This window comes from Pongo pygmaeus, chromosome 7 (genome assembly GCF_028885625.2).
Source record: "Pongo pygmaeus isolate AG05252 chromosome 7, NHGRI_mPonPyg2-v2.0_pri, whole genome shotgun sequence".
Lineage (NCBI taxonomy): Eukaryota > Metazoa > Chordata > Mammalia > Primates > Hominidae > Pongo > Pongo pygmaeus.
Genome location: NC_072380.2, coordinates 38,765,566 through 38,837,503, shown reverse-complemented (window position 1 = coordinate 38,837,503; position 71,938 = coordinate 38,765,566). Strand labels below are relative to the sequence as shown.

Genomic DNA, 71,938 nt, shown 5'->3' with positions numbered 1-71,938 from the left:
TGACAACTGTTTCTCCAGGCATCTTCCCTGGAGCATCTTTAAAACTCTAACTCCAGAAAATCCTGACCACCCCTCTCCCCAAGAGGCAATGAAGACCGAGTCAGTCTATTCTAGAGTCCATAGGATGGCCAACTAGCTCAGCAACCAGAATAGAAGTGCCACACCAGTAGAGAGTGGAGGCCTCCAAGCATAGCTGAGGGCTACCACCAGCCACTCTGCCTTGATCTGCTGGACACTGACAGGGCCTCCCCATGAGGTCCCTGGGGGAAGAAGAGGTTCATACCAGTCCCAGACTTTTGGGCATTCAAATCCAGTCAGTGTTCATCAAGCCCATGATGGAGGAGGCACAGCACGTTAGACTATCACCTGAACCCTAATGGGAGATCGCGGGTTGACCCTGATTTCCTGGAGCTGGTGCTTTAACCCTTCAAGAAGGCAGCTCTTCTATGGAAGCCCCAGCCCAGCTAGCCCACAGCAGCCCATCAAGGGCAGGCACTTCTGTCAAGGGCAGGTCCAGTGGCCAATCCCGGGCAGGCACTTCCGTCCAGGGCAGGTCAGGCCCAGCGCTCAGCTGACACATGTTGTTTGGGTTACCGCCACCTAGGGGCCAGGGGAAACCCTTGGCCTTCTGAAGTTGTCTGAAAAATCAGCTCACAAAAGGGAGATCAGTTGGAAAAAAGACAGGTAAATTTATTTAACGTGTATACAAGGGAGCCTTCAGAATGAAGACCCAAAGATACAGGGGATATTGTCCACTTTTATGCTTAAGTTCAACAAAGTATGGACAGCCATTTGGAAATACGACTGGACAAAAAGTCCATCCTGATGGACTAGCTGGGGACACCCAGCAAAGCCTACCTGTCTAGAATCTTCTTGGCCTCTCTGAGCAGCACTTCTTCCTTCTGGGTGTGGGGCAGGACCCTCTCTGGAAAGGGGGTCTTCTGCCCTACTGTCAAACAAGGTCGATCAGATAATTTTTCATGGCGAGTTTTTACACAGAAAAGCAGAGGGAACATTAGAGTAACATTTTTAGGTTTTATGGCTGGTTTTGGGGAAAATGGGTTCTGGTTTCTATGACCCACCATGGAAAAGAGGGATTCTAGTTTCTCTGGCCAGCCTCGGGGGAGAATGAGAGGCACAGCCCGGAGGGCAGGAGAGGGCCAGAGGAAAACTTTTGCTTCTGAGGCCTTCATTTTGGAGGGTATTGTTTTCTGAGCCCCAACACCCACCCTGGATTACCCCAATCCTGCTAACGACACGGAAGTCTGGGACAATCATCTAACCTGAGGGTAAGGGAGAGATTCCCATTCTTGTCTTTGGGATTCCTCAGATCTCCAGTGGCTTCAGTGGGTGGCTGTGAAATTCTTGAAACAAAAGCAATTCAAATTCACTTAAAAAGAAATTAATGAAAAATCGTAGAGCACTTTGTGGGAGCTAAGAGGAAGGAAAAGATGTCACAAAATTGACAAATTTATGTAATGTATTCATTCATCAACACCCACCATCTGCCAAGTACTGTGCAACATCCTGGCACTACACACACGAATGAGGCACGGCCCCTGGCCCCAGTAAGATCTCAGTTTGGTTTAAGAAGTAGATGATTGGCCTGGCACGGTGGTTCACACATGTAATCCCAGCACTTTGGGAGGCTGAAACTGGCAGATCACGAGGTCAAGAGATCGAGACCATCCTGGCTAACACGGTGAAACCCCATCTCTACTAAAAATAGAAAAAATTAGCCGGGCATGGTGGCGGGTGCCTGTAGTCCCAGCTACTTGGGAGGCTTAGGCAGGAGAATGGTGTAAACCCAGGAGGCGGAGCTTGCAGTGAGCCGAGATCCCGCAACTGCACTCCAGTCTGGGCAACAGAGCAAGCCTCCCGTCTCAAAAAAAAAAAAAAAGCAGATGATTGCAATAGTCTATGTTAACAACTGTGACAGAGGTGATACGGCAGCCCACATGAGGTGTTGAATTCTGCCTCAAGGTGTCAGGAAAAGGTTTGGGAAGATTGGTAGGAAATCATCAGGACATAAGAACAAGCAGTGTAGGGAGAGACGGCACGTGTGAAGCCACAGAGCTATGTGAGAATGTGGCACCTTCAGAAACCAACTTCCAAAGGCTGGGATCTCAACCTCTGCGTCCGGCCAAGGCTTTGTCTGGCCCAGGAAGAGGGCTTTCCTGACATCATCCTACTGAAGTTTCTTCTTCACTGCACCCTGAATCTGTGCACATATGTCTGATAAGCACGGGTCCAGGTATGTGGCCTTGGGAGTCACATACGTCATCCTCTGCAGGTTGCTAAAAATAACTCGGCCATCTGCTGCCTGCCATCACACCTGCCCAGAAAGAAGTCAGCCAGGTAGGCCTTGCCAGAAAGCAGGAGTCGGCAGGGGAGGACGCTGGCAATGTTGCAGTTTGATTAACTATTCACTGGTTTTCAAGCATTTCAGGAGGCAAGATTTTTGCCACACAGATACACTGGCCTCAGAGAATCCCCTAAAGGGGAGGAAAGCCAGTAACTTTTTTTTTCTTTTCTTTTCTTTTGAGGCAGGGTCTCACTCTGTCACTCAGTCTGGAGTCTAGTGACACAATCATGACTCACTGCAGCCTCCACCACCCAGGCTTAAGTGATCTTCTCACCCCAGCCTCCCGAGTAACTGGGAATATAGTCACATGCCACCACACCTGGCTAATTAAAAAAAATTTTGTGTGTGTAGAGACAGGGTCTCACTATATTGCCCAGGCTGGTCTTGAACTCCAGGGCTTGAGCGATCTTCCTACCTTGGCCTCCCAAAGTGCTGGCATTACAATTGTGAGTCACAGCACCCAGCCGAGAGCCTGTTCTTGTTGAGTAGCTGGTCTCCACCCGACCATGGGTCAGTTGCTTTGTATAAGTTACCGTGATCTCTACTTAAAGAGGAAACTGAGGCTCTCATGCCAGCACATAGTGAGAAGGGGTGAAGTCAAACACTACTCTAAGCCTCTATAAACCCCATAGCCATGCCTGCTTTCCCAGCAAAACCCTCTTCCAGTCAAGCCAAGGGCTCTGAGCTGCACCCTTTCACCTCCATCCCCTGCCTACTGACTTTCGAGAGGCCTCTCTCCTGCACCATCATCCTTCCCTTCGGCACGACTCCTTCATCAGGGAACTGTCACCAACAGCACACACAGGCCAGTTTAAGAGCAGGTGTTTTTAAACTTTCTGAACAATCTTTATTTTAAAAAATAATGGCTATATATGTATGGATCCCTGGACAGGAAGCAAATTTGTATATTCCTTTCCTAGAGAGGTCCTTGCTTGCATGACATCAGAGAAAATGAATACATGAGAGAAGAAACAGATGAAAATGGAAGAATCAAGCTCCGAAATAAAATCCTGATAAGTCTGAGATGTAAAAATAATCCATTCATAACACCTTATTCCCCATGCAGATATCCCCGTGTGACCTTAGAATTTGGGATCTTCCAGTGCTGGGGATGTGATGTCACTAGACTCCAGCCTTGTCCCCTTTCTGTCAGTGCTTCTGCCTGTCCTTGGTCTGCTGAGCACTCCCCTTCTCAGGGCACATCTTACCTGCACGGTGCTCCAGGACACCTGGTTTTCCTTGTCCACTTCACACCTACCTGTTCTCTCCCAAGCCGAGGATATGGGAGGCTCCTCAGAATCCAGTCCTTGAGGCTCCCATTCCATTCAGAAAACACAGCCTTTTCCCCCATTTCTCCTGAATCTTCAGTGCCACACATGCTATTGTTCCTCTGTTTTTTAGAAGCCATCTCTCCCAAGCCATCATTTTATTCTCACTTTCCTTTTTGGACTCCCCGCAACGCTTCTCTCTAGTCTCCTAATTATGCCCTGTTCAAGGGCACCAGAGTTCAAGCTTGTCTTTCACACACAACGTAACAGCAGGGTGAATAAGATGATATAGTCGTATAGACGATAGCCTTATACAGTCATGCACGGAGTGTAGGGGGTGGGACAGGAGACATGTTTAGGAGTCTATATAGGAGAAGAAGTGGGTGTCAGAATGAAGTTGGGATAGAGGTTGAAGTAGAAGTACAGAAGTAGAAGCAAGAGCTTGCGCTTTGGAGTTAGATATCACCTTTTTTGTAAGCCTCAGTTTCCCTTTCTGTAAAATGGGCACAATGATGCTGACATGAAAAAGTTATTAAGCAGACTAAATTTGATGCAAAGTGCTTCACTTATATGACCTCATACTGTTGTTATTCCTTTTTTTTTTTTTCAACGAGTGAAGAAATTAGAGCTTAATGCTTATGTCACTTGCCCAAAACCACACAGTTCGTAAACAGCAGAGCCAGGAATCAAACCCCAGTTGGTCAGTCTCCATCACTCCTGCTTTTAGTCACCACGCTGCCTCACATGACCTCAGACATTCCAATTCCCAGTGGGACCACATCTTTGCCTCAGAAATCACAGCTACAGTGCCTCCACCAAAGAGTGAGATACTGCCCCATCTTAGTCATCTCTAGGATAGGTATCATCCTCACCAGTGCTGCCCCCACCTCACCACTCTTGAGTCAGTAATGGGCAGGTTGGCCAGCAGCCTGCTATGTGAACTGCTGCTCTAACATTGCCAGCTCTGCCCACACCCTAGAAGTAGGTAGTTACAGGCTCCTTGAGGCCAACCATGCTTCTTTCCCTTCAGATCTATGTCCTCAGCTCAGCGGGGCATGTACTAAGTGTCCAATTAAATACCTGCTTGTTGAGGTATGGGTTGAAGGTGTCTGCTGGTGCCAAGACAAGAACCTGGCAAAGGACTGGAGTGGCACATTTCTCATGAGCCACCAGCCAACTGAGTTCGCTGTGGGATCCGTCCTCTTGAAATGTGTCACCGGCAGACAGAGCCACTGAGCACCGTCTGAGTCCTAGATCCCGCTCAGCTCCGACTTCACAGGAGACCCCCGAGCCTAAAGCAGCCAGAGGGAGTCAGAGGGAGGAGCAACATGAATCATCCTCATAACATTTGTGTGAATATTACTCATTTAGCTTTACTCACAAGTTGTAGGTTTGATAGAAGCAATCTTCAAAAATTCTGTACAGTGAATATAATTATTTTCTTACAATCCATATTGATTTTAATTATGCCAACCATCCAGACACCTTCTCTTCTCTGGTATCTCTCTTGTCACATTATTTACTCTCAAATCAGCTACTTTGCAAGCCATTTACTAATTTTTTTTTTCAAGCCCACAAAATAGATGCAAGGACTTTTTTCAAATCTGAAATATCAGATCTATTTAAAAATTCATATAATATAGAAATAAATATTATAGTAAATACCCAATATCTACTCATAATCCCTTTCCCAAATATCACCACTATAATAGGCTGGTTTATAGCCTTCCTGAGTTTTAATGTGTATGTAAATATAAATGAAATGTACATGAATTTGGTCATTCAAATATACTGTCCTGAAACACTCATTTGTCTTTGACAGTCTCTCACAGGATAACTGCTGATGGTTACACATATAGATTCAAGCCATAATTTTTAATAACTGCTTACTTAATATTTCATTGAATAAAATTTCCTTTTATTTATTTATTTATTTTTTGAGACGTAGTTTCATTCTTCTTGCCCAGACTGGAATGCAATGGTGCAATCTTGGCTCACTGCAACCTCCACCTCCCGGGTTCAAGCAATTCTCCTGCATCAACCTTCCAAGTAGCTGTGATTACAGGCATACGCCACCACGCCCAACTAATTTTTTTAGTAGAGATGGGGTTTCTCCATGCTGGCCAGGCCAGACTCGAACTCCTGACCTCAGGTGATCTGCCTGCCTTGGCCTCCCAAAGTGCTGGGATTGCAGGCATGAGCCACCACGCCTGGCCCCATTTTTTTTTTTTTTTTTTTTTAGACGGAGTCTCGCTCTGTCGCCCCAGGCTAGAGTGCAATGGTGCAATCTTGGCTCACTGCAACCTCTGCCTCCCGGGTTCAAGTTATTCTCCTGCCTCAGCCTCCTGGGTGGCTAGGATTACTGGCGCCCCCCCAACCCCCACCACACCCGGCTAATTTTTGTATTTTTAGTAGAGACAGGGTTTCACCATGTTGGTCAGGCTGGTCTCAAACTTCTGACCTTTTGATCTGCCTGCCTTGGCCTCCCAAAGTTCTGGGATTATAGGCATGAGCCGCCGCACCCGGCCCAAAACTTCCATTTTAAAAAATCAATACCATGTAAATGGATATTTAAGCTGTTTTCATGTCTTGGCTATTTTAAACAAGTCAAAAACAGACATTCTTCTTGATTATTTTCTTAAGATAAATTCCCAGAAGTAGAGAGATGCCTGGGCAAAGGAGTTACATATTTTACATTTTAATGTCTATTTCTAGGCCACCTTCTAGAAAGGAAGCCTGTTGTGAAGGTCCTGCATAAAGAAATATCTTTCTTGAGTATTACAACTCTAAAGAGCTCAGAGGATGGCAAGGGGCTCCTCCTGGCTCCCCAGGCAGCCCCCACTGGGAAGCAGAAGTGGGAACAGCACACCTTTTCATACTTTCTTATCCCTTACTGCAAGCAAAATCCAGGCAAACTCTTGAATCAAGATAATTTTTTTAAATTTCTAGGGTCTTTTTTTTTTTTTTTTTTTTTTTTGAGACAGAGTCTTGCTCTGTCGCCCGGGCTGGAGTACAGTGGTGCAATCTCGGCTCACTGTGCAACCCCCACCTCCTGGATTCAAGTGATTCTTCTGCCTCAGTCTCCTGAGTAGCTGGGATTACAGGCAGCGCCACCACACCCAGCTAATTTTTGTATTTTTAGTAGAGACGGGGTTTCACCATGTTGGCCAAGCTGGTCTCAAACTCCTGACCTCAGGTGATCCGCCCACCTCAGCCGCCCAAAATGCTGGGATTGCAGGTGTGAGCCACTGCACCCAGCCTTTTTTCTTTTTTTTTTTTTTTCATTTCTAATAATCCCTTTGCTCTTGCAGCCCAAAGATTTCCTGGTTATTTACAAATTTAGATGACATTCATGACATCTGAAAATTCAAAAAACTGGAAGAAAGTGTACAGTGCACACACTGAACTAGTTACAAGAAAAGGAATAACCTTCCAAGATCCCCAAGGGTCACTTAAGTCCTGTTATCTCCTCTTCCACAAAACCTCATTTTCCAAACCTGGCATTCAAGACCAGTCTAGCCCCATCATAAAATGTAAAGCCTTCTTTTTCCTGAACTCCATTTTTCTCTAGTGAAGCAGAAACCATTGTCTTTCACTCAAACCTATTGAGCTTTCCTGCTTTATGTCTTTGTAGTTAATAATAAAAGATGTCACCCTTTATTGAGCATCTACTATATGCCAGGCACCATGCTAAGTGCTTTATGGAGGTGTTGGGACTCAGAATAACAATACCCCACAATAAAGACCTAAAAAGCAAACATTTTTCTCTGATCTTCTCCTGCTCTCCTGTCTCTTACTTAGTCCATTCTACCCCCAAACCTAGCCATAGAAACTAGAGCAGGTCGTAGAAACTAGAACCTCTTTTCCCCAAAACCAGCCATAAAACCTAAAAACATTAATCCAACTTTCCCTTCACCTTTCCATGTAAAAACTGGCCATAAAGAAATTATCTTACCTACCTTGTTTGACTGTAGGTCATAAGACCTTCATTTTAGAGAAAGTCCTGCTCCATATGCAGATGGAAAGGAAGCTGCTCAGAGAGGCCAAGAAGAATCTACACAGGCTTTGTTGGGCTTTCCCACTCATAATAACTAATCTATCAGCATTAGATCAGCCTCTTTTTGTCCATCATATTTCTGCACTGCTGTCCATACTTCATTGAACCTGAGCATAAAAATGGGCAATTAGCCCTGTATCCTTGGGTCTTCATTCTGAAAGCTCCCCTGTATACCCATCCAATAAATTTGTATGCCTTTTCTCCAGGTAATCTGCCTTTTATGAGTTGGATTTTCAGCAAAACTCTGTTTTCCCTGCAGGGGATATTTTAGGTAAGCCTTACAACAATCCTATGAAGTAGGTACTATTCGTCCCCATCTTACATATGGAAAAATGGAGTTTCGAAAGGTTAAGTGACTTACACCCAGCCACACAGCTATTCAAAGTTGAGCCAGCATGGGAAACCATGTCATCCTAACACCAACACGTCAGCATTCAATCTCTACTCTGCATTGCCTGACACCCCACTTTCTCCAGCTCCTCACAATCCAAATCCTCAAGATGCAACTTGAAACCTATCTCTTTAATAGTGTCCAACTTTCTTCTTTTTTTGTGGTTTGTTTTTTGAGACAAGGTCTCACTCTGTCACCCAGGCTGAGGTGCAGCAGCACGATCTCGGCTCACTGCAACCTCTGGCTCCTAGGTTCAAGCAATGCTCATGCCTCAGCCTCCTGAGTAGCTGGGATTACAGGCACATGCCACCACACCCAGGTTTTCTGTTTGTTTGTTTGTTTGTTTGTTGTATTTTTTGGTAGAGACAGAGTTTCACCATGTTGGCCAGGATGGTCTTGAACTCCTGACCTCAAGTGATCTGCCCACCTTGGCCTCCCAAAGTGCTAGGATTACAGGTGTGAGCCACCGTGCCTGGCCTCTTTTTTTTTTTTTTTTTTTTTGAAACAAGGTCTCACTCTGTCTCCCAGGCTGGAGTGCAATGGCATGATCTTGGCTCTCGGCTCACTGCAACCTCCACCTCTGGGGTTCAAGCAATTCTCGTGCCTCAGCCTCCCAAGTAGCTGGGATTATAGGCGCCCACCACCATGCCTGGCTTTTTCTTTTTTTTTTTTTTTGCACTGTCCCACCTTCAATCAGCTGAATGCTCTCTTTTGTCATTCTGAATCTTATTGTCTGAACTCTGAAGAGGTCGTCGTTTCTATTCCTTGCTACCACTGTTTCAGTTTAATTCATTCAGTTGATCAATTTTTCTTCAGTCTCATCCATGGGGCAGGCCCTGCCAGGTGAACAGCCCGCAGCCCCAATCCTCAAGGAGGTGAGGCCAGTCGGGTCTCCCAACTAGATGGTGAGCTCATTGGAGGCAGGGACCAGATGGGTACCTCTCTGCATTCTCTACAACACTAGGAGCCCAGGAGACCTGCAGCAAATATTTCTAGATTGATTGGTACCTTAGATGGTTGACAACTGTGCAGAGGGAGGGCTGCTTTTCTCCGCAAATCTTCACCCGCTCCTATGACCTTCCTGGTCTATGGATTCACCCCTTCCTGTTCCAGGCATTTCTCTTCTCACCAGGAGGCTGCTCGGGCCAGGTCATTTATCTCTGAGTCCTGTCTTCTTGGGAGAAGGACTGCTCAGCAGGTGCCTGATAACAAGCCCATTAAACCTCTCTCTCTGCTCTCAGCATGAGCGCTCCTGCACTCTGCAGTGTTTATCTTCCCTTCTAAGCAGCTGGGAGGATGAGCAGGGTCCACCGTGGAAAGGAGAAAGCAGGAAAGAGATTGTACCTGGAGGCGCGGGTCACTGGAACAACAAGAACTGCACACAACACCCCCCGAAGGAATAGCAGTGGGGCAGAGGTTAATAGAAAACCAAACTCCATCCCATCCTTCCTCCTCCACCTGCTCCTCTCTCTCCAACATACACACACACACACAGACCCTCCTTCCTTGCACCCCTGACATGAAATACAGGAATAATACCCACAGCAGAATACAGGAAAGAGGAAAAGCCAAGGAAGCTACCTTTTATGGTGGGAACTAGTGTAGGTGGTCCCTAGTTCCCAGGGTGCAATTTGAGAGTATCAGGTGAACCTAACTCCTCTGCCGCCTGTCACCAGGGCCTGAGAATTCCCATTTAGAGTTGTTCCCGTGATGTTTCCAAAGTCCCCCTTTGAGAAGTAAATATTGGGCAGCCAGAGCTGGCTCTGTGGCACTCAGAAGGGCCCCACACTTGGTTTAATGTTCCGCTGTTGCTATCTTGAGATTCTTAATTTTTTAAGGAGGAATCTTGCATTTTCATTTTGTACTGGGCTTAGCAAATTATGTAGCCAGTCCTGTGGGCCACAGAGAGAAAGGGTCTTCAGGGACAGGATGAGGACAGAGCAGGATCTCCTTGTGCGACTGTGTGCAGGGGCTGGTGAGCGCTGGCAGAGCTGTCCTGGGATTGAGGGCTCACTTCACCGGCTGCATTCAGGCCCACAGAGAACAGGAGGCCACAGCCTGCAGCTGCTCAGGGAACCTGCCTGGGGCCAGGCCAAACTCTCTGTTTTTTACCCCTCACCAGCCTTTTCCAAGTCACCAAAGCCAGGGGAGCACAGAGCTAAGAGGTTCTGGGTCTCACTGTGTCTTAGGGAGGACGTCAGAGGTCCCCCTGTCCCCAGCTCTGAGCGTGCACAGGAGCCTGACCACACTTAAACCAGGCCCTGGTTCGGTCAGTCCACCAGGCTCTGGGCTCAGCCTCTAGCCACAAATCCTTCCGCAGTCGCCAGAGCCCTGACAAAGCTGACTCTAAGGAAACTGGGACTGGGAACCGCCGGTTCACCAGGGCTGAACCGACTCCAGAGGGAACTCATTAGAGAGACCACGAGAGAGCAGAGAATTCACTCCCAACGCCATCTCCAGCAGGAGCCCTGCCCTCTCCTCTGGGAAAAGCAGCACTTTCTGCAGGGTTGGCAGGAGTGAGGCCTTCCTTCAGGCCAGGACTCAGTCCCTTTGCATCCCAGTGTCAAGCCCAGGGCCTAGCCCAGGGAAGCCCCTGGAAGAGAAACGAGGAAGGAGGGAAGGAGGGATGATCTAGGCGTGTCTATTCAGAATGGAGCCTAGGAGGCCCTCCTGTCTTCTAGTCCCCTCCAAAACAGCCTGTCAGATTCCACCAATATGATTTCATTCCCTTTGCCTTTGGGGCTTGAGAAGCACTCATAAAATTCAAATGTCCCTGGAAATAGTCATTCTATGAGCTTTCTTCCTCGGAGATGAAGGTAGGTGCTTAGAGATGGTGAAGGCAGGAAGGAGGCAGGGAGGAGGGAGACAGGGAGGGAGGAGGAGAAAGGGCAGGGATGACACACAGCTGCTGCACCCATGGGCCCTGGGCAGGAGCACAGCAGCCGTCGGAGTAGAGAGAGGCCCTAGGCGGTCACTGAGGCCACATCTGGGCTGCCGGGCAGACGGAGGCCGCTCCACATGGCTCCTGATCTGCTGCTTATTGACTTCTGCTTCTCCCAGGCTCCTTCCTGCCCCAGCTCTCTACTGTCCTTGGCTGATGCCTCCTCGCTTCCCTGGTAACCAGAAAGCAAGGCCTCCCCTGCACGATAGGTGGGAGCACAGGGAAGGGTGGTACTACTGCGGAGTGTCAGAGCTCTGCCTGCTGCCTCCCCTCCCCCAGGCCCTCGGAGTACCCTGCCGCTGAGGCTGAGGCTGAGGCCACGCTGAGAAGTCTCCTGCCACGTCCGACTGCAGGAATGGGAGGAGGAGCTGGAGGTGGGGGCTCTCAGACACTCATTGAAAATCCCGCCTGCCCCACAGAACGCAACCTCATTAAGATGGCCCGCTGGAGAGAGGATTAAGGCATCACAGTGAGTCCCCATCATGTGGTTGTTATTATCAGTCGTTTCCATCATCATTCAGAACTCACAATTCAAAACTGGTGCCCTCTTGCCAGCCGCGGCTGCCCTGGGATCAGCTGATCAGAGCCAGGCTCCCCCACGCCTACATTCCCGCTTTGAACCCATAGCCATGTGGAAGCCTCAAGCATGCAGGCCTCCAGACCTGCCTAAAAGAGAAAGGGAGTGGCCCACTGCCCCAAACCAAAGAGAGTGATGGGGGCGGGGTCAGGTGGTGGGGGGCCGGTGGTCAGGAAAGGCCTCATGAGGGAGGCGGCGCCAGGCCCTTGAATAGGGGAGGAGGAGCAGAGAGGACAAACAGAGCTTCTCTCCTTCTAAAGTGCCTGTCTCTGCTCCCCTTCCTGGCAACCCTAATAGCCTAGAAGTTTCCCTGTATCTGCCCCAAAGGCAGCAAAAAGCATTTTCCTGGGAATTCTAGGGATCAAAGTGGTCTTCACTGCCCCAGAATTCCCCCCAGTGAACCTGGTAGTGAGGACAATAACTCCTGTTCCTCTTCACACCTGCAGCTGCTACCGGGGTGACCTCCAGGGTCCTCACTGCCACTCCCTCCCGTCTCAACCTGGAGAGGACAGTCACTCCTTGGAATCATCACCTGCAGTGACCCTAGGCATGGGGGAGCACCCCAGGAAGGCCTTAGATACTTTACAGTGTTCTCCCTACAGGGGAGGCTCAGCTCAGGCTGCTGCCCTCACAAACAAGGTCGCCACTGCAGGGAGTGGGCTCCCGGGGCAGCACCCAGGCCCGAGCTCCAGTCCACTCATTCCTTAATTTGTCCTTTCATTCACTTCGCTGACTGTCTAGTGAGCACTTCCTATGGGCCAAGTGCTGAGCTGTGGACTGAGGTACAGAGGTAAGGGCCACATTATCCTCCCTGAGCTCACAGCTGCAGTGGCAGGAGGTAGAGTTGGCACTTTGAGGGTGGGACATCGTGGGGGAGGCTGGGGGTCTCTATCCTCATCCTCAAAAAGCTCACAGCCTCAAAACCTGACACAGGGTAAACCAGGAGAGGAGTCGGCATGGAAGTCTCCTTGGACACAGGAGGAGCACCCCGGCCTCAAGACAGGAAGAGCTCACCTGGAGAAAGGGGAATGGGGAGGAGGAGAGCAAGGCTAAACACAGGAGAGACAGCAAGGCAAAGGCCTGGAAGCGACACCTAGAACCTTCCAGAAGATTAGAAGACCTGGCACAGAGATGATTCTGGAAGCTGGAGCTCAGAAAGAAAAGGGGAACCCACCAAAGGGCTTCAGGCAGGGGCCGTGAGTGGTCAGATGTACGTGTTGGAAAATGCCTGGCCACGGTGAGGGGGGCGACTGGAGGACACCATGTTAGAGGACCTGCCATTGTCTAGTGAGAGGCGATGGGCACCTGAACCAAAGCAGTGAAGGTGGGGATGGGACAGAGGGGCCAATCTGATGGGTTCAGGAAGGGGCATCGACAGGATGGGGTGACTGAGTGTGGAAGGCATGCAAGAAGGAGGATGATGCCCAGCACCTGGCTCCAGCAGCAGGAAGGACAGCCGAGCTGTTCACAAAGGCAGAGAAGGGAAGACAAGGAGCAGGTTCACAGGGAATAATAAAACTGTTCAATTTTGAACTTACTGAGTTTCTTGGGGTTTTTTGTGGGACGAATAAGAGATGCTAGAAAGCTGTTAGAGGGCTGGGCACGGTGGTTCACCCCTGTAATCCCAGTGCTTTGGGAGGCAGAGGTGAGAGGATTGCTTGAGCCCAGGAGTTCGAGACCACCCTGGGCAACATGGTGAAACCCCACTTATACAAAAAATAAAAAATTAGCTAGACATAATGGCGCACGCCTGTGGTTCCAACTACTCAGAAGGCTGAAGTGGGACAGGAGATTGAGGCTGCAGTGAACCATGATCACAACACTGTACTCCAGCCTGAGTGACAAAGTGAGACTCTGTCTCAAAAAAAAAAAAAAAAAAAAAAAGAAAGAAAAGAAAAGAAAAGAAAGAAGAGAAGAGAAGAAAAAAAAAGCTGTTAGGTATTCCTGCCTAGACCTTGAACGTTACAGATTTGGAAGACAATGGCAAACTGCAGTCATAAATGAGGTCACTCAGTTTGTAAATGACAGCAAGGATAAGTCACAGAGGCACACCCTCATATAACAGAAAGGGAAGAGGAAAGGAATAATAACAGAGAGAAGAAAAAATCAGGGCAGAAAAAGAGGGAGTGCATTAGGACTTTTCTGCATGTAACAACAAAGCCAATTCAAACTGACCTAAATAGTAAAAGTGATTTACAGGGACATGTGACTGGAAACACATGGCCAGATCTGACTTCAGGTTCAATTTGATTCAACCGCTCTACCAATGGCATCAAGGATCCAGTTTCTCTCTGTCCTTCAGCTCTGCCTTCTGCAGGATTAGCTTTATTATAATGCCAGTGGCCAAAACACCCAGGTTTCTTACTTCCCCCTCCAAATCCAGGGGGAACAGGCCATCATACCCAGAGACCTCCCAGTACATCAAGGAAATATCTTACCTAGAAACTGCAAATAAATTTTTTTCCCAAACTGATTGTCTTGAATTTGGTAACATCTTCACCTCTGAACCAGTTTCTATGGCTCTTATTGCTTATGCCAAAGCCATTTTCCCCAGACTTGGAGCTCAGGATGGAATTGATTTTCCATAAAGCACACAGACAGAGGAGTAGATTCCTCAAGTAAAAGCAGGGTACAGGAGTTCTTATTACCAAAAGATAGAAAGACTGGGCATGAGGGAGGCAATCACAATACAAAATAACACAGGTGAGAGTTCTCAAGAAAGAGGAAGTAGAAAACAGCAGCAAAATCTATAGAGAGGCCAAGGAATACCTCAATTGAATGCATGTGTAAGGTGGGATGGGGGAGATCTATGAGGAAATCCTTCCTGAAAAACTGGCAATCCTTGAAGAGCATCAAACCATGCATGGACTTCAGATAAGATGTGTGTGTGCACATGTATGCACGCATAGGCTTTAGATAGGACACATGGGTGTACGTGTATGCATGCATGGGTTTTAGATAGAATGCGGGTGTGTGCGTGTATACATGCACAGGCTTTAGATAGGACACATGTATGCATGCATAGGCTTTAGACAGGACATATGTATCTATCCATGCACAGGCTTTAGATAGGACACATGTATGCACACATGGGCTTTAGACAGGATGTGTATGATACCATGCACGTGTACTAGTGCACGCACTCACACCACACACATTGGGAAGGAGGGGTGTCCTGGCAACAGGAGGGTCTTGTGCAGAGATCCGGAGGCAAGTTTGACAGCACATTCTGATGGGGAAAAGCAGGAATCCAGTGCAAGAATTGGAGGTGGCAGAATATGAAGAGCCGTGAGCTGGGGCCAAATTCCAGCAGCTCTCAGCAGAGTCCCCCTGAGCCTCTTGGATGTAGTCCTGAAGGCTGCGGAAACTTCTGGAGGGCTCCGAGCAGGGGATGGCACAGCCACAGTGAAGTTTAGAAAAATCACTGTGGCCTCGGTGCGGGGTGTAGTGAAGGAGCAAGAGAGCAGGCGAGAAGAGCAATGGGAAGGTGATGGCAGGTGTCTGGGTGGCCTTGGCAAAGGTGGTGGGGGCAGGCAACGGTCAGAAGAGGACAAAGCAAGATACTAAAGAGGATGAGAGAGCAGGGCTGGGGAGTGATTGATGTAGAGGGTGACAGGGGAGGCACTATGGATGTGAGAACAGGGCTGGACAGCCACAGCCACCATCCGTCAGTAGAAGGCCACCATCCACTGTGGCCACCATCCACCAGGTGAAGGCCACTATCCACCAGAAGAAGGCCGCCATCCACCAGGAGAAGGCCACCATCCACTGTGGCCACCATCCACCAGGAGAAGGGCCTGCGGAACTCTTCCCTCCTCCCCTCCCCCTGCCATTCATCCACCTCTGAGGTGCCAGTGATGTCACAATGCACTGCCACAGTCAGGGTGACCACCTATTAACCACCTATGAATTGTGAGAAGGAAACTGCAGGTACTCGTGTGGGAAATGCTGCCGTATCCAGCTGGCTCCACAGGTGGTAGGGAGTGGGAGCTTAAAAACGAAGACACTGAAGGGGACAGGTGATCCTGATGAAATGGAGATTGGATTTTTATTTTTTTTTAAATGCAAGTGAAAGAGAATGAAGCCCCAAAGAGTAGCTGGAGCAGAATGGGATCCTAAGTCTTCGCCTTGGAGGTAGCTCCCTTCGTGTCTGGTAATTTTTCTTCTTGAAGGTGAAGAGTTTGCAGTCCCTGTTCCAAGAACTGAAACCTCACGTCCTATTTCTTGTAGACTTTGGCTTTTGTTGAATGGGAGATGCTGGAATCTTTTCCGCAGGAGACCAAACCAAGTCATCCTCTTGGCTACACTTCCTTGGCCCTGGCTCTAGTTTTGGGGGGAAGAGGAGAGGGCTGAGGAATTGATAGAGTGGAGAATGCACAGGGGGATGTGGGAGGAGGAACGGGGCTCCTCCCAAGGGCCCCTGGAAGAAAAGCTCGGAAGGAAGTGCTGGCGATGCTGCTAATGCTCTGCCTCTGCCTTCCCGCTCAGCATCTGCAGGCCTGGGTCCTGGGCCCTTGCCTGACCCCAGGGGAAGAGGAGGAGGAGGTGCTGATGCTGGAGTGGGTTTTCAAGGCCTGCTCTGCACAAACAAAAGCCACCAATTTGGAAAATGCAAGCCGCTCGCTGGCCACAGCCACCCCTGCCTCCACCCACCCAGGGGGAATTGCCCCACTCGTCTCCCCAGTACACTGTCCCCGTCCAACCCCAACCTATGTCCAAGGGAAGGCACCAGGGAAGCTGCAGCTGATGGGATTAGGCATCAAGTGCTCAGGCTGGGGCTTTGGCCTTCTCTCTGTCCAAAAAGTAGAAGTCGAGTCCAGAAAGAGCCAAACTAGAGGCCCCAGTCTCTATTTTCAGAAGATGCTCAAGGAAATCTCTTCCTCAATCTTTAAAAACCTCTCCACCCAATCGCCAGGAAGGCCATGAGGTCAAAAGCAGCCGTTTTGCTCACATCCCGCCCCTCCTTCCCCCTCGCTGAGCACCAAGAATAACTTCCTGCTGGGGATGAGGGTGGGTAAAAAAAGATTTAATTACAGCTTCTGTTTCTGACCTTGCTCCCCCACCCCTGGGAGCTGCCATGTTGCCCTGCCTGACTGTGGTGTCACCAAGAGGACACTGGCCTGGGGACACCAACCACAGGCCGGAGAGAGCCTGGAGGCTGAGGGTGGGTTCCCTGAGCTGGCTCTGATAGTACCAGAAAATCCAGGGTTGGGCTACCTGCTAAGGCAGGTCTCCTACTGCAGCCGAACCAGTGGGAGCACCCAGAGCCAGGGTGCAGAGCGGGGCTCCCTGGATTGTTTTAAGAACATAGCAGGCCAAGCTCAGTAGCTCATGCCTGTATTCCCAATGCTTTGGGAAGCAGAGGCAGGAGGATCGCTTGAGGTCAGGAGTTCAAGACCAGCCTGGGCAACATAGTAAGACCCCGTCAATACCAAAAATTAAAACATTAACCAGGCATGGCGGTGCATGCTTATAATCCCAGCTACTTGGGAGGCTGAGGCAGGAGGATCACTTGAGCCCAGGCATTGGAGACTGCAGTGAGCTATGATCACACCTCTGCACTCCAGCATGGATGACAGAGCAAGATTTTGCCTCAAATAAACAAACAAACAAACAAACAAAATGACAAACTGGACATAGGGGAAATCGCTGGCTTCAGTAAGGTCAAGCTGAAGAAAAGAGAGACTCAGGAGAACACTCGGCCGACCAGAGACCACTGAGCAGAAGTAGAGTGAAATTTCCTAAGAGCCTGGAGGGTACCCCCGTCCTCCTCGAGCCTGCAGTGCTGATGTGGAGGAAGAGCCACCCGCAAGATGCGCCCGAGCCACAAGCTGCACCGTGAACCCAGGTACCCTGCACCCATGTACCAGCCTGTGGGTGTCTGAGGGGACCCCCCAATCAGACTGCCAAATTCTCCAGTGTGCCCTGGGATATTCTAAAAATTATTTCTATGATTATGAAAAATAAAACACACCTTGTGCACCCCCCCCAAAAAAAATTCTAAGGCAGGATGGAAGATGCTTCTAAAAGACAGGGTAATTTTCTCCCCAAATGTTTCCAGGCCAGCACCATCCCCGCTTCCAATTTCCAAATCTCACGCTCAACCCCCACCCCATCACATTCTGGCTGGCCAGATTGCTTCACAGTCGTTGCTTTTTCTTTTTTAGAGACAGGGTCTTGCTGTGTCACCCAGGCTGGAGTACAGTGGCACCATTTTGGCTCACTGCAGCCTCAACTCCGCTGGGCTCAAGCAATCCTCCTGCCTCAACTTCCCTAGTAGCTTGGGACTACAGGTGTGCACCACCATGCCTGGCTAATTTTTTTATGTTTTGAAGATATGGGGTCTCCCTATGTTTCCCAGGCTGGTCTTGAACTCCTGGGCTCTAGTGATCCTCCCACCTTGGCCTCCCAAAGTGCTGGAATTACAGGTGTGAGCCACAATGCCCAGTGGTCACTGCTTGTTCACATTTAGTGATCAACAGCATCAAATAAAACCTTGGCGTGCGGCCACCCATCATTGTGAACAACACTAGACGCGACTTCTCTGGGCCCTCCACCCCCATCCCTGACCCGCCCTGCCTCCGCCTTCCAACAGCCACCAAGCAAACATTTGCAAGTCCATCTCTGCAGACCACAAGTGCTTAGCGATCCTCTTAAACTCTGATAACCAGGTGAGGAGGGCCTTTCTCCCCATGAAACCCCTTAAACTCCTCAGAGACCCCTTTTAATCTGGTCATCAGATGTTTTTGAAAACCACTGCAGAGCCTGGGGGAGGCATCCATGGAGCTATGTGAAAATTGTCTCCCTGCTTTGGGACCTTACCCACCAGGATTCCGTTAACTGCCTTTGTTGTCCAAGAATGTGAGTTAGGAATCCCTCCAGGAGCAGGAGGGGTGATTCCAATGAAGAAGAGAATGGAAGCTTTTAGACATGGTCCCTCTGTGCCAAGAACAGCTTTGGAGGCTTACAAGCGCTCACAGGACCATCAAAGGGAGCCGGCGCTGATACCTCTGTTTGTTGACTCAGTGAAAATACTCTATCTCAGGGTTATTGCCATTGAAAACATCTCCTCTATCTGGAATCTTTTCTACACCAAGCATACAATTGCTGCATTCATCTCTTGGGAGGAATCTGTCACCAAATCCATAAGCTGCCTCCGCCAGCAGGCGGGGCAGGATACCAACTTGCCTGACCTCCGCCCACTGGGATGAGCCAGGATGGAGTTCCTGTGTTAGTAAAGCCCCAGATGTCTCTCCTACCCTGCGGCTGCACCCTCTTCCTCCCCAACCCCTACCGCTCCCCTCTCATCCTCATAATCAAGGCAAAAGGAGAGGGGTGGAAGCAGAAATTTTCACCTCAATCAATGTTTGGGGACATTTCCATAGACATGGGATGTGCTACTATACCCAAGCAAAGGAAAACCAGGCTGGGTGCAGTGGCTCACACCTGTAATCCCAGCACTTTGGGAGGCCAAGGCAGCGAGGCAGGAAAATCCCTTGAGTCCAGGAGTTCAAGACCAGCATAGGTAAGAGTGAGACCTCGTCTCTACAAAAAAATTGAAAACTAGCCAGGCATGGTGGTACACACCTGCAGTCCTAGCTACTCAGGAGGCTGAGGCAGGAGGATCAATTGAGCCCAGAAGTTGGAGGCTGTGGTGAGCTATGATTGTGCCATTGCATTCCAGCCTGGGCAACCGAGTGAGACCCTGTCTCTAAAATGAATGAATGATGCAATCCCAGCACTTTGGGAGGCCGAGGCGGGTGGATCACCTGAGGTCAGGAGTTCAGGACCAGCCTGGCCAACATGGTGAAACTCCGTCTCTACTAAAAATACAAAAATTAGCCAGGTATGGTGGCACTCGCCTGTAATCCCAGCAACTCGGGAGGCTGAGGCAGGAGAATTGCTTGAACCTGGGAGGCGGAGATTGCCATGAGCTGAGATTGCGCCACTGCACTACAGCCTGGGCGACACAGCAAGACTCAGTCTCAAAAAAAAAAAAATAATAATAATAATAATAATAGGAAGGAAGGAAAACTGGCCTTGTACCATGCCCTCTATGTGCCAGACATATGCTATGTCACACAGTTGATCTGATAGTAACACACCGAGGTTGGTCTTTCATGGAGGAGAAAATTGTCCAAGGTCACACTGGCAAAAGTAAGACTTGAACCTAAATCCCACCAGATGATGGCAAGAATGTGGGCAAACCACTAAGATGCTGAGCTTCGGGCCACCTGTCTCCATACTGGGAATCGCAATAGCACCTCACTGACCCACCTCCTTGCCCTGTGGGGAGGGAAGACAATTGCAAGTGCAAAGCTAATTCGCAAGTGTCAGTGGGCTGGGAGCACCTGAGGACAGGGAGATCCTCCACTGTATCACAGTGTGCCCAGCACCCAGATCCATGCTGGGGCGTCATCAACCCTCTACTGAGTATCAGCCCTCTACTGGAGTGGAGTGAAGCCATGCCCACACTGTGTCCCATGGAAAGCAGAGGAGAACTCTTCTGATGGTCCGGATGGAAGGAGTGGGGGCAAACAAGGCGTCCATCACATGGCAGACCACCCTGAGCAGAGAACGAGCACACAGTTCTAGGAGTAGGAAGCAGATAAGGGGTCCCCCAAACCTCATCTTTTGGATCAACCAAATTCATGGCAGCCTAATCCAAAGAGCCCTGTGGCCCTCTCACAAGAGCTAGGAGTTGAGCTGAGGCCCACGGCACACCTCGCTTTAATGGGACAGCTGAGCCCAAGCATTGGTGGTGGGGGCAGGGCAAAGGGGCTGATGGTGGCCTGATGCCAACCTCAAAGAAAGCACATGGCTTCTGACACAGGGGCAAACAAGCAAGGTGTGGTGGTTCTCGCCTGTCATCTCAGCTACTCAGGAGGCTGAGGTGGGAGGACTGCCTGAGCCCAGGAGTTTGAGACCAGCCTGGGCAACATAGCAAGACCCCATGTTAAAAAAAAAAAAAAAAAAAAAAAGCACGGTATGGGGAGGACAGACAAGACCCTCAGACCTGGGTATGGCTAATCTAAGAGTAAAAAGGGGCCAGGCACGGTGGCTCGCGCCTGTAATTCCAACACTTTAGGAGGCCGAGGCAGGCGGATCACAAGATCAAGAGTTTGAGACCAGCTTGGCCAACATGACAAAACCACATCTCTACTAAAAATATGAAAATTAGCCGAGCGTGGTGCCAGGCGCCTGTGGTCTCAGCTACTCAGGAGGCTGAGGCAGGAGAATCACTTGAACTCGGGAGGCAGAGGTTGCAGTGAGCTGAGATCGCGCCATTGCACTCCAGCCTGGACAACAGAGAGAGACTCCATCTCAAAAAAAAAAAAAAAAAAAAGTATTTTAAAAGGATAAAGTGTCCTGGAGATGGAGATAAAACAGAGAATCCCCACGAAACCAAGTCAGCCCTGTCACCAGGGCATCTCCTGTCTTCTGTTCTGATGAACATTAGCGTCACCTCCTCACGGAAGCCTCCCCTGACTCTGAGAGAGATCTTTACAGTCCCAGGACACCTTATCTATACCTGTGTCATGACACTAACTGCATTCAGCCTTTTGTTGCAAGCATTTACATTCCTAGTTCCTCTTTATCTGGAACTAAGTGCAGGGCCAGAGACTTACTATTCTTGTGTCCTTCTAGGGCAGCTACGACAGTGCCTGGTGCCTGGGGAGTGCTTGACAGATTCAGGTTGAAGAAACAAAGGCAAGTACAGGCAAGGAAGGGAATGAGCGGACCGAGGAAGGTCGGAATGGCCCTGCTGGTCATCAGGACTTGTGGACCCACTGCCGCCTGCCCTCACATCCCCCACATCGTCCATCCCCCAGGCTCCAACATGGCCCAATGGGGTCCCAGACACATTCGGGGGATGGGCAGTGGGCGGCGTTTCAGTCTGGGAGGAGGCCTTTTCCCAGGCCCTGTGGCCCTCCCCACCGGCGGAAAGCGATCTTGCCAGGTGATCCTACCGGATCGCATCTGCAGAACTACAACTGAGCCGCTCTCTCGGGTGATTTGTGTCTCAAAACCACGCCAAGGCTGTAAATCAGGTGGTAGGAAGCTCTGTCTCCTGTTTTCCTGCTCAGCCAGACGGAGACAGAATGTACTGCCACCGGCTCCCAAATCTGGAAAACCAAGTCTGAGTTAAGAGGAGATGTTTTAGCAGACATTAGCTCAGGTCAGGGCTGGGGAGCAGGGTCTCCGCCTCTCCCTTCCTGCTCCGAAGGAAAGAGAAACAGCCACCTCCTCCCCAGCTGGGGGCTAAGTGGGTGGAGAACCTGAAAGCCAGGTGCCTAACAAGCCCTGGGGTTCGGTAGCAGCTGCTTAGAGCTCCTCCCCGGGAGGCTCCGGAGGGGAATTTTCCACTGCCCAGTTCAATTTACCAGTTCAATTTAGCTCAGCTATACCGCGGCCTTGACTGTTTACAGTGGGGAGGGTAGGGCGGTGGGGGAGCCCTCTAAGAGTCGGTGCAAGAGGGCCGCGGCCCAGCTAGACGGGTCTGCAGGGGGCAAGGTGTGGCGGAGCGGGCTTCAGGCGCAGGTTTTGCTTGCTTTCACCACGCCCCAGGTCTAGCTCACGGCCTGCACCTGGGCTGTTGGGGCTGTGCAGAGGCGCCGTGGGTGGGGACCAGGCCCCCTTTTGGATAGGGAGGGGAGGAGCAGGGCCCCGGCTGCGGGGAGTTGGGAAAGAAGCCAAGGCGTCTACCCCCTCCCTCTGTTCCTGCTTTCTCAGGATGTCTGAGATGCCCAGCGTGGGTGAGTGCACCCTCCCTCCCTGGCTCTGCTCCTCCCCCTCCCCGGAACCACCACCCCCTCAGCCCTGAGCTGCCGATGCCCTCGGGGTTCTGTTTTCATTCCAGGCTGTGGATCCGGTCGTGGGAAGCAGGTAGGAAACCATGATTCTGGGGGTTAAATGAAGAAATATATTTAGTGCTCACAGAAATTTAGAAATTTAGAAAGCCAAATATTGGGTTAGCCGCCAGGAATGGAGAGGGAAAAAACCCAAAGCAAACAGCAGAGGAAAGAAATTCCTACCAGACAAGGTCCTTATTCATTCTCCCAACCCCAGGTGCAGGGGCCTGCAGGGGAGAGACCCGCTGAACTTAAGACTCTGATCAAACCCCAAACTCGGACCCTGCGCTGCCCATAGGGCCGACCGTCAATATCTGGATTGGCAATGGCACCCTAGAGCTCACTAAGTTGACCCTAAAGCCCTCTGGGAGCCAGGGGTGGGGGTGGGGAAGGAATAACAAAGTAGAATGTTCCTGGTTTGACCTCGAAAAATCAGTTTAACCTCCCTGGGCCTCATCTGCGGAATGTAAGGGTTGGATTATGATTTCACAGGTCATAGCATCCTACTATTGTTTCTGCCTAAAATAAGCAGCAATAAGAATGAGTGTGAGGAAGACCACAGCAGCAGGACCCACCTGTTTCTGAGGCCTAGGGAGATGCAGTGATAGATTTCAGCGTATTCCCCATTCTCAGGTTTCTGTACCTTGACCCTCCATAGAGTGAACTTCTAGGTTCTGAGCTGACTCCTCGGAAAACCTAGACTCCAGGGATGGGCTTCTAGAACCTGCTCAGATTGCTACTCAGTTAACAGCCTGGCCCAGGAGGATTGCAACACCCAGCCTGGCTCCCAGGCAAGCTAAAGAGGGCTTGATGATGGGAAGAGATTAAGGGGTACGTGGAGAGAAAGAAGGATCAGAAGGTGGAAACATCATAGACCTCCTGAGATGCCTTCTGCAGGATCACAGAGAAGGCAAAATTTGTCCTCCTGACTACAAGATGCCAAGATACATTTGTATCGAGCCACTGAATTCTCTACCCCTTCTGTAGAGGTGGTTGGGGAAGAGCTGCAGTAGGAGGCTGGGTCCCAAGTAATGAAGGACCTTTAGAAGCAGAAGGTGTTAGGGTGGGGGCAAAGGACTGAACTCTGACCAACCAGAAGAAAGGAAAAACTGGAGTTCCTTTCCCCTAGGTCTGCCTCTCTTTCTCAGGGTCTCTATTTACTTCTCATGCACTTGACTCTCTGCTTCCCTCTCCCTCGTTTCCACAAAGGGGCCCAAGCTTCAGGTGGATCTGGCACCCCCGCACCTTGTGGGCAGGAAATCTGAGCACAGGCATTTCCTGTACGCTGACAAATGCCCACTGCAAAGAGCCCCAGCCTGAAGGTGGCCCTGTCTCCTAGTTATGTCCCTCCCCATCCTTATCTCCCCAGGCTCCAGCCCTCACCAGCAGGGACTCAACAAATATGCATCTGTCAGATGAGTCATGGGACCAGAAACTTGGGAGAAGACATGCAGAGCCAACCACTAACAAAACTGGCAAATGAAATAAATGCCCAGAAACCTGCTCCATCCCCAGCATTCCTTAAGTCCTATAAATTGCACCACCTTTCACCAGTTTTCAGAAACTAAAAGTCATCCTTGACATCCGTCCAATCAATCACCTCCTATTTATCTCCCAAATTCATTCTTTTTTTTTTTTTTTTGAGACAGAGTTTTTGCTCTTGTTGCCCAGGCTGGAGTACAATAGCATGATCTCAGCTCCCTGCAACCTCCGCCTCCCAGGTTCAAGCCATTCTCCTGCCTCAGCTTTCCTGAGTAGCTGGGATTACAGGCATGCACCACCACGCCTGGCTAATGTTGTATTTTTAGTAGAGATGGGGTTTCTCCATGTTGGTCAGGCTGGTCTTGAACTCCCAACCTCAGGTGATCCACCCGCCTTGGCCTCCCAAAGTGCTGGGACTACAGGTGTGAGCCATCGCACCCGGCAAATTCATTTTTGTAATCTTGCCACCCCCACGACCACTGCCGTCATGGACCCTGGGCATGCCTCACCCGAATTACAGAAATTCCCTCCCAGCTGGTAAACCTGTTTGTGTGTGGCTCTCCTTCATTCCATCCTCCCTGGTTTAGCCAGAGAAATAATTCTAAAATGTACACATCCCAAAGCATCTCATTTTCCTGCATGCAGTCTTTCATCATCCATTCACTAACTGGAGGACAACGTCTGAATTTATTAGGGAGCATACAAAGGCTTTTCATCCGCTGAACCCAGCCCATCTGCTGCCATTTCCTGGTCTCCGGTCAGAACTAGTGACTGTCCCATAAACAGGTTCTGCTGGACTTCCAGTCAAGATGGAGCGGTGAGTTCTCTGTTGCAACCACAAAGCAGCAGTAAATACAACATTTTCCCATATAACCCAACACACACAGTTGGGCTCAAAAACAAGGCAAGCTTTCTGTGAACCAGAAGCAAGAACAGAGCCCAAAATCACTAAATGGGGCTGTGACTGACTTGCTGCTGGACTCTGAGTCCCAAGGGGTTTTAGAGAAGCCAGGAGCCCAGTTACCTTAGAAAGAGCAGTGACTAAGATGAACACCGGGGGTCTTCTGGAGGCCAAGAATGTTCTTTTTGTGCTCTGAGGGTTTATTACACAGGAGCATTCACTTTGTGAAAACTCACAGAGGTGCCCCTTTACGATTCATGTGCGTTTCTGTATATCTGTTATATTTCAATAGAAATGTTTACTTGAAAAATGTTGTCCTGGGAGAAAGCCCAGAGGAAGACCCTGCTTTTAGATGCTGGAGACCAGGGTAGGGTGAGGTAAGGTGGGGTGGAAATAGAGCACACCCTCAAAGTGAGGACCTGTGCCAAGCCACCCACAGCTCCTCATCTGGATTGGCATCATTCTGGCACAGAAGAAAGAACCATGAAATAACACGTAAGAGCTGGTGCTGGAACAGCGGCTTAGGAAAATGGGTGGAGGCAACCACAAAACTATAAACTCCGCATTCAGGAAGAGGAGAAAAAAGACAAAAACAAAACAAATCAAAGCGGGAAAACTGCCACTAGAAATGGATCTGCAAATCAAAATTCCAAAACACATTTTAACAATGAAAAAGTCTAATGCTAAGAAAGACAGTAAAATCAATAAACAACATGAATTCATTCCAGTTGACATCAGTTTTATAGAGCAGAAGTCATAAAAATCTATCAATTTTATAGACTGGTACTAAAATCTATCAGTTTTATAGAGGATAAGTTTTGAAGTATATATACATTTACATTTCTCAAAGAAATCATAAAAACATATTAAAAATAAGAAATAAATATTAGATGAAAATAGGAATGGAACAAGAAGAAATGGGAATAAAAAAGATTAGGAAGGCCGGGCGCGGTGGCTCACGCCTGTAATCCCAGCACTTTGGGAGGCCGAGGCAGGCAGATCACCTGAGGTCAGGAGTTCGAGACCAGCCTGACCAATACGGAGAAACCCTGTCTCTACTAAAAATACAAAATTAGCCGGGCATGGTGGCACATGCCTGTAATCCCAGCTACTCAGGAGGCTGAGGAAGGAGAAGCGCTTGAACCCGGGAGGTGGAGGTTGCAGTGAGCCGAGATCGTGCCATTGCACTCCAGCCTGGGCAACAAGAGTGAACTCCATCTCAAAAAAAAAAAAAAGATTAGAAAAAGCCCGGGCATGATGGCTCATGCCTGTAATCCCAGCACTTTGGGAGGCCAAGGCGGGTGGATCACCTGAGGTCAGGAGTTCGAGACCACCCTGGCTAACATGGTGAAACACTGTCTCTTCTAAAAATACAAAATTAGCCAGGCGTGGTGGTGCATGCCTGTAATCCTAGCTACTCAGGAGGCTGAGGCAGGAGAATTGCTTGAACCTGGGAGGTGGAGGTTGCAGTGAGCCGAGATCACACCACTGCATTCTAGCCTGGGTGACAGAGTGAGACTCTGTCAAAAAAAAAAAAAAAAAAAAAACTCAAGGAAAAAGAACAAACTGGAAATCTTAGACACAAAAAATAGCCATTGAATTTTTTAAGCCTCAATATTCAGGTTAAACTCTAGACTGAGTGTAGTCAAAGAAAAGATGATGAAATGGGAGACAGTATGGAAAAATTTATCCAAAATGAAGTACAAAGAGGAAAAGAAGGAAAAATATGAAAGACAAGACATAAGTAGATTAAGGGACTCTAGCCTAAGAGAGATCTAGAAGAGGACAGTAGAGAAGCTGGCTTTGTGTATTTATTTTTATTTTTTGTTTCTGTTTCTATTAGCATCTTGCTACCCTCTTCTAAACTTTGTACCAGAGATTTGGAAGGGAGATTGGAGATGAGTCATTTTCTTCCTCCAGCAGAGGCAGTGGGTGTCTAGACTCCATCAGACATAGTTTATGTAGAGTCTGGCTAGACTCCATTCCCCTGCCACCCATGGACCCCAGGGATGCAGGATAAGTGTGATACCAGCAGAGATTTCCTCCAGTTCGCTGACATCTATTAATAGATGATAACAGCAACTTCTAGACTCTCTGGACTACAGCTACAGTGGTCAATCTGAAAGTTACATGCATCCCCTGATTTTCTTTTTGTTAGCACCCAATTCCCTATATTCGATCCCTTTCTGCTTGAAATACCTAGAATAGTTTCTTTTTTTTTTTTTTGAGACGGAGTCTGGCTCTTGTCGCCCAGCCCAGGCTGGAGTGCAGTGGCGTGATCTTGGCTCACTGCAAGCTCCGCCTCCTGGGTTCACACCATTCTCCTGTCTCAGCCTCCCGAGTAGCTAGGACTACAGGTGCCTGCCACCAGGCCCGGCTAATTTTTTGTATTTTTAGTAGAAATGGGGTTTCACTGTGTTAGCCAGGATGGTCTCAATCTCCTGACCTCGTGATCCACCCACCTTGGCCTCCCAAAGTGCTGGGATTACAGGCGTGAGCCACCGCGCCCGGCCCTAGAGTAGTTTCTGTGTTTTTACTGATAAAAGAAAATGGCTGTATTTGAAGATATACTACCCTTCCACATAAAATAGACCCAAAAAATACAGAGTTGTAAAACAGGAAGAAAAGATCACAATATTAGAGAACAAGTTCAGGAAGCCCAATATTCAAATAGGAGTTCTAGAAACAGAACTTGGGGGAAAACTGAGGGAAGGAATTCACCAAAAACAAAAATTCAAGGCCGAGCATGGTGGCTCACACCTGTAATCCCAGCACTTTGGGAGGCCGAGGTGGGCATCACGAGGTCAGGAGATCGAGACCATCCTGGCTAACACGGTGAAACCCCGTCTCTACTAAAAATACAAAAAATTAGCCAGGTGTGATGGTGGGCACCTGTAGTCCCAGCTACTCGGGAGGCTGAGGCAGGAGAATGGCGTGAACCCGGGAGGTGGAGCTTGCAGTGAGCTGAGATTGTGCCACTGCACTCCAGCCTGGGTGACAGAGGGAGACTCCGTCTCAAAAAAAAAAAAAAAAAAATTCAAAAAGTGTTCCCAGAACAAAAGGACAGAAGTTTGTCAGTCAAAAGAGCCCACCGAGTGCACAGCACAAAGGATGAAAATGGATCCATGACAAAGCACATTATAATGAAATTTCAGAACATTAGGGACAAAAAGAAGATCCTATAAGCATCCAGAGATGGGGACAAACAGTTATATACTCAGTTATCAAGAATCAGAATTCATTCAGACCACTCAAAAGCAAAAACAGAATCTAGAAAGTAATGAAGCAATGCCTTCGAAATTCCAAAGGAAAAATTATTTCTAACATAAAATTTCACACTTAAAGTTGCAATCACATGTAAAGATAGAGAAAAAATATTTTTACATGTACAAATAATTTTTGTGAGTATTTCCTGAGTACCTTCTCTCAGGAAGTGACTGAAGGATGTGTTTTACCAAAAATAAGAAAACAAAAAGAGGAAGCTATGGAATACAAAACCAAACCTGGAAAGAGAGGAAGGGAATCCCTAGGACAATGATGAAAGGGGACACCAAGATAAGAGCTGTGAATAAGTGTGGAAGGCAACCAGTCCAGATTGCAGCAGATCAGAATGCTCCAGGAAAGATTTCCTCAAGAAGATAAAAGTGATAAACTGGCCGGGCATGGTGGCTCATGCCTGTAATCCCAGCACTTTGGGAGGTGGAGGCAGGCAGATCACCTGAGGTCAGGAGTTCCAGACCAGCCTGGCCAACGTGGTGAAACCCTGTCTCTACTAAAAATACAAAAATTAGCTGGGCATGGTGGCACATGCCTGTAGTCCCAGCTACTCGGGAAGCTGAGGCAGGAGAATCACTTGAACCCAGGAGGCGGAGGTTGCAGTGAGCCGAGATCGCGCCACTACACTCCAGCCTGGGCAACAAAGTGAGACTCTGTCTCAAAAAAAAAAAAAGAAAAAAGAAAAAAAAGTGATAAACTACTTAATGTTCGGATGCACTGAAAGAAGGTTTATACATGGACAGGCATGGTGGCTCACACCTGTAATCCCAGCACTTTGAGAGGCTGAGGTGGGCACATCACCTGAGATCAGGAGTTCAAGACCAGTCTGGGCAACATGGTGAAACCCCATCTCTAACAAAAATACAAAAATTAGCCAGGTGTGGTGGTGCACACCTGTAGTCCCAGCTACTCAGGAGACTGAGGTGGGAGAATCACTTGAACCTGGGAGGCGGAGGTTGCAGTGAGCCAAAATCGTGCCACTACACTCCAGCCTGGGTGATTAAAGAAAAAAAAAAAAGTTTGTATAACTTGGACTAAATTAGCAATAAGAATACAGGAAATGAAGCAAATGAAAAAGGAAGACAATCATGAACTCCAGGGAAAATAAAAGGTTGTGCAGAAAAGGAAAAATAATCACAATATACTACATGGCTCAGCTGTGACTAGTGTTACAATAGTCATAGTAATATAAATATTTGATATTGATCTCATCAAAATTATAGTATTGAAGGGATTAAGGGACAAAATAGTGTATGTGTAGTGGTGGAGAAGGGGGTGGAAGAGAGCCAAAGCTTTATTGTCCATAGAGGGAAGACCATAAGTAAAAGCTATAGTTGAAAAATGAATATAAGCATATTATTTAGAGAGAAAGAGGTAAACACCAATAAAACTAGCTGAAAGAGTTGAAAAAGGAGGTGGGAGGATCACTTGAGCCCAGGAGCTCTAGGCTGCCTAGCGCTATGATCACACCTGTGAGTAGCCACTGCACTCCAGCCTGGGCAACATAGCAAAACTCCATCTCAATCCATCAATCAATGAGCTGAAAAAGGTTGCCTCTGAAGATAGGGAAATGTGAGGCAAGGAGTAGGGGACTGCTGTTTTTCATAATAAGTTTTATAGACCAATTTAACTCTTTAATTTATGTGTATGTGTGATTTCATATAAAGATAAAGCTAAAAAAAATAAGATCAGAACTTAATGAAACAAAAAACAAACAATAGAAAGGATAATGGTCACGCCTGCAATCCCAGTACTTTGGGAGGCTAAGGCGGGCAGATCACCTGAGGTCGAGAGTTTGAGAACAGCCTGGCCAACATGGTGAAACCCCGCCTCTACTAAAAATACAAAAATTAGCTGGGCATGGTGGCATATGCCTGTAGTCTCAGCTACTCAGGAGGCTGAGGCAGGAGAATCGCTTGAACCCGGGGGGCAGAAGTTGCAATGAGCCGAGATAGCGCCATTGCACTCCAGCCTGGGCAACAGAGCAACAGAGCAAGACTCCATCTCAAAAAACAAAAAAGGAAAGGATGCATTAGCAACAATATCAGGAATAAAAAATTACTATTTCCACTTACACAGAATATTTGAAAATTTTGTGAAAAGTTTTATGTATTAAATACTTCAGATAAAATGGATAATTTTCTAGGCATAAATAGCTAAAATGATGCAAAAATAAATGGAAAGCCTAGCTAAACCAATTACCATCAAAATTTTTGAACTAGTAATCAAAAGTCTCTTGCCCTATGCTGGGCACAGTGGCTCAAACCTGTAATCCCAGCACTCTGGGAGGCCAAGGCAGGTGGATCACCTGAGGTCAGGAATTCCAGACCAGCCTGGCCAACATGGTGAAGCCCTGTCTCTACTAAAAATACAAAAATTAGCTGGGCATGGTGGCAGGCACCTGTAATCCTAGCTATGCAGGAGGCTGAGACAGGAGAATCACTTGAACCCAGGAGGCAGAGATTGCGGTGAGCCGAGATCATGCCACTGCACTCCAGTCAGAGCAAGACTCCCACTCAAAAAAAAAAAAAAAAAAGTCTCTTTCCCTAAATGATATCTGTCCCAGATGGTTTTAGAAACTCATTTTCTTAAACCACTAAGGCACAAATAAACTCTTTGTTTGTTTGTTTTGAGATGGAGTCTCCTTCTGTCGCCCAGGCTGGAGTGCAGTGGCGCAATCTTGGCTCACTGCAACCTCCACCTCCCGAATTCAAGCCATTCTCCTTTCTCAGCCTCCTGAGTAGCTGGGATTACAGGCGCACACCACCATGCCCGGCTAATTTTTGTATTCTTAGTACAGACGGGGTTTCACCATATTGGTCAGACTGGTCTCAAACTTCTGATCTCAGGTGATCCACCTTCCTTGGCTTCCCAAAGTACTGGGATTACAGGTGTGAGCCACTGCACCCGGCCACAAATAAACTCTTAAAAACATGTGGCAGGGCGCAATGGCTCACACCTGTAATCCCAGCACTTTGGGAGGCCGAGGCGGGGGAATCACGAGGTCAGGAGATCAAGACCAAGGTGAAACCCCATCTGTACTAAAAATACAAAAAAATTAGCTGGGCGCGGTGGCGGGCGCCTGTAGTCCCAGCTACTCGGGAGGCTGAGGCAAGAGAATGGCGTGAACCCAGGAGGCAGAGCTTACAATGAGCCGAGATCGTGCCACTGCACTCCAGCCTGGGCGACAGAGCGAGACTCCGTCTCAAAAAAAAAAAAAAGGTTTCTGTTCCTGTGCCATTTGTTCTCCTAAATTCTTCTGGTGAGATTTTCTGTGGAGCACAGAATAGCCCAGTTACGGCCTGCATCTTCCAACCTTCCTTGCAACTGCAGAGTGTCTGACTAAATGCTCACCTTTGATGATAAGCAAATAATGGTGCCATTTCTCCATTACTTGCTATGGAGAAATGGTGATTCCTAGGGTTGCTGTAAGAAAGTGTCACAAACTGGGGGATTAACAACTGAAATGTACTCCCTCACAGTTCTGGAGGCTGGAAGTCCAAGATCAAGTTGTCAGTAGGGTTGGTTCCTTCTGATGATTGTGAGGGGGAGTCTGTTCCACCCTGTGTCCTAGCTTCAGGTGGTGCACTGGCAATCTGTGGCATTCTTTGGTGTCTCTCTGCCTTCATGTTCACATGGAGTTCTCCCTCAGGTGTGTCCAAATCCCCCCACCCCTCTTTTTTTTTTTTTAATTTGAGATGGGGTCTCACTCTGTCACCCAGGCTGGAGTGCAGTATTACCATCATGGTTCACTGCAGCCTCAACCTCCCAGGCTAAAGGGATTCTCCCACCTCAGCCTCCCAAGTAGCTGGGATCTACAGGCATGTGCCACCACACCCAGCTAATTTTTTTTTTTAATTTTTATTGTTAGTAAAGATGGGATCTTGTTCTGTTGCCCAGGCTGGTCTCCAACTTCTGGCCGCAAGTGATCCTCCCTCCTTGGCCTGGCAAAGTGCTGGGATTACAGGTATGAACCACTGTGCCTGGCCCAAATTGCCTCTTTTTATAAGGACACCAGTCACATTGGATTAGAGGCCCACCCTACTCCAATATCACTTTAACTAATTATATCTGTAATGACCTATTTTCAAATAAGGTCACATTTTGAGTTACTGGGAGTTAAAACTTGAACATATGAATCAAGGGGACAACATTTGTTTCAAAGGAAATTGCTCACCCTCCTCTTTCCTATCCTCCCTTTCCTGAGGGCTGCACACATACCGAGCTGAACCTGCATCGCCGTGTAGATGAAGACAAACACCTTTAGGAGATGGCAGAGAAACAAAACGGGAAACCCTCAGGTCTCCAAATGACTACACCGAGCAGAATTGCCCCACCAGCCTGGACCATTCATTTCTAGACTATGAGCAAGAAGTACACTTCCATCTTATTTAAACAACCATATTTGGGGTTTTTGTTGTTGTTGTTGTTGTTGTTGTTATAGGAGCTTAGCTTTTACTCTAAGAAATACAGCTACTCAACTCGCTTCATTAGGATCTTAACTATAGTATCAAAACCTCATAAACAGAATAAAAAATACAGTAGAGCAATATAATTTATGATCATAGATGCAGAGCTTCCAAATGAAATACTAGCATATTCAAGGAAAGATACATATACCATGACCTAGTTGTGTTTAATTTCTGGAATTCAAAAATGGAATGTTTGACATAAGAAAATCTATTAGGCCGGCACGGTGGCTCACACCTGTAATCCCAGCACTTTGGGAGGCCGAGGCGGGCAGATCACGAGGTCAGGAGATCGAGATCATCCTGGCTAATATGGTGAAACCCCATCTCTACTAAAAAATACAAAAAAAAAAATTAGCCAGGAGTGGTGGCGGGCGCCTGTAGTCCCAGCTACTTGGGAGGCTGAGGCAGGAGAATGACATGAACCCGGGAGGCAGAGCTTGCAGTGAGCCGAGATTGCACCACTGCACTCTAGCCTGGGCAACAGAGCAAGACTCCATCTCAAAAAAAAAAAAAAAAATCTAGCAAAGTATACTACTTTAACAAATTAAAGGAGAAAAAATCCACTTAACACAATGGATGAAGAAAAAATATTTGCTAAAACAACACAGTTGAACGTGTAGACATGGAGTATATAGTTAATGCGAAGGAATTATTTTTAAATGTGTTTAGGTTTGATAATGGTACTATGGTTATTTTTCTTTTTTAAATCTTATCTAAAGATGCAGCTGGGCGCAGTGGCTCACGCCTGTAATCCCAGCAATTTGGGAGGCTGAGGTGGGTGGATCACCTGAGGTCAGGAGTTCAAGACCAGCTGGCCAACATGGCGAAACCTCAACTCTACTAAAAATACAAAAATTAGCCAGGCGTGGTGCCACATGCCTGTAATCCCAGCTACTAGGGAGGCTGAGGCAGGAGAATCGTTTGAGCCCAGAAGGTGGAGGTTGCAGTGACCCAAGATCGCGCCACTGCACTCCAGCCTGGGTGACAAAGCAAGACTTCATCTCAAAAAAAAAAAAAAAAAAAATTGCAAGTGAGCACAGTGGCTCATGCCTGGAATCTCAGCACTTTGGAAAGCCGAGGCAGGAAGATTGCTTGAGGCCAGGAGTTCATGACCAGACTGGGCAACATAGTGAGACCCTGTCTCTACAAAAAATGAAAAAGCTGGGCATAGTGACATGCGCCTGTAGTCCCAGCTACTCGGGAGGCTATACAAACACACACACACACACACACACACACACACACACACACACACACACGAGATAACTTATAAAAATTTAAAGACAAGATTGGCCGGGCACGGTGGCTCAAGCATGTAATTCCAGCACTTTGGGAGGCCGAGACGGGTGGTTCACAAGGTCAGGAGATCGTGACCATCCTGGCTAACATGGTAATACCCCGTCTCTATTAAAAATACAAAAAATTAGCCGGGTGTGGTGGCGGGCACCTGTAGCTACTCGGGAGGCTAAGGCAGAAGAATGGCATGAACCCGGGAGGCATAGCTTGCAGTGAGCCGAGATCGCGCCACTGCACTCCAGCCTGGGTGACAGAGCAAAACTCCGTCTCAAAAAAAAAAAAAGAAAGAAATTTAAAGACAAGGACTGGGAGAAGATGTGTGCAGTATACTCAGTGACAAAGAGGTTAGCATCCATATTTTATAAGGACCCCTTAAAGATCAATTTAAGAGAGTGTCCAGTTCCAGCAAGATGGAGTAAGCATGCACTACCTTGTCTGTCCCATGGAACACAACTATAAACCCTGGCCAGGCTGCATAGGCAGCAGCTAACTATCTGAGCACACTGAAAAGTAAATGGTAATAGGCCAACTGGGGAAGGATACCAGAGTTCAAAGTTCCACCCAACCAGTGGGATGTTTACCATTTGTTTTCCTTCAGTATCACCCAGGAGTACACATCAGATGAGTACAGAAAGGAAAACCAAGAGAAAACTTTTTCTAGTGTGAGAAAGGATAAAAGGGAACCACTAAGAGTTAGAAAGAGTCCTCTATTTTGCTTTTGTTTTTTCTTCTCTTTTTTTGTGCTCTCCCATTTCAGCCCCCAGTCACTATCACAATAGAGGCACAATACTGGCAGGTGTCTAAAACTCAGAAGAAAACAGAGGAGCTGTGGTCTTGAGAATGCAGGGTACATTTCCATTGCTTATCACTCTCTAATTTGAATGACTGCAGATTTCTCATCAGAAACCACGGAAGGCAGAAGGGAGAGGAATGACATTTTTAAAGTGCTAAAAGGAAAAATCTATGAACTGATAATATCCAATTTGATGCAATCACTATGACTATTTCATCTGTACTTTTTGTGCATAAATAGACAAGCTGATTCTAAAATGTATATGAAATCACAAGGGACCCCGAATAGCCAAATCAATTTTGAAATTAAACAAGCCAGAAGACACACGTCCTGATTTCAAAACTTGCTACAAAGCTACAGTAATCAAAATAGTGTAGTACTGGCATAAGGATAAACATACTGATCAATGGACTAAAACAGAGAGTCCAGAAATAAACCCACACAGCCATAGTCAATAGATTTTTAACAAGGGTGTCAAGATCATTCAATGGGAAAAAAAATCACCCTTAACAAATGTTGCTGGGACAACTAGATAATCAGATGCAGAAGAATGGAGTTGAGCCCTTACCTCGCACCATATACAAAAATTAACTCAAGTTGGACCAAAGACCTAAATACAAGCACTAGATCTATACATCTCTTAGGATAAAACACAGCTGTAAATCTCTGTGACCTTGGATTTCGCATGGAGACTTTGATATGACACTAAAAGCACAAGCAACAAAGTTAAAAATGGGTAAACTGAATTATATTAAAATAAAAAACTTTTTTGCACATCAAAAGACACTATATCAGGCCAGGTGCGGTGACTCATGCCTGTAATCACAGCACTTTGGGAGGTGGACGTGGGCAGATCACCTGAGGTCAGGAGTTCAAGACCAGCCTGGCCAACATGACGAAACCCCATCTCTAAAATACAAAAATTAGCTGGGCATGGTGGTGCATGCCTGTAGTCTCAGCTACTCGGAAGGCTGAGGCAGGAGAATCACTTGAACCTGGGAGATGGAGGTTGCAGTGAGCCAAAATCGCACCACTGCACTATAGCCTGGGCGATGGAGCAAGACTCTGTCTCAAAAAAAAAAAAAAAAAAAAGACTCTATCAAGAAAATAAAAATACAGCCTATAGACTGGGGAAACAGAGCTAGACATACGTTTATAAATCTATAAATCATATATCTAGTATTCAGGATATATAAAGAACTCTTAAAACTCAACGATAGTTTGGGTGCGGTGGCTCACACCTGTAATCACAACAGTTTGGGAAGCTGAGGCAGCAGGATTACTTGAGCCCGGGAATTTCAGACCAGCCTGGGCAACATAGGGAGATCCTGTCTCAACAAAAATTTAATATTAAAAAATAAAAATAAACCTCCACAACAAAAAACAAATAATCTCATTCAGAATTGGGCAAAAGAGGCCGGGCATGGTGGCTCATACCTATAATCCCAACATTTTAGGAGGCCAAAGCAGGTGGATCGCTTGAACCTAGGAGTTTCAGACCAGCCTGGGCAACATGGTGAAACCCTGTCTCTAAAAAAAATACAAAAAAATTAGCCAGGCATGGTGGCATGCTGCCTGTAGTCCCAGCTACTCAGAAGGCTGAGGTGGGAGGATCACCTGAGCCTGGGGAGGTCAAGGATGCAGTGAGCCGTGATTGTGTCACTGCACTCTAGCCTGGGCAACAGAGCCAGACCCTGTCTCAAAAAAAAAAAAAAAAAAAAAAAATTGGGCAAAAGACTAGAACAGACATTTCTCTAAGGAAGATACACAAATGACCAATAAGCACATGAAAAGATGCTCAACATCATTAATTATTAGGGAAATGCAAATTAAAAAAACAATAAAATGCCACTTCACACCCATTAGGATGGCTATAATCAAAAAACAAAACAAAAAATACTAAGTGCTGGTGAGGATGTAGAGAAATTGAAACCATCATACATTGTTGGTGAGAATGTGGGATGGTGCAGCTACTACAGAAAACAGTTTGGCAGGGCTGGGCGTGGTGGCTCACGCCTGTAATCCCAGCACTTTGGGAGGCCGAGGCAGGTGGATCACGAGGTCAGGAGATCAAGACCATCCTGGCTAACACGGTGAAACCCTGTCTCTACTAAAAATACAAAAAAAAAATTAGCCGGGCGTGGTGGTGGGCACCTGTAGTCCCAGCTACTCGGGAGGCTGAGGCAGGAGAATGGCGTGAACCCGGGAGGCAGAGCTTACAGTGAGCCGAGATCGCGCCACTGCACCCCAGCCTGGGTGATAGAGCGAGACTCCGTCTCAAAAAAAAAAAAAAGAAAAAACAGTTTGGCAGTTCCTCAAAAAGTTAAACATAGGATGTTTGAAAATTTAAACGTACATATGACCTAGCAATTCAACCCCAGGTATACAACCAAGAGAATTGAAAACAGGTGTTCAAACAAAAACTTGTACAGGATTGCTCATAGCAGCATTATTTATAATAGCCAAAAGGAAGAAACTACTCAAATGTCCATCAGCTGATGAATGGATAAACAAAATATGGTATATTTCTACAATGGAATATTATTCAATCATAAAAAATGAAATGCTGATAAATGCCAAAATGGACGAACCTTTAAAACATGCCAAGTGGCTGGGTGCAGTGGTTCATGTCTGTAATCCCCGCATGTTAGGCGGCAGAGGTGGGCGGGTCACTTGAGCCTGGGAGGTCGAGGCTGCAGAGAGCTGAGATCGCGCCACTGCACTCTAGCCTGGGTGACAGAGCAGACCCTGTCTCAGAAAGAAAAGAAAAAACAGAAAAGAGAAAGAAGACAGGAGAGGAGAGAAAGGGAGGGGAAGGGAGGGGTGGGGAATGGAGCCGGGGAGGGGAAGGGGAGGGGAGGGGAGGGGAGGGGAGGGGAACATCCTGGCCGGGTGCAGTGGCTCACTCCTGTAATCCTAGCACTTTGGGAGGCCAAGGTGTGCGGATTGCCTGAGCTCAGGAGTTCGAGACCAGCCTGGGCAACACGGTGAAACCCCGTCTCTACTAAAATACAAAAAAATTAGTTGGGCATGGCGATGTATACCTGTAGTCCCAGCTACTCAGGAGGCTGAGGCAGAAGAATTGCTTGAACCCAGGAGGCTGAGGTTGCAGTGACGCGAGATTGCACCACTGCACTCCAGCCTGGGTGACAGAGTGAGATCTCTCCCCCCTAAAAAAAAAAAAAAAAAAAAAAAAAGAAAAGAAAAGAACATGCTAAGTGAAAGAAGCCAGAGAAAAAAAGGCAACATATTGTTTATTCCATTTAATGAAATATCCAGAATAAACAAATCCATAGAAATGAAGAGCAGCTGAGGGGTTGCTGGGGCTAGGGAGCGGGGGGAAATCAGGAATGACTGCTTCATGGGTACAGAGTTTTCAGGTGATGAAATCTTCCAGAATTAGATAATAGTGATGGTTGCACAACATTATGAAAATACCAAAAGCCACTGAACTGTACACTTTAAAATTGTTAAAATGGTGAGTTATATATTATGTGACAATTTTTTAAAAGAATTCTATATCCAATGAAAATATTCTTCAAGAATGAGAGGGAAATAAAGGTGTTCTCAAGTGAAAAATCAACAGAATTTGTCATTAGTAGACCTGTTGTAAAATAAATACTAAAGAAAGTTCTTCAAACGGAAGAAAGAGGATACCTGAAAGAAATTTAGAACATCAAGAATGAAGACAGAGAAACAAAAATGGTAAAAATCTGGTTAAATATAATAGACTATTTTTATCTTAAATTCTTTATAATATGTATATGTTGGGGCTCAGAAAACGACACCTCAAAAGTATGGCGCTTTGGTATGCTGACCACTTTGAACTAAAATAGAAAGGACTTAGAAGCTACCTCAGAATAAGGCCTTTCTGGCCTCATCTGTTTCTATCTGCCTAGAGACTTCTAGAGACTTCTGGAGTCTGTATCCCCCTAGAGACTTCCCCTAGAATTTCCTTATCTGACTAAGGAAACTTCTTTCCAAAAGAAATGCAATTGTCTAAAGATCCCCTTCCTAGGAATCTCATCAAATAATCAGAAAAGATTAACCACCAGAGAAGAATCAAGACTAAAGTCAGATGACTCTTCATCTAGTCCTCTGAGGCAGTGCCAAGAGATAACCTGGGAGGCTTTATCTACCAGGTTAAGTTTCACCCCTCACCTTCCGGTAACTTGCTGGCGTGGTTTAGTTTCCTAGGAGAATCATTTACAAGATCATGTCTGAGCCTCCTGGGCCCATTCATTTCCCCTAAAAATCATTAACAACCCCTGCATTTTCCCCATCTCCCTCTTCCCTATGAAGCGGATATATAAGCCTCAATCATCTGGCCCTTCTTTGGGTCTCATATTTAATATTGTACCCATGTTTTTGTATGTTAATAAATTTATATGCCTTTTTCTCCTATTAATCTGTGTATTGTCAGTTATTTTAGCAAATCTTTTTTTTTTTTTTTTTTTGAGATGGAGTCTCGCTCTGTCACCCAGGCTGGAATGCAGTTGGGCAATCCTGGCTCACTGCAACCTCTGCCTCCTGGGTTCAAGCAATCTTCCTGTCTCAGCCTCCCGAGTAGCTGGGATTACAGGTGCATGCCGCCACACTCAGCTAATTTTTTGTATTTTAATAGAGACAGGGTTTCCGCGTGTTGCTCAGGCTGGTCTCGAACTCTTGAGCTCAGGCAATCCACCCACCTCAGCCTCCCAAAGTGCTAGGATTACAGGCGTGAGCCACCGCGCCCAGCCTTTAGCAAATCTTTAGAGAGAACAAAAGGGAAGCTTTCCCTCTGCCCCTACGTATGACAATTGAAAGCAAAAATTATACCATGAGACCTTAAAAGCACAGGCAACCAAAGCAAAAATGGACAAATGGGATCACGTCAAGCTAAAAAGTTTCTGCACAGCAAAGGAAACAGTGAAGAGAAAAGGAAACTAAGTGAAGAAACAACCCACAGAATGAGAGAAAATATTTGCAAACTACCCATCTGAAAAAGAATTAATAACCAGAATATATAAGGAGCTCAAACAACTCCACTGGAGAAAAACAATCCAATTTTAGAATAAGCTAAAGATATGAATAGACACTTCTCAAATGTATGACCAACAGGCATAAGAAAAAATGCTCAACATCACTAATCATCAGAGAAATGCAAATCAAAACTACAATAAGATATCATCTCACCCCAGTTAAAATGGCTTTTATCCAAAAGACACGCAATAATGAATGCTGGCAAGGACATGGAGAAAGGGGAACCCTTCTACACTGTTGGTAGAAATATAAACTAGTACAACCACCCTGGAGAATAGTATGGAGGCTCCTCAAAAAACTGAAAGTAGAACTACCATAGGATTCAGCAATCTTATTGCTGAGCATCTATCCAAAAGACACGAAGTCAGTATATTGAAGAGATATCTGCATTCCCATGGTTATTGCAGCACTACTCACAATAGCCAAGATATGGAAGCAAATTAAATGTCCACCAACAGATGAACAGATAAAGAAAATGTGGGCTGGGCATGATGGCTCATGCCTGTAATCCCAGCACTTTGGGAGGTTAAGGAGGGAGGATCACTTGAGGTCAGGAGTTTGAGACCAGCCTGGCCAATATGGTGAAACCCCATCTCTGCTAAAAATACAAAAATTAGCTGGGCGTGGTGATACATGCCTGTAATCCCAGCTACTCAGGAGGCTAAGGCCTCCTGGGAGGCCGAGGTTGCAGTAAACCAACATCGTGCCACAGCACTCCAACCTGGACAACAGAGAAAGAAAATGTGGCACAAATATACAATTGAATATTATTCAGCAATAAAAAATGAAATCTTAGGCCAGGCGTGGTGGCCCATGCCTGCAATCCCAGCACTTTGGGAGGCCGAGGTGGATGGATCACGAGGTCAGGAGTTCAAGACCAGCCTGGCCAATATGGTGAAACCCCATCTGTACTAAAAATACAAAAATTAGCCAGGCGTGGTGGCAGGTGCCTGCAATCCCAGCTACTCAGGAGGCTGAAGCAGGAGAATCACTTGACCCAGGAGGCGGAGGTAGCAGTGAGCAGAGATTGCGCCTCTGCACTACAGCCTGGGAGACAAAGAAGACTCTTTCTCCAAAAAAAAAAAAAAACTTGTCATTTTCAACAACATGGATGAAACTGGAAGACAATATGTTTTTTGTTTTTTGTTTTTTTTATTTTATTTATTATTATTATTATTATTATTATTATTATTATTATACTTTAGGCTCTATGGTACATGTGCGCAACGTGCAGGTAAGTTACATATGTATACATGTGCCATGCTGGTGCGCTGCACCCACCAACTGGAAGACAATATGTTAAGTGAAATAAGCCAGGCACAGAAAGACAAATACCACATGTTCTCATATATAACAAGTTAAAAAAAAAAACAAAACCTGAATGAATGGAGATAGAGGATGAAAGGATAATGGGAAGTGGGAGATAAAGCAGAGATGGTTAATGGGTACAAAAATACAGTTGGAGAGCATGAATAAGATCAAGTATTTGGTAGCACAATAGGGCAATAGGGTGACTCTAGTTAACAATTTATTGTATATTCTTAAATAACTAAAAGAGTGACATTGGAAAGTTTCTAACAAAAAAAATGAAAAAGTCTTGAGAGGATGGATACCCTATTTACCCTGATTTGATCATTATACATTGTATGCCTATATGAAAACATTACATGCAGGCTGGGCACAGTGGCTCATGCCTGTAATCCCAGCACCTTAGGAGGCCAAGGCAGGGGGATCACCTGAGGCCAGGAGTTCAAGACCAGCCTGGACAACATAGTGACACACTGTCTCTACAAAAAATGTTAAAAATTAGCCAGCCTGGTATGATAGCGTGAGCCTATTGTCCCAGGTACTTGGAAGGCTGAGGCGGGAGGATCAATGAAGCCCAGAAGTTTAAGGCTGCAGTGAGTTGTGATCGTGCCACTGCGCTTCAGCCTGGACAACAAAGCAAGACCCTATCTCTACAAAAAAAAAAAAATACTCCATAAATATATACAACTACTATGTACCTGTAATAATTAAAAATAAAATTTTAAAAATTATATCATGGCCAGGCGCAGTGGCTCACACCTATATTCCCAGCACTTTGGGAGGCTAAGAATCACTTGAGCCTAGGAGTTTGAGACAAGCCTGGGCAACATAGAGAGACCATCTCTACAAAAATAAAATTGTTTTAATTAGCTGGGTTTGGTGGTGCATACCTGTTAATCCCAGCTACTTGGGAGGCTGAGGTGGAGGATCACTTTAGCCTCAAAAGTAGAGGCTGCAGTGAGTCATGACTGCACCACTGCACTCCAGCCTGGATGACAGAGCAAGAGCCTGTCTCAAAAAAAAAAAAAAATTATCTCATGGTTTAAAGAGTTTTTGATGTATGTAAATATAATATAGTTAACAACTATAAGCAGAAAGGGGGAGGGTAAAGAAACCCACGTGGTGGTAAGGTTCCTACATTCCACATGGAGTGGTAAAATATGAATTCTAAGTAGACTATGAAATATTAGGTATATATATCATAATATTATAGAACAACCTATTTAAAAAAAATTTTTTTTTTGAGACAGAGTCTCACTCTGTTGCCCAGGCTGGAGTGCAGTGGCATGATCTCAGCTCACCGAAACCTCCGCCTCCTGAGTTCAAGCGATTCTCGTGCCTCAGCCTCCTGAGTAGCTGGGACTACAGGCGCGTGCTACCAGGCCCAGCTAATTTTTGTATTTTTTAGTAGAGACAGGGTTTTGCTATGTTGGCCAGGCTGGTCTCAAACTCCTGGCCTCAAACTATCCACCTGCCTCGGCCTCCCAAAATGCTGGGATTACAGGTGTGAGCCACCACGCCCAGCCAAAAAAAAAGTTAAACTATACAATGGAAGATGTGGTTAAAACTCAGCAGATAGCCAGGTGCAGTGGCTCATACCTGTAATCCCAGCACTTTGGTAGGCCAAGACGGGTGGGTAGTTTGAGCCCAGGAATTCCAGACCAGCCTGGGCAACATGGTGAAACCCCATCTCTAATACTATTGGCCGGGTTCAGTGGCTTACGCCTGTAATCCCAGCACTTTGGGAGGCCGAGGCAGGTGGATCACAAGGTCAGGAGATTGAGACCATCCTAGCTAAAATGGTGAAATCCCATCTCTAATAAAAATACAAAAAATTGGCCGGGCATGGTGGCGGGCGCCTATAGTCCCAGCTACTCGTGAGGCTGGGGCAGGAGAATGGCGTGAACCCGGGAGGCGGAGCCTGCAGTGAGCTGAGATCATGCCACTGCACTCCAGCCTGGGCAACAGAGCAAGATTCTGTCTCAAAAAAAAAAAAAACAAACAAAAAAAACTAAAAATTAGCCAAGTGTAGTGGTGTGGGCCTGTAGTCCCATCTGCTCAGTAGGCTGAGGTGGGTGAATCACCTGAGCCCGGGAAGTGAAGGCTGCGGTGAGCTTTGATCACGCCACTGCACTCCAGCCTGGGCAATGGGAATAAGACCTTGTCTCAAAGGAGACAAAAAAATATATAAAAAAAAAAATAAATAAATTAAAATGAAATACAAAAAAAAAAAATCAAATAATCCAAAAGAAGTCAAGAAAGAGGAAATAGGAATTTTAAAAACAGAACAAACAGAAAACAAATACTAAAAAGGGAGACCTAATTTCAAACATATTGATATTTACATGAAATAAAGTGATCCAAAAGAGATTATCAGATTGGATTTTTTTTTTTTTTTTTTTTTTTTTTTTTGAGACAGAGTTTTGCTCTTGTTACCCAGGCTGGAATGCAATGATGCAATCTCTGCTCACCACAACCTCCGCCTCCCAGGTTCAAGTGATTCTCCTGCCTCAGCCTCCCGAGTAGCTGGGATTACAGGCATGCACCACCACGCCCAGCTAATTTTTGTATTTTTAGTAGAGACGGGGTTTCTCCATATTGGTCAGGCTGGTCTTGAACTCCCGACCTCAAGTGATCCACCTGCCTTGGCCTCCCAAAGTGCTGGAATTACAGGCATGAGCCACTGCACCTGGCCCAGAGTGGATTTTAAAGCAAACAAAAACAGACCCAACTATTTACCATCTACAATTTTATAATACAAGTAGGTTAAAAATAAAACAATGGGAAAAGATATACCACGCAAGCACTAATCAAAAGAAAGTTGAAGTGCCTATATTAATATTAGACAAAAGAGACTTTAGAGCAAAGATAATTTCCAGAGATAAAGAGAGGCAATACATAATAATAAAAGAGTCAGCCCAGTGGGGCCCGGTGGCTTACACCTGTAATCCCAGCACTTTGGGAGGCCAAGGTGGGTGGATCACTTGAGGTCAGGAGTTCGAGACCAGTCTGGCCAACATGGTGAAACCCCATCTCTACTAAAAATACAAAAATTAGCAGGGCGAGATGGTGCGTGCGGGTAATCCTAGCTACTCGGGAGGCTGAGGCAGAAGAATCGCTTGAACCCAGGAAGCAGAGGTTGCAGTAAGCTGAGATAGCACCACTGCACTCCAGCCTGGGCAACAGAGTGGGACTCTGTCTCAAATAAATAAATAAATAAAATAAAAATAAAAAAACAGTCAGCCAGGTGTGGTGGCTCACACCTGTAATCCCAGCACTTTGGGAGGCCTATGCAGGTGGATGACCTGAGGTCAGGAGTTTGAGACCAGCCTGGCCAACATGTCAAAACCCCATCTCTACTAAAAATACAAAAATTAGCCAGGTGTGGTGGCAGGCACCTGTAATCCCAGCTACTCGGGAGGCTGAGGCAGGAGAATTGCTTGAACCCAGGGGGCAGAGGTTGCAGTGAGCTGAGATCATGCCACTGAACTCCAGCCTGGGTGACAGAGTGAGACTCTGTCTCCAAAAAAAACAAAGTCCATTCTCCAAGAAGAGATAACAATTTTAGATGTGTATGCACCTAACAAAAGAGCTTCAAAATACACACAGCAAAAGCTGATAGAATTGGAAGAACTGGACAAGTCCACAATTATAGTTAGAGATTTCAACACTCCATTCATAGTAACAGATAGGACAAGCCAACATAAAATCAACAAATATAAAGAGTTGAACTATTTCATCTACCAACTGTATTCAATTGACATTTACAGAACACTATGCCCACCCAACAAGAACAGAATATACATTCTTCCGAAATGCACATGGTACATTCACTATGATAAATTATATCCAAGGTCATAAAACAAACCTTAATAAGTGCAATAGCCTTGAAATCATACAAAGTATGTTCTCAGATCATAATAAAATTAAATTAGCAACCAATAACGAAAAGATAACTGAAAAATCCCAAACACTTGGAAATTAAACAACATAGTAATCTATATGTCAAAAAGAAAGTTTCAAGGGGAATTAGAAAACACTTTGAAGTGAATGAAAAATACAATATAAAATTTGTGGGATGCAGCTAAGGCAGTGCATAGAGGGAAATACATATTATTAAATGCTTATCTTAAAAGAAAAAATCTTAAATCAATATCATAAGTTTCCACATTGAGAAGCTAGAAAAACAAAACCAATATAAACTCAAAACAATCAGAAGGAAAGAATAAACATAAGAGTGAAACCAATAAACTTAAAAACAATAACAATGAAGAACATCAATAAAACCAAAGCTACTTCTTTGAAAACATCCATAAAATTGATAATCCTCTGGCCAGATTAACCAAAAAAGTAGGGAAAGGGAAACATATTACCTGTATCTGGAACAAAAGAGAAGATATCACTACAGACACCACAGACATTTAAAGAATAATAAGAGAATAGTATAAACACTCTACACAGATACAAATTTGATGACTTACATAAAATGAACCAATTTCTTGAAAGCTATAAAGCCAAAAAATTGAATTCATTTTAATGAATAGTTAAAATATTCTGATCATTTCTTGGGGTAATAGAATTGTTCTGCATCCTGCTTGCTACAGTGGTGACATGAATCTAGATGTGCTAAAACTCACAACTAGGCTGGGCGCGATGGTTCACACCTGTAATCCCAGCACTTTGGGAGGCTGAAGCAGGTGGACTGCCTGAAGTCAGGAGCTCAAGCCCAGCCTGGCCAACATGGTGAAACCTCGTCTCTACTAAAAATACAAAAACTAGCCAGGCTTGGGGTCACGCGTCTGTAATCCCAGCTACTCAGGAGTCTGAGGCAGGAGGATCGCTTGAACCCAGAAGGCGGAGGTTGCAGTGAGCCGAGATCGTGCACTCCAGCCTGGGCGACAAGAGCGAAACTCCATCTCAAAACAAAACAAAACAAAACAAAACAAAACTCAGAGCTATACATATCCCCTCCTTTAAAAAGTCAATTTTACTGTTAATTTTTAAAATTTATAAAATCAATTAAGAAAAGGCCAAATCAATCAAACGGACACAAGTAAATAGGACATTTTCAGAAGAAACAAATGAAAATTGTAACAATATTCAACGGTCCTAGTAATCAGGAAATGCAATTAAAATAACAATAAGAAATTATTTCAGACACAAACATTAACAACAGCAAGTCTTGGGAAGATGTAGAGTCACAGGACTTTCACATGCTGCTGGTAGAAGTACAACTGGTCAACTCCTTTGGAGTGGAATTTAATGAGATGAAGCTGAAAATGGGCCTGCCCTTCACCCCAGCAATGCCCCTTCTAAAACTTCTCTTAGGAGGCCAGGCATCGTGGCTCATACTTGTCATCCCAGAGCTTTGGGAGGCCAAGGCAGGAGGATACGTAGAGACCAGCCTGGGCAACACAGTAAGACCCCATCTCTACAAAAAATATTAATAACAAAAATAGGCAGAAGTGGTGGTGTGTGCCTGTAGTCCCACCTACTTGGGAGCTTGAGGTAGGTGGATCACTTGAGCCCAAAAGTTTGAGGCTGCAGTGAGCTATGATCATGGCACTGCACCAAAGCCTGGGCAACAGAGCAAGACCCTGTTTCAAAAAAAAAAAAGAAATTCTCCTACAAGCGCAAAAAAGGATGTGCTCAAGAAAGTTCATTGCAGCATTGTCTGTAATAGCAAAATATTTTCAAAAACTAGGAAATTCAAACATCGTATATTATTCATAGAATGGAATACTATATAGTAGTATTTTAAAGATATATAATATAATATTTTATGATATGATATTTTATTTTATTTATTTTTGAGACAACATCACTCTGTCACCCAGGCAGGAGTGCAGTGGGGTGATCTCAGCTCATTGCAAACTCCACCTCCCAGGTTCAAGAGATTCTCAGCCACCTGAGTAGCTGGGATTACAGGCACCCGCCACCACACCTGGCAAAGTTTTGTATTTTTAGTAGAGACAGGGTTTCCTCATGTTGGCCAGGCTGGTCTCTAACTCCTGGCCTCAAGTGATCCACCTGCCTCAGACTCCCAAAATGCTGGGATTACAGGCGCGAGCCGCTGCACCCAGCCTGACATGGTATTTCAAATAAATGAACTTAAAATTATGTGGAATTAACAAAGATAAAATCTCAAAAATATAATGTTAAATGTAAAAGCAACCTGTAAAAATGACACTAGTTATACAAGTTTGAAAACATGTAAAACACTGTTACATATTGTTAGACATCTACAAATGCTTTAATAATATAAATACATGCCTGGAAAAGAGAAACCCGAATTCAGTCGTTGTCTCAGGGTACAGTACACAAGGGGATTTCCATCGTATCTGTAACTTCTTTTCTTTTTAAGAAAAATGAAGTAAGCAAGGCAAAATACTGGAAATTAGTAGAGATGAATGGTGGATTCATGGACCTTCATGATGTTATTCTTTGCATTCTTCTTGGTATTTTTAACATTTCATAGTCAAAATAATAATTGCCTCTGTATACAAAAATATATCATAGTGGTTAAGAGCACTAACCATGAGCTCTGGAGCTGGAAAGCCTGGGTTTTTCTCCCATTTCTACTGCTCATTATCCGTGGGCTTTAGCAAATTACCTAACTTCTCTGAGCCTGTTTGCTTTTCTGTAAAATAAGGATAGCAACAGCACTTTCCTTATATTTTTATGAAGATTATATGAGTTAAAATGCAAGATGCTTAGTATTATATAATGCTGGGCACATAGCAAACACAAGTTTTACGAATTTTTCTTAATTAATTTTCTCTTTTATTTTTTTTCTTATTTATTTATTTATTTATTTTTTGAGATATGGTCTCTCTCTGTCACCCAAGCTGGAGTGGAGTGGCACAATCATAGCTCACTGCAGCCTGGACCTCCTGGGCTCAAGCAGTCCTCCCACCTCAGCCTCCCACAGTGCTGGGATTACAGGCATGAGCTATTTACTGCACCGAAACTCTGCTGTCAACTCTGTGGTGGCTTCCCCAACACTGTCCCCATGTCTAATCGGGCACCCCATCCTGAGTTTTTACCTTGCTTAGTGGGTAGCTTGCTTTCTTTCCTTTTTTTTTTTAAATACAGAGTTTCACTCTGTCGTCCAGGCTGGAGTGCAGTGGCGTGATCTCGGCTCACCACAACCTCCATCTCCCGGGTTAAGCGATTCTCCTACCTCAGCCTCCCGAGTAGCTGGGATTACAGGAACCCGTCACGCCCAGCTAATTTTTTTGTATTTTTAGTAGAAACAGGGTTTCACCATGTTTGTCAGGCTGATCTCAAACTCCTGACCTCAGGTAATCCACCCCACCTCAGTCTCCCAAAGTGCTGGGATTACAGGTGTGAGCTGCTGCACCTGGTCCTTGACTATACTATTTTCTTATTTACCTTTGTATTCCAAATGTCTGGCAATGGTAGGAATATGAGTCATTATTAACAAACAAACAAATGAACAGGTGAATATCCCTTCTTTCCCCCAATAAACCTACCTGTGTTCTTTCTCCCCTTCCTCCTTCCTCTTCCCAAGGGCCCAGTACTCTAATAGACTGGCTTAAGTACCTCTAGTCATGGAAGATATACTTAGCAACACTCTTCTTGTATAATAAAAGAAACCCTTCTGTAAAAGTCACTCTTGAAACAAAAGAAAGAGTCGCTAAGGGTGGAATCTTAGATCCTAAGGCACACCCCCCACTCCGAAGCTATTATCTCTCTCTGCTTAGTGCGGGACCATCTCAACAAACGAGAAACACTGGAAGATAACGTGGGAACAGAGTTCTCAGGGAAAACACCGTGAGTGTTCTCTTGAAAAGCTGTACGTGAGACACATTTTTAAAAACACAAATCATATTCTGAATGAGTAAAAGAATGTTTTTAATTTACTGGAGAAACTGGCTTGTTAAATCCTATTGTGAATTCTTTCTTAAAACCGAAATAAGGAATTCTTTTGTTAAGTAAATACTCAAGCCCTTCCCTGCCAAAGAGCTTTTGAAATCTTTGCTGTAATGATGCTGATGTTTTCTGTGTTTATATGTCAAATGCCTGGAGCTTAATTGTTAATGGGTAAATAAGAGACGCCACCAGGTCCTTGCCAAGAAAGGCCCAATAGCTGAGGTTGGGAGAACAATGGCTCCGCAGGACTCCCCCAGAGAGGGAAGAGGGGAGAGGACAGTTAGAGAAAGAGTGGCTCTATTCTCTTGTAGATGCGGCTCTTGGAGGAGCCAAGGAAGTGACCAACCCCGGGGGATGAGAACGCAGGCGCGTGTGCTGGAGTGGACCTGAGCCTGAACAAAGGTATCGGGCACAGCTCTGGCTTTGCTTCATTTCTCCTTCTTGCCAGTAGATCAGGAATTCCTGCTGCTCTCCGGAAAACCATCAGAAGCATATGTTGCTGTTGGAATCACCACCCACCAGTGGGCAGAAGAAAGCTGGGGTCACAGGCTAATTTCCCCAGGCAGGTGGCCTGGGTTGAATTCCACGCCCGCCACTGTAGGCTAATCTGCCCCACTTTAGGCGTGTTATTTAACCTCTGTCCTTGGAGTCCTATGCAGCAAAATGGGAATGAGAAAGCCTACCCCACAAAGGGTTTTGTAAAAATTAATTAATATTGTAGAAAAGTGCTTAGAATCGTGTCTAATGCATAGTACATGCTATGTATGTTAAATATTTAACTGACAGTTAAGGCCAGGCACATTGGCAAAGTAACCTTAAATCCAAAAACAGCAGACCAATTGTAAGGAAAGGGCTAACTGGAAATTTTTGTAAGTCTGTTTGCTGAAGAAACCTTTTCCAGATTTTTTTGTTGTTGTTGAGACAGAGTCTCACTCTGTTGCCCAGGCTGGAGTGCAGTGGTGCGATCTTGGCTCACTGCACCTCTGCCTCCTGGGTTCAAATGATCCTACTGCCTCAGCTTCCTGAGTAGCCGGGATTACAGGCACGCGCCACCATGCTGGGCTAATTTTTGTATTTTTAGTAGAGACAGGAGTTTCACTGTTGGTCAGGCTGGTCTCAAACTCCTGACCTCAGGTGATCCACCATCCTCAGCCTCCCAAAGTGCTGAGGTTACAGGCGTGAGCCACTGCACCTGGCGCCTTTTCCAGATTTGAAGTTGCGGGGAGAGCTGAGGATACTCACAGGGCAAGGACTTGAGGCAGAGAGACGAAGACTCGGGTCTGCTAAAGCAAGGTCATTCCCTCTGGATTGTAGTTCTTCAGATGGATAGAATGAGGTCAAAGATAGAGCTGTCACCCAAGTAGGAGGAAAAAAATGCTCTCAAGGATTGCCAGACTCTAAAAGTTTCAGAGTTGAAAAGGGCATTTCAAGTTATAAGCAGCCAGCCAAGAGCTAGGCACAGGGTGTCTCAGTTCTTGGCATTGCTGGGACAGCATCTATACTTAGGGAAAATCCACATGGAAGGACCCCTTCTTCTCTCTCCAGGAAAACACTCAGCTCAATGACAGCTGGGTCCAGAGCAGGGGCCTAGCAAGTCCTTGTCTGGGCATCTGGTGCTGGAGTCAAAGGAGGTCCTGAACCAGCCTTGGGATTCCAGCAGTGACTTTACCCCATGTTCAGGAGGGGAATCTACAGGTCTCCCTCAAAGACCCTCAGGACCCTCTGTGGGCAGCCCCTCCACCATCTCCTCGCTGCTGTTCAAATTCTCACTTTTATTTGTGTGCCACTTTTAATTTGTCAAAGCACTGTCACATCTACTAGCTCACCTGATTTGTGCCACCACATCTTCAGAGGATACAGAAAGGTGGTATTAGGACATCTGACAGCCAAGGAAGCAGAGACTCAAATGGTTAATGTCAAGCCCAGGACCACAGAGCTACTAACAGAGACTACACCTACGCCTCTGACTTCACATCACACTCTGCCACACTCCCTCTCCTGTGTGAGGGCTCCCCCAGGAAAAGAGGAAAGACAGGAGCTATTCTAGGCAAAGTAACCTTAAATCTGAAAGCAGAAGATGAATTGCAAGGAAGTGCAGCTCCAGGACGTGTTCCCCTATCTTCCCATCAGACCTCAGCCAGCAGCCATGGACACAGGCCTCTCTTTCCTCTGCACTGCTTCCCCACCCTGGTTCCCGCTCTGGGGTAGGTCCCTCCCAGACCATTATGGCTGGGACGTGCAGCATCTTTTTTCTCTGCTTCTCCAGTAACAGCTGGTTCTGCTCAACTCCCAAAGATGATTTTCAAGAACCCCAACACTACTATCTGCCTGGGCTGCCAGAAAGAGAAAGGGCACCCTCAGAGACACTGAAGACCACCCTCCAGAAGATGCCAGCACTTTCTATCATGTGACTAGCTCTGGGTGCTCCTTGTCTAGTGAAAGGGGCTGGCTCAAATGGCACAGATATTGAAGATCTTCCTGAAGAAGACAGGAAGAGATGCTCAGGTCAGGGAGGGAATGAGACCCCTGGGTAAGGGATTCCTCCCAGCTGAGGAGTTGATTAGAAGCAATCTTGGAGTTGGCAGGAGCCTTAGAGACTGCCTGAGCCAGTCCAGGAAGCTGGCTGAGGAGCTTGGGAGCAAGAGACTAAAACCAGCCAAGTCTGGGACAGAAGGGAAGGAAAGGGTTGAGCAGCGAACAGAAAGACAAAGAACAGGCAGTTCCAAAGAGCCAAGAATGCAAATCATTTGCAGACACCGGCAAGAGCCTCCACCAAGGCTGCTGTGGGGGTGCCTGACGCCACGAGCACAGCCACTTCTACACATCACGGTGAGCGTGAGCACATGCATGTGAGCATCCCCGCTGAGTCATTCCATGTGTGTAATGATTGTGTCAGTTGTGAGTCACCAATTGTGTGTCAGTCAGGGCGGGGTGCGTGTGTGTGTGTGCTCAGTGCACAAGCGCGTGAGGGCTGCCAGTGCCCAGAGTGACAGTGGAATGTGAATGAGAGCCAGAGAACCCGAGGAGCTCAGAGCACTCCCAGGGGGAAGCTGTGTTTAAAGGGCACCACGCTTCATTCACACCGTACATCACACACCACATTTCTGAACACGTTCCAGAGAAAGCCATCTGTGCCCGCTTCCTGCTGAAACCCCCTATGGAGCAGCAGTGCTGAATTCTTCAGGCTCACGGGGTTGTTATCAGAGTCAGAGATGGCCACAATCTTAGAATCCTGCATTTCAAACCCTTCGTTTTGCGGAGGGAGGAACTGTGGCAGAGAAAGCTGACACAATGGTCCCAGAGTCACAGAGCTAGCTGGTAGAAAAGCCAGGTGTGGACCCAGGTGTCTGTCCAGACTTCCCTGCCCAGGACTCGGTATGTCAGCACAAAGTGGGTCCTTTTTCCTTTTTTCAGCAGGGATATGATGACATCACTTCTTTTAACTAAAACGCACCCAGATCTTCCCATGAAATGAAACCCTGATGTTGCGTCCTAAAGGCTGGATTTGATGAATAGCCCAAAAGGCAAAGTTGGGGCATCTCTGGCCAGACAGTTCTAGACTGAGAGTCATTTGACCTATTTTCCAAGAGCCTTGCCCCACCCAGGTCAGGAGGAGTCCACAGGGAGACCCATTCTTAGGTCTCTAGGTCCAAGATTGGCCAGGCACTTTGGCAGCCTTGATGCTGTGTGATTCAGAAGCTGCTTATGAGATGTTTGCGGATGTCTCACGCAGGACTCCTGGCTCGTCATCCTGCCACCTTCCCGGTGGCCATTTCACAGCTCGATTTCTCCTGCCCCACAACAATGAAAAAATAAATGAAAATAGGGGATTTATTTTAGCAGTTTTCAAATTGAGTATTTCAAAGGGTTTAATAGGTAAAGAGCCTAACCCTATTAACTAGTAAGTTGAGGTTTGGGGATTATCTATCAGTTTCAATTACCCATTCCATTCATTCTTCTCAGATGGCTCAGAGTTGACCTGAACTTCAAAGGGATCACTTCAACCACTGGATTTATTGTTCTTATTTCATAATAATTAAGTAGTTACTACATACACAGCACTGTTGAGGCCATTCAATAGGCACAGACACTGCCCTACATCCCTGGAGAGCAGAGATTTATTATCTCATTTATCAGAACTTCAAAGCCCTTTCGCTCCAATTACAGCTTGTCACTGACCATGGAGGTGGCCGAGGTGCTCAGGGCACATGAGGCAGGGAGAATGCGGGGGGCAGAGAAATCACTGCCCCAGGCTAGATCTGGAGTGAGGCTGGTCTTACATTTGGGCCCAGGTTCTACATTCATAAACTGGTGTTTTTCCCAACAGGGCTCTGCTAAAAACATGCCCTGGAAAGGGAGGTAAAAGGATGCCTTCTCAGCCAAGCCCGGTGGCTCACACCTGTAATCCCAGCACTTTGGGAGGCTGAGGAGGGGTGGATCACCTGAGATCAGGAGTTCGAGACCAGCCTGACCAACATGGTGAAACCCCATCTCTACTAAAAATACAAAAATTAGTCGGGTGTGGTGGCGCGCACACCTGTAATCCCAGCTACTCAGGAGGCTGAGGCCGGAGAATCGCTTGAACCCGGGAGGCGGAAGTTGCAGTGAGCTGAGATCGCGCCATTGTACTCCAGCCTGATTTTTTGAGACTCTGTCTCAAAAAAAAAAAAAAAAAAAGGATGCTTTCTCGTGTGGCAGACTGACAGACAGATTAAGGGTTGATACAGTAAGTGTCCTTCATATGTGACACATGGGCCAAAAGAGTAGAATCACCAAATGTTTCCTTGAATATAAAAAAATATATTTGCAAGGGTGGTTATGTCAGCATTATGTGTAATTGCAGAAAGCTACAAAGGACTTGAAAAATCCATTGATAGGACATCAGTTAAGTAAATCAATCATGGTACAACCATACACTGGAAGATAAGCAACTATGAAGAAGGAGTTAGATCTACCTCCATTGACCCAAAAAAGAGGCATGGGATTATGAGGTTTAAAAAAAGGAAAAGAGGCCGGGCACAATGGCTCACTCCTATAATCCCTGCAGAGGCAGGAGGATCACTTGAACCCAGGAGGTCGAGGCTGCAGTGAGCTATGATTGCGTCACTGCACTCCAGCCTAGGTGACAGAGCCAGACGAAAGAAAGAGAGAGAAAGAAAAGAAAGAGAAAGAAAGAGAGAAAGAGAAGGAAGGAAGGAAGGAAGGAAAGAAAGAAAGAAAGGTCGGGCTCGTTGGCTCACACCTGTAATCCCAGCACTTTGGGAGGCCGAGGCAGGCGGATCACCTGAGGTCGGGAGTCTGAGACCAGCCTGACCAACATGGAGAAACCCTGTCTCTACTAAAAATACAAAATTAGCTGGGTGTGGTGGCGCATGCCTGTAATCCCAGCTACTCGGGAGGCTGAGGCAGGAGAATCACTTGAACCCAGGAGGCGAAGGTTTTGCGGTGAGCCGAGATCACGCTACTGCACACCAGCATGCCAGCTTGGGCGACAGAGCGGGACTCTGTCAAAAAAAAAAAAAAAAAGAAAGAGAGAGAAGAGAAGAGAAAAGAAAGAGGAAGGAACAGAATATGATCTTATTTTGCATTAAAAAATTAAAAGAGGTATCCTATAAGTAAATAGTATGTTTATATATTTGCATATGTAAAAAAGAAAACAGGAAAATGTATACAAGTGGGAAAATGTGTAATATAAAAAATGTAGAGGGATACACATGAAGCTGGTTATAATGTTTACTTCAGAGGGTGGGGTTAAAATGGGTAAGAAAATATTTTGTATACATGTTTTGCCTTATCTATATAAGTTACAAAAACTTATATGGATAAGTCAAAACATATTTAAGGTTTATATATACAAACTTTATAAAGTATAAAGTTTATATTTATAAATACAAACTTATATTAAATATATTAATAAACTTGTAAACATATATATAATTTAAGAATAAAATGTATTACAAAAATAAAGAATAGGCAAAACGGGCTTGCAGATGCTGCCTGGCCACACTCATCCTTGGCGCTTGCCCCCATGGAGGCCTCATCTACTGTGACATTTGGAGAGCTGGCAGCCATCACTCAAGAAATCAGGACATATTTGGCCTCTGCTGCAGCATCAGGGAACAAAACAAGGACTAAGGCTGTCAGTTCTCAAGAAAAATACTGATGTGCATAAACACATGTGACACAAATTTATTCAGTGACTTTGAGATATCTTACTCTAAACAGATAAAATTAATTAAAACTAGTGCAAATTTCTGGCAACAGTATTCCAACTCCCCATTATTTATTGAGGGCACTGAAAATTGGAACACATCACAGATCCTTAAGTCATTCTCTGAATCAGGAGGAGAAAAGGGGAAGGCAGAGAGCACTCACTGTATGTGCCAGACACTGGGCTGAGTGCTGCGCCTACATTTTCCCACCTGATGCTTGCAATAACCCTGCAAGGTAGGAGTAAAAGGAACACACACATATACAAATACACTGACACACACACTCACAGACATGATCACACACATACTTATACACTCACACTCAAGCATGCACTAGAAAATACAGAACAAAGCAAGCATTGGCAACTAATAGAAGTATGGTGCTGGCTAAGCACAGTGGCTCACATCTATAATCCCGGCGCTTTAGGCTAGGAGTTCGAGACCAGCCTGGGCAACACAACAAGATGCCATCTCTACAAAACATTTTTTAAATAAAAATCTTTTATTTTTCTTCAGATGGAGTCTCACTCTGTCACCCAGGCTGGAGCCCAGTGGCGTGATCTCAGCTCACTGCAACCTCCACCTCCCAGGCTCAAGTGATTCTCATGCCTCAGCCTCCCAAGTAGCTGAGATTACAGGTGTGAGGCACCACGCCCAGCTAATTTTATATTTTTAGTAGAGAGGGTTTTGCCATGTTGGCCAGGCTAGTCTCAAACTCCTGACCTCAAGTGATCTGCCCGCCTTGGCCTCCCAAAGTGCTGGGATACAGGCATGAGCCACCACACCTGACCTAAATAAAAATCATTTTTAAAAAGAGGTATAGTGCCTCAGGGCTCAAGAAAACAATACCCCTATTGCTGTGTAGTAAACAGCAGGAAAGGCTACTGATCAGACCAGGCTAGTAGTAATTCCAGGGTTCTCTGCACACTTAGCCAGGAGACTGGCTAGCTCAGCACTGCCTGGGTTCGCTTTATCCTTTTTACCGCTCTAAAGCTCTGAGAGGCGGGACCTAAGCCTAAAAGGAATTGAAATGAGGCAGGACTTTCTTCACTGCGAGTGACTGAAAACTAACTCAATCCAGCAAGGCAGCAAATTATTTGGCTCTCATAACTAAAAATGTCCATGAGTAGATGGCTTCTGGCTCAGTGGGATCAGGGGTCAGCAAATATCAACCAAGACTCATTCTGTCCCTTCATTTCTTCTGCATTGGCTCCATTTTTCAAGCAGGCTGTTTTGAGTGAGCAGCAAAGATGGCCCCAGAAATTCCATGTTACTTGCTGCCTTGCAAGTAGCTATTCCAATGAAAAGAAAGCACCTCATTCCCAGCAGTTTCAGCAAAAGTGCAGGGATGACTGTCATGGGCCTAGCTTGGGTCACATGCCCATTTCTGAATTAACTACCATGCTGATCTGATTGACCAGGGTGGGTCAGCCCTTCTCAAATCACATGGACTAGAAATGGGGTAGTGATCCTTCCATGAAAAAAAAAAAAAAAAAAAAGGAAGGATAGTGGCAAAGGAATATAGGAGGGATGTTGGACAAGCAGACCACAGATGACCGTCCACAATGTCACATAGAATCCTACCAATAAGAGGACAAGGATGGTGACTCGCATCTTGAGTCTGTAATCCCCACGACTCAAGAGGCTAAGGAAAGAGAATTACTTGAGGCTAAGTGTTCGAGACCAGCCTGGGCAACATAGTGAGACTTCATCTCAGTTAAAAATTAGCTGGGCATGATGGTGGACTCCCATAGTCCCAAGTACTTGGGAGGCTGGGGTTGGGGGATCACTTGAGGCCAGGATGTCAAGGCTGCAGTGAGCTATGATTGCACCACTGCACTCCAGCCTGGGCAATAGGCCAAGACCAGAAAGAAAGAAAGAAAGAGAGAGAGAGAGAGGAAGAAAGAAAGAAAGAAAGAGAGAGAGACAGAGAGAAAGAAAGAAAGAAGGAAAGAAAGAAAGAGAGAAAGAGAAAGAAGAGAGAGAGGAAGGAAAGAAGAGAGAGAGGAAGGAAGGAAGGAAGGGAGGGAGGGAAACCCACCAACAAATTGTAAACTGTGAGAATCTGAGAAGCTGGTAGGCATTAGTTTTTTGTTTGTTTGTTTTTGTTTTTTGTTTTTTGTTTGAGACGGAGTCTCGCTCTGTCACCCAGGCTGGAGTGCATTGGCGTGATCTCAGCTCACTGCAACCTTCGCCTCCCGGGTTCAAGCGATTCTCCTGCCTTGAGTAGCTGGGATGCCACCACATGCTGGGTGCACATGCTTGAGTAGCTGGGATGCCAGGCGCATGCCACCACACCCAGCTAATTTTTTGTATCTGCCCACCTTGGCCTCCCAAAGTGCTGGGATTACAGGCATGAGCCACCACTCCCGGCTGGCATTAGTTTTTTATTTGTCATATCTTGGCCACCACAAGGCCCTTGGAAGTTGTTCAACATGATAGAAGTTCTGAAGAGCCTGAGAACCCTCTTTTCCCATTGCCAAGGTTAAGGATTCAGGAAGGATGCCCAAGAACTCTGTGAAAACTCTTGTCAATAAATAGTACAACCACCAGTTCCTGACACCCCACACAGGATATGGGGAGTTCCAGTTGCCTAAAGAACGGTGACAGTAGAAGCTTCTCGATGCTAAGGAGTCTGGAAATGTCCTCCCGGAAGCCAAGGACACAGGTTTCGGCTCAAGCTCTGCCTCTAACAAGCCACATGACCTTGAAAATGTACTTAAGTGTTGGGGGTGGTCAGAGCTTTCATATGTAAAATAAAGAGGCTGGGCAAAGCAACATGAAATGTAAAGTTGTCTCCAGCTTCAAAACTCTGATTCTAAATCAGAGTCATGAGTTGGAAAAAGTTTATGGGTGAATAAACTTTTACCCATAGGTAAATGACTAAATAAATAAGTGAGAAAACAGTAGGTTAAAAAACAAACAAACAAAACAAAACAAAAACCCACACCACACCCACCAGCCAAATCTGTGACAACTTGAGCAATAAATAAATGCTAATAGTAATGGATTATAACCCACTAATAAAATAACAGTCTACAAGTTCATACTGATATCCATCCATCCATTTATGCATACATGAGAAGGTCAAGGAAAAGGTCTTCTTACAGTAGAATGTTAACTAGTAAATTAACAAGGAATAATGATGTTAGAAAATCATCAGTGGATATTTAAACTGGTGGTTAAAAGTTTGATGAGGAACAGGATATTTACAAAGTCTTAAGGCATCTCCCCATAAATTACTTATTGATTACAAAGAGGAAACATAATAACTTTACAGTGATGAAACCTGAAGGCTACTACCTTAACCAGTGATCAAAAGTTAACGTCCGCTGGCTGAGGGCAGTGGCTGATGTCTGTAATCCCAACACTTTGGGAGGCCAAGGCTGGTGGATCACCTGAGGTCAGGAGTTCGAGACCAGCCTGGCCATCATGGCGAAACCCCGTCTCTACTAAAAATACAAAAAATTAGCCAGGCTTGGTGGCAGGCGCCTGTAATCCCAGCTACTTGGGAGGCTGAGGAAGGAGAAACGCTTGAACCCGGGAGATGGAGGTCGTAGTGAGCCAAGATTTCGCCATTGCACCCCAGCCTGGGCAACAAGAGTGAAACTCCATCTAAAAAAAAAAAAAAAGTTAACGTCCCCAGTGTTGGAATAGGCCAACCTCATGTGTATCTTTGATACAGTGTTCTGAGAAGGTCACAGCATCTCCCCAGTGTCCTGCCCAAAACCCATAACCTGAATTTAATCACAAGAAATGTTACTTAATAATTGACCTGTACTATTTTAAAATGTCAAGGTATAATTTGAACTTTTTTGCCACACACACACAAAAAGTCAAGGTCATAAAACACAAAGAAGGTTAAGGATTTGCCCAATTTAAAAGAAACTGAAGAGACAATAACAACTAAATGCAATGTGTGTTCCTGGATTAAATCCTGAATTGAGGAAAAAATAGTTGTCAAGGATATTACTGAGTGTAATTGATGAAACTGAATATGGATGATGACGTGAGCATGCATGGCAACCTGCCTGGAGCTACGGTGCGGGTAGTCCAGGGACACCAAGCCCCCAAGCTCCAGCTAAGGCGTTCATTCCCGAGCCTGGGGACTGTGGCATCCAGCCCTCTGAAGCTGCGTGGTCCCAGGATTTCTTTCATCTTTTGCTTCCCTCTTCAAGCTTTCTGATTCATTCATTGGCATAGTCTGCTGGGAGAGGCAGCAGGAATGTCTGGAAGATTCTCCAGAGCCCCAACAGTCTGCCATCTTCACCTCTCACATCTACTTCAGCTCCAGTTCCTTCCCGGTCCCCACAGGGAGAGTCCATCCTAAACAAGGAGTTGGTGACCTGATGTCCCTGAGGAGCTCAGGAGGCCCTGATGCAGTGTGAGTTCAGGTCCTACTGGTATCCAGAGGGAACTTCCAACTGTGGAATCCCTTACACAGAAATACTTTCTGTAAACCACTCCTCCTTGCTTCCTCCCATCCTGACTCAGTGCCCAACCCCAGCTCCAGCATATACCTCACCAGGAGGCAGCATTCACCCAGTTCAAAGCAGCATACCTGCCCGAGAGAAAAAAGCAAAGTCACCAATATGAGCCAAGTCACTGAGATGGAGGAAAAAATCTCTAGGCCACAGTCAGGATTCTAGTTCTCTTTTTTTATTTATTTATTTTTATTTTTATTTTTAGATTTTTTTGAGGCAGTTGCCCAGGCTGGAGTGCAATGGTGCAATCTCGGCTCACTGCAACCTCCGCCTCCCAGATTCAAGTGATTCTCCTGCCTCAGCCTCCTGAGTAGCTGGTACTACAGGCGTGTGCCACCACACCCGGCTAATTTTTTGTGTTTTTAGTAGAAACGGGGTTTCAGCATGTTAGCCAGGCTGGTCTCGAACTCCTGACCTCAGGTGATCCGCCCGCCTTGGCCTCCCAAAGTGCTGAGATTATAGGCATGAGCCACTGCTCCCGTCCTATTTTTTATTTTTTTAAGAGATGGAAATCTGGCTACATTGCTCAGGCTCGACTTGAACTCCCGGCCTTATGTGGTCCTCCCCACTAAGCCTTCCAAGTAGCTGGGACAACAAGTGCATGCCACCACTCACAAACTAACTCTTATAACCACTTAGTGAGGATCAGCCCTGTTGTAGGCATCGTGCTGTAAGTTTTACAATTTTCTTTCATCCTAATGATGCCCATGTTACAACAGAGGAATCTGAAGCCTCAGAGAGATTTAAATACTTCTCCATACCTCCCACAAGATTTTAAAATAAAATCCAAATGAATTCACAATCTAACTATTTTTTTTTTTTTAGTGAAGAAATGTAGAATATTTGTATAACTGCAGGAACTGGAGACCTGCACAGGCCAGACTCTGTACTAGAAGACATTAAAAACACACATTTGGTTATATAAAATGTGAAATATGGTAAAAGACGCCTTAAACAAAACTAAAAGACAAAAGACTGAAAGAAATTTAAGAATTGGTAGCCCATAACATAAGAATTCATAGCCCTAATATACAAAGATTGCCTACAAATTGATTAGAAAAAGACAATCAGAAAAAGAGGGGTCATGTACAGTGGCTCACACCTGTAATCCCAGTACTTTGGGAGGCCAAGGCAGGAGGATCGCTTGAGTTTAGGAGTTCAAGACCAGCCTGGGCAACATAGTGAGACCCCCATTTCTACATAAATTGTTTAGGATTAGCCAAGTATGGTGGCATGTTCCTATAGTTCCAGTCACTCAAGAGACTGAGGTGGGAGGATCACTTGAACCCAGGAGTTCAAGTCTGCAGTGAGTTATGATGACACCACTGCACCCCAGCCTGGGCAGCAGAACAAGACCCTGTCTCTAAAAAAAAATAAATTAAGTTAAATGCAAATTTAAAATAAATTATGGTACAACTATACTACGGAATATCATGCAGTTTTCAAAAATATTAACGAACACATGCCAACATATTGACCTAGACTGTAGATTTCCACACTATATTCTTAAACTTTAAAAAAGTGCATAGGGCTGGGTGTGGTGGCTCACGCCTGTAATCCCAGAATTTTGGGAGGCCAAGGCATGCGGATCACCTGAGGTCAGGAGTTTGAGACCAGCCTGAGCAACATGGTGAAACCCCATCTCTACTAAAAATACAAAAAAAAAAAAAAAAAAATTAACCAGGTGTGGCCGGGCACAGTGTCTCATGCCCATAATCCAGCACTTTGGGAGGCTGAGGCAGGCAGATCGCAAGGTCAGGAGATTGAGATCATCCTGGCCAACATGGTGAAACCTCATCTCTACTAAAAATACAAAAATTAGCTGGGCATGGTGGCGTGCACCTGTAGTCCCAACTACTTGGGAGGCTGAGGCAGGAGAATCCCTTGAACTCAGTAGGCAGAGGTTGCAGTGAGCCAAGACTGCACCACTGCACTCCAACCTGGGTGACAGAGTGAGACTCCATCTCCAAAAAATTAATTAATTAATTAATTAATTAAAATTTAAAATTTTAAAAAATTAAAAAGTGCTGGGCGTGGTGGCTCATGCTCGTAATCCCAGCACTTTGGGAGGCCAAGGTGGGTGGATCATGAGGTCAGGAGATTGAGACCATCCTGGCTAACGTGGCGAAACCCTGTCACTATTAAAAATAGAAAAACATTAGCTGGGCGTGGTAGTGGGCACCTGTAGTCCCAGCTACCTGGGAGGCTGAGGCAGGAGAATGGCGTGAACCCGGGAGGCAGATCTTGCAGTGAGCTGAGATCACGCCACTGCACTCCAGCCTGGGCGACAGAGTGAGACTCCATCTCAACAACAACGACAACAACAAAATTAAAAAGTGCATATATAGTATGATTCAATTTTGTTAAAACACGTTTAAAGAAACAAAAACCCGGCTGGGCACGGTGGCTCACGCCTGTAATCCCAGCACTTTGGGAGGCCGAGGCGGGCGGATCACGAGGTCAGGAGATCCAGACCATCCTGGCGAACACGGTGAAACCCCGTCTCTACTAAAAATACAAAAAAAAAAAAAAAAATTAGCCGGACGTGGTGGTGGGTGCCTGTAGTCCCAGCTACTCGGGAGGCTGAGGCAGGAGAATGGCGAGAACCCGGGAGACGGAGCTTGCAGTGAGCCGAGATCGCGCCACTGCACTCCAGCCTGGGAGACAGCGAGACTTTGTCTCAAAAAAAGAAAAAGAAAAAAGAAACAAAAACCCATATATGCATACATATGTTTGCTTCTGTTTCCCTTATCACACATTAAGTAGTGGAAATATGTAAGCAAACTTAGTACTGGTTACTTAGTAGACATAAGAGAGGCAAAGAGTAGCAAGAATGATTGTTCAATTTGTTTTTGTATCCCTATTTAATTTAATTTGTTAGAAAAGAGCAGGTAACTTTTGTAACTTTCACAACTTTAAAAAATCAAGGAACTTCCAGGCTGGGAGCAGTGACTCATGCCTGTAATCGCAGCACTTTGGGAGGCCCAGGCAGGTGGGTCACCTGAGCTCAGGAGTTTGAGACCAGCCTGGGCAACATGACGAAACCCAGACTCTACTAAAAATATAAAAATTAGCCAGATATGGTGGCCTGTAGTCCCAGCTACTCAGGAGGCTGAGGTGGGAGGATCACCTGAGCCCAGGAGGTAGAGGCTGCAGTGAGCCCTGATTGCATCACTGCACTCCAGCCTGGGCAACCAGAGTGAGACCCTGTCTCAAAAATAAACAAATATCTTACTGTTATACTGAAACTTACTTTATTTAACAAATAAATATAAGTGAATAAATAAATAATGAATTAATGAACTTCTTCATATTCAAGGATCACTATATACAGTTGTTCAGATTCAGCACTGTATAAACGATCCGGGGTGGGAGGTATGTGTAGCATTCACATCTTCACATCGTACACGTCAGGGAATGAAGGAATGTGTAGAGACATCAGCCAAAGTTCTGAAGCTGCAGGGGAGAGTCCTCCCCTACTTAAAACCCACACCATACAATGGATCACACACACACTCAGAAGAGCCTGCACGTACATTGCTGACACTCTCATATGCACCACTGCGCCTCTCCCAGCCACACTTCAGGTGACCCTGCACCCTTGGAGACCCAATTCTTTACCCTTCCCCGCTTTGAACCTGGTATAACCCCTTTACTTAATGAAGGAATTCGGGTTAAGGCAAAGGTACAAGCTGCCAGGGGCATACATGCCCTGGCATTGGAGGGCATGGGTGGGCAGGGAGCATGAGTGATGAGAGTGTGGCACATGGGTGCCCTCACCAGGAAGACTGCAGTGCAGATATTCCGGAAAGCTCTCTGCTGGGCACAGCCAGGATAAGGCTGCCACGCACAGTTGTTCAAGCTATGCGGTAATATACTAAATTTAACACAATTTTACCTGAGCAAGGGGCATTGTTTTCCAATTTGCACAGAGATGCCATATGGGCAGACAGAAACCCCACTAGTAATTGACAGAGACAGAATCCAACCCCAGGCCCTGCTTCATTATCAGCTGTATGACTCTGGAGATAAAAATAGGATCATGGATGTTACAGCACTTTTTGAAAAGTCATAAATATAAGGTATCGTTATAAACAATTCTCCAGCTCTCCAGCCAGCAGACTGGCTAGAGATCATCTAATCTGTTCCCTGTGTCTAGGCGTATGAGAATACAGGCCACTGGGAGAGACTCACATCTGTGGTTTCTTCAAAAACACAGCAGCCCACAGTGATCTCTCATTCTTCCATTTCTATCACATTTAGGTCTGTACCACGCATTTAGAAATCAGTGTGTTTTACAAGCTCAATAATCTTTCTTTGAGTGGGTAAGGTTTATATGTGTGAGATGTGTGTGTGTGTACATATATGTGTCCTCAATAATATCTGAAACTCCCAGAAGACAGACATTGTCCTTCTTTGCATTTCCTGTAGCCCTGTAGCACCCTACAGGTATTCATCAACTGTTTTCCCAGGTATCTTTTATTTATTTATTTATTTATTTATTTATTTATTTTGAGACAGAGTCTCTCTGTCACCCAGGTTGGAGCTCAGTGGTGCAATCTCAGCTCACTGCAACCTCCGCCTCCTGGGTTCAAGCAACCCTCCCACCACAGCGTCCCAAGTAGCTGGGACTATAGGCACATGCCACCACACCCGGCTAATATTTCTATTTTTAGTAGAGATTGAGTTCGCCATGTTGGCCAGACTGGTCTCGAACTCCTGACCTCAGGTGATCCACCTGCCTCGGCCTCCCAAAATGCTGGGATTACAGGTGTGAGCCACTGTGCCCAGCCTCCCAGGTATCTTAACTGTGTTAAGATATCACTGCCCGTTTAGTCTAGATTTAAACAAATGAAAGCTCTTCTAATAGAGATGAAATTAAATAACATATAGATGATACCTAGACAGCACTTGGTCTATGATAGATGCTTATAAATATTTCTTTCCCTTTACTTATGATGCAAAGCAAATAACATTCATTCAACAACATTCGTTCAAGGCCTTTTTTTTTTTTTTTGAGACAGAGTTTCGCAATTGTTGCCCAGGCTGGAGTGCAATGGTGCTATCTCGGCTCACCTCAACCTCTGCCTCCTGAGTTCAAGCGATTCTCCTGTCTCAGCTTCCCAAGTAGCTGGGATTACAGGCATGTGCCACTACGCTTGGCTAATTTTGTATTTTTAGTAGAGACAGGATTTCTCCATGTTGGTCAGGCTGGTCTCAAACTCCTGACCTCAGGTAATTCGCCCGCCTCAGCCTCCCAAAGTGCTGGGATTACAGGCATGAGCCACCGTGCCCAGCCAAGGCCATTTGTTAAGTATCAGCCAATGTGCTGGGTATTGGGGATAAAATGATACGTAAAAAAGTCTTTTCTCAAGTTCTGTGGGTCATCTGGCCAAAAAAAAAATGGCCTTGATGGTGAACTCCCATGTTATGTGAAGTTGTAAACAGGCACTTTTGTATGGAGCATAATGAAGGGATAATTGGATGTAGTCATGATTTTCTAGGGTTGGAACGGGGTAGGAGATGGCAGTTTGGAAGGTGATGTTTGAACAGGGTCTTGAAGGATAACTAGGAGTTCACAGAGATGAAAAACAGCAAGAGCATCATAAGTAGAAGAAGCAGAATAAGAGAAGCCAGTCTCAATTTTTAAAGTTAATTTGAAGATAACCACCTTCTTGAACAGAACTATGACTCATGCAATGCCAGGGAAATGACCCCAAATCAAAATCAGCTGATTGGAAGAGAGAAAAGCACTTCAGACCCGGGACCTCCATCCACCATCCCACCCCTAGGTCTCTTCCAGGCCTGACACTAGCCTTTACCAACTTGTAGTTTAAAGGCATTTGTGGCTGTTTTGTTTTGTTTTAACAGAGTCTTGCTGTCACCCAGGCTGGAGTGCAGTGGTGCAATCTCAGCTCACTGCAACCTCTGCCTCCTGGGTTCAAGTGATTCTCCTGCCTCAGCCTCGCGGGTAGCTGGGATTACAGGCACCTGCCACCACGGCAGGCTAATTTTTGTATTTTTAGCAGAGACGGGGTTTCACCATGTTGGGCAGGCTGATCTCAAACAACTGACCTCAAGTGATCTGCCCACCTTGGCCTCCCAAAGTGTTGGGATTACAGGTGTGAGCCACAGCACCCGGCTGTAAAGGGGTTTGTGGCTTTTTAAAGTTTGCAAGTTATTATTTTCCTTTATCTAGAAAAGAACTGTTTTTAAAGCCAAAGACTAAAAGTTACAAGCAGCCCCAGGTATTTATTTTAAAACTGAGAATTTCCCCGAGGCCTGAAATTTGGTGTCTGGGTTCCAGACCTAGGGGTAATTGTTGGGCTCCCCTCTCAGACCTGCCCTCCCACCCTGCACCATCTGTTCAGCAGGGCACAGCCTCCCAAAGGTCTGCCCAGTCCTCTCCTGGTAACCCTACCTGGGGAGAAAAGCCACTCCTATGACCCACCAGATCAAAGATAGAGCCCAAAGTGTTTACAGTATCAGCTTTCGCTCCCCAGAGGGAAGGGCTGTATCTTTCTTTATGGCTACAAAACCAATGGTGGCTTTGTGAATGACCGGCCCTGTTGGCACCTCCAGGCACAGGAGCCCAGCTGCTGCCCCAGCCCAGAGAGGAAGGGAGGCTGCCGACAGAGCACCCAGCCCAAGAACAAAGCTATCAGCCCCATCTCTGCAGGGTACCAGCCTCGCCCTCACACCTGCCAGGCGGGGACCTTCTCTTTCTCAGTTAACTTCTTTGTCTGCCTGGTTCAGCACCAGGCACACTGGAGGCTCTCCGGGTTTGTGGTTTATCGGCAGCCCAGTTTTGTGACAAGACCTTGAGATCTGGCCTCAGGAGATCTGGGTCATACTCTTCCTCCACCTATGACCAGGTGCCTGTCTGAGCCTCAGTTTCCCCATCTTTTTTTTTTTTTTGAGACGGAGTCTCACTCTGTCACCCAGGCTGGAGTGCAGTGGTGCGATCTTGGCTCACTGCAACCTCCACCTCCCAGGTTCACGCCATTCTTCTGCCTCAGCCTCCTGAGTAGCTGGGACTGCAGGTGCCCGCCACTACATCTGGCTAATTTTTTGTATTTTTAGTAGAGACGGGGTTTCAACGTGTTAGCCAGGATGGTCTCGATCTCCTGACCTTGTGATCTGCCCACCTCGGCCTCCCAAAGTGCTGGGATTACAGGCGTGAGCCACCACACCTGGCCAGTTTCCCCATCTTTAAATGATGGTGATCATCAAGGTCAGGAGATCAAGACCATCCTGGCTAACATGGTGAAACCCCATCTCTACTAAAAATACAAAAAATTAGCCAGGCCTGGTGGTGGGTGCCTGTAGTCCCAGCTACTCGGGAGGCTGAGGCAGGAGAATGGCATGAACCCGGGAGGTGGAGCTGGCAGTGAGCCGAGATGGTGCCACTGCACTCCGGCCTGGGCGACAGAGCAAGACTCCATCTCAAAAAAAAAAAAAAAATGATGGTGATCATCATGTCTGACCTGGCTGCCTTTCAAGATTGGTCACTCATGTGAAAAGGCAGCATCGTGGGGCAGCAGAGGCAGCGCAGGGTGGAGGCTGAGGGCTCAGCTCGAGCTTACCAGCCAGGCTGTTATTTCCTAGTTATGTGACCCCAGGCAAGTTATGTAACCTCTCTGATGCCTCAGTGTTCCTCATCTGTAAAATGGGATTGTAAGAGTTCCTGCTTCACAGGGTCATTAGGAGGATTAAATGAGATCATGTTTATAAAGAGCTTAGGACAGCATCTGGCACATAATACAGCTTAGCCAGCATCTACTCTGTGGAAGGTGCGGAGTGGGGGGGTTTACAGAGATCAAAGGCACCGAGCTCACAGCATGGTGACTGCGAAGAGAATCAAATGAAATAACAATTGCAAAGGCAAATCAGGTCATTAACCCCACATGCACACCCCACTTCAAACATCGTGTGTGTGTGTGTGTGTGTGTGTGTGTGTGTGTGTCTGTGTCTCCACTGCATGTTGTGATACCTGCCTCCCTCTCCAGCCCCTCAGTCATTACCCTCCAGCCACACTGGACTCCTTTCTTGTCCTGGAACCTATCAAACTCTTTCCTGTCTCAAGCCTCCACAGTCCTCTCTGCTTGAACTGTGGCTCCTGCAGAGAAAGCATCAGAATCTCTGGGGAACTGATTGGAAATGCACATTCTCCAGCCCCGCCCAGAACTCCTGAATCAGAAACCCTGGAGTGGGCCAAGCAAGCCATGCTTTCTGGGGCACAGGTGATTCTGATGTGTGCTGAAGTTTTAAGAACCACTGGCCGAGAACATTCTTAGGTCTGCTCTTCTTTTGCCCGGCCCCTCCCTCGTGGAGGAATTCCTTCTTATTCCTCTCTGAAGAGTGGCTGCTGCCAAAAAACATTTGTGAGATGGCCTGGGTTTTCTTTGTTGATTTATCATTTAGTTTGGAAGAAATCAGAAGTCTCTTTAAGAAGCCAGTTTGAAACATCCCCCCCCCCCCCGCCATGGGAACAGTTCTGGATGAAGTCAGAAGATCTGGAGGTAGCGCAGTAACACACGTAGGTTTTCTGGCCATATGGACATTTCAGAGAAAACAACGCACAGAGGCCTGGAGCTGGTGAACTGGCTTAAGTAGAGAGAAACTAAGTCATTTAGGGATATTTAGCACCTAATGTCAAGGCAGAAATGTCAAAGATGTAATTAACAGTTATATTCTAATCTCAATAGTAGCTAAGTACAGACTTAAACATAAGCCTGTATATAACAAAATAACCCCAGGAGAACCAAAGAAAATCTAGAAAGTTGCTGCTAAAAACAGTTATGTTAATGATACCTACGAAAGTTTTTTTTTTTCCTTTTAACATGTCATTGTGGTTTACAAATGAAAATTGAGGCCAGGTGTGGTGGCTCACGCCTGTCATCCCAGCACTTTTGGAGGCCAAGGTGGGCAAATCACAAGGTCAGGAGTTCAAGACCAGTCTGGCCAACATGGTGAAACCCCATCTCTAATAAAAATACAAAAAATTAGCTGGGCGTGGTGGTGGGCGCCTGTAATCTCAGCTACTAGGGAGGCTGAGGAAGGAGAATCACTTGAACCTGGGAGGTGGAGGTTGCAGTGAGCCAAGATCATGCCACTGCACTCCAGCCTGGGCGACAGTGGGAGACTCCATCTCAAAACAAACAAACAAACAAATGAAACAAATGAAAATTGAAACTTCACCCATTTATGGCTATTGCCTAAAGAATTTGTAAATGCATGGGTCATTGCAAGCATGTTGCTGACATGTCTCGGTCTGCGTTACCCTGGTGGACATCACCACATTCACCTGACAGGCAGCAGCTTCCTTCCAGTAAAAGCAAAGAATCTGAAAGGAATGGAAAAAGCTCCACACAATGCCATTTTATAGAAGGAAATGCAACAAGGTCACAGACCAGGAGGACAGCAGCCCAGGCCAGCTGGGCATGGAGGAAGGCCCAGGATGCTGCTGGGCATGAACAGACCTCCTCATACAGTGTGCCTCTGAAGAAATAATGCAATTGTGTGGGGCCAGAGGAGCCACAAATAGAACAAAGGGAGGAAAGGAAAAATCAATATGCAGTAAAGAGGAGGAAGGGAGCCCGGCGCGATGTCTGAATCTTGCTGGCAAGAAAAGGAAACAGGTGGTCTAAGCAGGCAACCCTTCACCCCACATTGTAATGCTGGGGCATGGACATGTTCCATAGATCACTCACTGAGAAGTCTTCGCAAAAACACTCCAAGGCAGACACTACTATCCGTCTTCCACACATTGGGGGATTGAGAGTCAGAAGGATTATACAGCTTGTTCAAATTATAAATAAAAGCACTGAGATTTGAGCCCAGGGTCCCAAGCTCTTTCTAAGCCACCATAGCTGCCTTGTCTATAAGGCAACTCCCCGAATATAAGCTGCAGCGAACTTGGGGTCAGATAGGACCACTTTACCTGTGTTATGGAGTTGGCTTCCCCAGGATGATCCACCTGGGAAACAGCCTCTGGGGAAACCTAACTCCTTCCCCTCCCTTCCCTGCACAAACTGATGTTATCTCTGCAAGCAGTCAGAGGGACAGCTGAAAGTGGCCTTCACCGGGGCCTCGGGAAAGGGACACCTTTCTCCTTAGCTCCCTGTTCCCAACTCTTCCTGGAGGATGTGTTATAGAGAAAAGGGATACTCAGAGAAGCAGGAAATGGCAACCTTGGAGCTCCCAGCACTGGAATCTGCATTCTTTCCTAGTCGGCCCCTTCCCGGGGAAAAGTGGGGACTCCCTTTTACTGCTCCACACCCTGAGCCCCTGGGACCCAGTAGTGCCCCCCTCCCTCCTTTCCACCCTGCAGCGTTTTTCACTGGAGAGTAAAACAGAACTCAATAAATCAAAGTGGTTTCCCCAGCAACCGTGGGAGAAGCAGGTTTACTTACGCCAGGTAAATAATGCATGAGCTCGGGCTGAGAAATACAGTGACCAAGTTCATGTTACTAACAGGTTCACTGAACCTCCAGGCTGGGCTTCTGAGCTGCAGTCTCAGGGGATAAGGTTGCAGTTCCCCGCCAGGCCCTCCTCTCCAAAGGAATCCTTTCTGTATTCAGGCTTTTTGTTTTTTGGGTATTTTTTTTCTTTTCCCCGGTCTCACTATGCTATATCCTACTCCCTGAATCAGATTGCCTCTGCCTTCGACAGCCAAGAGACTAGGTACCCATTCTCTGAGAGGCTTCTGCTTTAAAGACAGGGCATATATCGGGAGATGTTGGATTTTGCAAAGTCAGGCTGGCTCCCTTGTCTCCTTGGGTCTGCCTGAAGACAGTTGTCTTCCAAATCCATTAGGTATACCTGACAGGTCAGCCAGGTCCCCACGTTCCCTGGCACAGATGGACTGCCAAGAAGAAATGTAAACTGAACCAAATTGTGAAAGAACAACTTGTGATAAAGACCGTGTGCTCCTCCCTCCCCCCGAGAATAACTGATACTCTCTCTCTCCCCTCTCAGATGTTTGACTCTCTCTGATTTGTACTCTGAAAGTAGTAAGTTCTTTTTTAAAAAAAATTTATAAATACTAAATTATAGTATAATGTAGAAAAATCTTTTTTCAAACTGCCCTCTCCCAATCTAAAACGTCCCCGACCATGTTCCCACCCTAAAGAGAATCTCTCATTTTTAGATGATAGAAGAATTGGCCGGGTGTGGTGGCTCACGCCTGTAATCCCAACACTTTGGGAGGCCGAGGCGGGCGAATCACCCGAGGTCAGGAGTTCGAGACCAGCCTGGCCAACATAATGAAACCCCCTCTCTACTGAAAATACAAAAATTAGCTGGGCGTGATGGTGCGTGCCTGTAGTCCCAGCTATTCAGGAGGCTGAGGCAGGAGAATTGCTTGAATCCAGGAGGTGGAGGTTGCAGTGAGCTGAGATCACACCACTGTACTCCAGCCTGGGTGACAGATCAAGACTCCATCTAAAATATATATATATATATTTATATCTATAAATATATAAATATTTATAGATATAAATATATATAAATATTTATAGATATAAATAGATATAAATATTTATAGATATAAATAGATATAAATATTTATAGATATAAATAGATATAAATATTTATAGATATAAATAGATATAAATATTTATAGATATAAATAGATATAAATATTTATAGATATAAATAGATATAAATATTTAGATATAAATATATATAAATATTTATAGATATAAATATATATAAATATTTATAGATATAAATATATATAAATATTTATAGATATAAATATATATAAATATTTATATATAAATATATGTATATTTTTATATATATATTTATATATAAATATATATAAATATATATTCATAAATATTTATATATATTTTTATATATTCATAAATATTTTTATATATATAAAATTCCCATGGAGAAAAAAATTAAGAAGTTGCCTCAACACAGGCAATGAGATTTAGGCAACTATTGCCATTTATTCTCTCTATTCTAACATATTAATGGTATTATAAAATGGTCTGAAGGCCGACCTTGTATACAGTATCAAAGTGTTAATGAGTAACTATCTATGGAAATGCCCCGATTAAAAGCCTTCCTGTTCCTCAGGTGGAAAGGAAGTAATTCACATTGACAACAGATGCAGCCCCCGATGCAAAATGAGGCAAGTCTTCAGGGAGTATCATAGCAACCTCATTGGTCTGTGAAAATTATAGCAGTTTCGCATTAAAACCTGAAAACTGAACAGCCAAATCTGTTGGAAAAACTACAGGGGGAAAAAAAGCCCCTGGAGCAAATGTAAATAAGACAACTAAAAAAAACCTTCAGGTACCTATTAAAGCAGCTTAGGTAAAATCATA

General features: G+C 45.9%; 1 protein-coding gene across 2 annotated transcripts; it reads left to right on the top strand.

Moving 5' to 3' along the window:
- Positions 1–49,274: 49,274 nt before the first annotated feature.
- Positions 49,275–69,430, top strand: LOC129042509 (uncharacterized protein LINC03042). 2 transcript variants are annotated; one of them, XM_063668648.1, is made up of 4 exons: positions 49,275–49,300; positions 50,444–51,727; positions 63,754–63,857; positions 67,612–69,430. In XM_063668648.1, exons 2-4 carry the CDS (start codon positions 51,353–51,355, stop codon positions 67,889–67,891), a joined length of 759 nt encoding a protein of 252 aa, XP_063524718.1. In that variant the 5' UTR covers positions 49,275–49,300; positions 50,444–51,352; the 3' UTR covers positions 67,892–69,430. The 2 variants fall into 2 exon arrangements, with proteins under 2 accessions (XP_063524718.1, XP_054354625.2); XM_054498650.2 differs by lacking the exon at positions 49,275–49,300 and having other exon boundaries at positions 50,000–51,727.
- The last annotated feature ends 2,508 nt before the right edge of the window (positions 69,431–71,938 follow it).

Excerpts from the sequence above, each read along its gene's own strand:
- LOC129042509 (XM_063668648.1), top strand. The coding sequence starts at position 51,353 with ATGGCACAGATATTGAAGATCTTCCTGAAGAAGACAGGAAGAGATGCT. Across the intron at positions 51,728-63,753 it reads AGCCACTTCTACACATCACG|GCGTATGAGAATACAGGCCA; the intron begins GTGAGCGTGAGC and ends CCCTGTGTCTAG. Across the intron at positions 63,858-67,611 it reads TCCATTTCTATCACATTTAG|TCATTACCCTCCAGCCACAC; the intron begins GTCTGTACCACG and ends CCAGCCCCTCAG.